The 71,470-nt window shown below is 44.4% G+C and overlaps 2 protein-coding genes across 2 annotated transcripts in view; both read left to right on the top strand.

Annotated features, from left to right (window-relative positions):
- The first annotated feature begins 25,892 nt into the window (after positions 1-25,892).
- On the top strand, positions 25,893-54,677 carry CD96 (CD96 molecule). Its single transcript, XM_050915056.1, has 14 exons — positions 25,893-25,950; positions 28,972-29,397; positions 32,967-33,076; positions 34,569-34,791; positions 39,025-39,080; positions 41,363-41,453; positions 41,823-41,999; positions 43,826-43,879; positions 45,717-45,761; positions 46,662-46,736; positions 51,421-51,501; positions 52,138-52,227; positions 53,392-53,515; positions 54,569-54,677. Exons 1-14 carry the CDS (start codon positions 25,893-25,895, stop codon positions 54,675-54,677), a joined length of 1,719 nt encoding a protein of 572 aa, XP_050771013.1.
- Positions 54,678-64,149: 9,472 nt separating this feature from the next.
- Positions 64,150-71,470, top strand: part of PLCXD2 (phosphatidylinositol specific phospholipase C X domain containing 2) — an 18,685-nt gene continuing 11,364 nt past the window's right edge. Inside the window, 1 exon segment of the mRNA XM_050915112.1 lies at positions 64,150-64,288. Coding sequence (XP_050771069.1) covers positions 64,150-64,288 — 139 coding nt within the window.

Here is a 71,470-nt window from a genome sequence, read left to right as displayed (position 1 = left end):
AATAGGAAAGGGTGACATTCCAGGAAAGCTTCTATTTGTGATTTTTGTCATTACCTTGTTGATGGTGGCTTGCTATTGAGTATGATTTATCACACGTAGATGTTGATGATACCGAGGATATGAAATAGAGTACCTTTCTGTGAAGTTCTGGTTCAACAAACCTGTCACTTCACATTTCTCAGTTCTGTTTTGTTATAAAACTCTGATGCCGCTTTCATGATCAGTCCAACTTGTCTGACTAATAGAACACTCTATTTAGCACAAGACTTCTAGCATATGCACAATCTTTATCTGAACCAGTGGAGAAACCATCCAGGTAAGTGTAGTATGTACAATCCTATTGTACTCAGTTGTTACAGACATGGAAAGAGTGCTTAAAAAAAAAAATGAAAACAAAAACAAAATTTAAAACCTCCTATCGTATTGGAATCTTTGTGTAAGGGTAGTGATTGCATGGGGACTCAAATCTCTTGAACAGGATGGTTGGTTGCAGTCTGGATGGCAACAGAACTCTCCATTGCAAGGGCCTTTGTATCAACATTGTATCCATTGTTAAAGATTATCTTAAACTACATACAGAGCACCTAACTGCTCAAGAGATGGTGACCATTTCTGCATCTGCAGTAACTATTTCTACTATTTCCAAGTGTCCCACCTACACAGGACTTAGTCAATTCTGCAGCAGGAACTGCCTGGGGAGTCCCTGGGACAGCCAGACCCCACCTAGGATGCTCATCAGCACGCTGAAGCATAGAGTTTGCTCTACCCATAGCAGGGATCTACCTGGGGGAATCTGGCATTTTCCAAAATTCCCTCCTGAATAGCTCCTGGGAAAGTTAGTCACATGTTTTGCTGTGATGGTGACTAGGAGTTCGGTCAACACCATGCCTCACATCCATCTTTTGTCTTATCAGTTCACTGAGATTCTTCTGTGCAGAGACTAACCAGGGATCTGCTAAAATCCTGGAACCCAAGGAATTAAGGACATAAATGCACTGGATGTACAAGCAGGCACAGACTTGATTACACCACAATTGTAATTATAGAACAAACTTGAGTTTCTTCCTCATATCTCACAAATAAATTAAATGCAGTATCTCTTGCCACACAATACACATAACAGTAATTTACAAGGTGTTTTTCCATTCTTGCTGGTGCCCCAGGAAATGGTAGATGCTTGCCTCCAAGCTCACACATCAGGAACTCCTTCATTTCTGTCATCACTAGCTAAAATAAGTCATTTACATCACCAAACTGAAGCTCAGTATATCTACGTGCAAAATATTGTTGCCTGCTCAAAGCACTGCTCTCATACCCTCAGTAAATTGAAAAGACAGCTCCTTCTTAAGCTGTGGGTTGAATTTCAATAAGAATTAAATAAAAGCAGCAACATTTTCCAGGATATTAGCTTATAAACCTAATGCTAGCTACTTCACCTTTCATTTCTTGTTACTTGTGACACTTATATTTCTGTAACATTAGCAGTTGTTTACAATGGTTAGGTTGGTGAATAAAAACAAAATTAATAGAGCTTTTTCTGATAAGAAAATATTGGAAGAAATTATTGGAAATGTCTTGACAGTTAAAGCATCCAACTTAAGATGCTTCATAAAATCTTAGTAATCGTTCAGTATTTTTGATGTGCAACTTCATGTGGCAGAGGAGTAAAAAGCCAAGCTAATGTTAAGCAGCCTTTGGCAAACATAAATGAATGTGTAGAAGCCACACAATTCAAATTGACATTTTCTACAAACAAAGGCAACTCTACACTGTTCAATAATTGAAAAATCCCTGTGGCATGAACATACATAATGATGGGCAGCAAAAATACATCATCTTCCTTGCAGTGCTTGTTGTGGGTTTCACGACTGGAGCTTGCTGAATTATTCATTGGAAGCAGTTCTTATTGTGGACGTGTCTCCTTTTTGCATTCAGAAGTCAAGAGATGCTGTGGTTCAGGTAGAAGAGGCTGTGATGTGATACTTGCTGGGTCATCTCCAGTGCCCAGACACATAGCGTTGGGATGAGAGAACCAAAATGTCCATTTGTAGAATCACAACTACACCTTTTAAAAATTCAATTTTCTCCCTAATTGCATTTAGTCAGTAGTGTGTCATGCAATTAGGTGCCATACAACTTTCTTTTCATCCTATGTGCTGCTCAGCTTGCTACATGAACTTGTTGCTCCCTAGTCTCACACCTTATCTGGACACGCATTTCTGTTCATGGATCTTCACACACATTTAGTGATGCAAGTGCATAAAAAGGACTGAATACAAGCTGTGAAGCTTCACCGTCATAGTGTTTTCCAAGCTAGCCTCCTAACCAGTCCAAGGCTTTCTTCAATAACCTGAAAGACAGACAAATATTTCTGGCAAGTGTACATGAAACTTGGTTTGAAGTAACCAGTCACTGCCTTGCCTGTTCAAACTAGTCATTGAGAGTTTTGTTTTAGCAGGCCACAAACACTTTTGCTCAGGTCACCAGCTTTGGAGCACAAGTTCCTTGTGGCAGGGAAAAAGTTGTGGAAACTTCTTTAAAAAGTATTGGAAGTGTTTTGCTGGGCATCAAGCAAGCTATCCCAGTCAACTACTGCATAGTTAGTTTCCAAAGCGATAAATCATCCAGAAACCTAGTTCCTTGTGACTGTCATCATCTTTGATGAAGTACAACTAGATTGTGATAATCTCATATATGGATAGCACATTCAGCCAGTCAGCATTGTTGCAGGGAAGGGGAGGAAGTCTCATACTTTTGGTTATGATGCCAGTAAAGAGCTTAAGTATGTTCATCTCTTCCATTTTAATTTGTAAATAAATGGGCTACAAAAGCAAGATTCTTGCTTTGGATAGAGTCTTGTAAATCATAAGCAAACCACTGACTTGAGAGAGAGAAGCCTACCCACTGGGTTTTAATAATTCTTGTGTGTAACTATTTTTTTTTCCTAGAAAAACATTTCTAAAAGGGTGTAAAAACTTCTACCGTTAAACTTCACCGATCTCTCTCTGCAGCATGTCTTTTCTAAATTAAAAATGCTTGTTTACTTTGGCACATTATTGAAAGCAGGTGGTTTTTTTTAGTACATGCTAGAGTGTCTTGAGAACTCCATGCTAAATTACATCAATCTGCAATGTACCTGAATTTCCAGAAGAGTTTTTATGTTATTCTCATGCAGAGTCAATGAATGTTGTGGGGGTTTTGTAATTCTTTGGAGGTAGGGAGGGAAAGTTCTCCATTTCTCCCAATACTTTTTTAGAATTTAGTAAGCCTTTTGAGGATTGTTTTGTATTCTAAGCAACAAAGTTTGGTAGTTAAGAAGGGGAAGGAAAGGTAAGCACTAATAAATCTACATGCTATAAATTTGAATGACAACTATAAAAAATTATTTGTATTCTCTAGGGTTGGAGAAGAGCAAGTGCTAGGAAAAAAATCCCCAATCTAAAGTATCTCTTTTTAAGCTCTAAACATTCAAATATGTTCCTTCCAGGTTATGTATTCCCCACTGGTTGTCCTATAATTTTCTGGGCTCAGTTTTACAGTGCACTAAGTGTGTTGTGTTGTATAATTTTCCTTGAGCCAAAAATCACAGATAGCTGCTCATGTACACATTTGTCAATGAAACTAGCATGTACAAGATGTAAGGATTCAAAAGAGAAAATCAAATAAAGGATAGGAAAGGGAAAGAGACTTCAGCACTTGGGAAGTATAAGAAGAAAAACTTTTTTTTTTATGTCATTAAATGACATAAAGATTCATGAGAAGTTTCAAATGAATGTTTAAATAGTCCAAGTAATTTAAAGATGACCAAAGTAATTGAGAAACTCAGCTTTTAGTTTAATCTGACAAAGGAAAATATTTGTACAACAGAATGTTACTTTTCAATATGTGAAAAAGGAAATTACCATATACCCCTTCAAGCTCCAGCTTCTTCTAATTTTTAAAACCATCCTAAATGTAGAGCTTTCTTTACATGAAGCAAAATTAGTTCCTTTTTTTCCCCCATTTGTGGGTGAGATGGGTGAACAGGGGAATCGTTGTTTTCCATACTTCATTAGCTAGGCCCAGCCTCACAAGCTGGCCCAGCCTCAGTTCCGACAGCTCATAGACCAAATCCAACTGGAGCACGACTGCAGTCGCGGCGGACCAAACCTATAGTTCCTCACTTGTGCTGGTGACACATTGCCACTGTGAGATGAACCACCAGGGCACAGCTATGCCCCTGAAAAACCTCTCCCTGACGTATTTTTGGTTTCCTCATCTCGCCATCCCTGCAGCTCCCTCTGTCATAAACACCATGACCAAGGGGTGTGGGGTGGCTCCTTACCAGGGCTGCTTTCAGAGCGGCTTATTCTTGAAGTTTTCTTGTCTCAGGACTTTCTGCTCTTGGCATCCAGCTCTCAGATGCCCAGGGGCTTTCCCTGTCCTCAGAGCATTGCTGTTGGCATGGAGGGGAGGCCCTGGGGCCAGCTTCCTGAAGTCAAACACCACAAAAAAACCCAACAGGGAACCCCACAAGAGGGACCTGGTACCTGAAAACAGTGGTGTGGTACCCTGCTGTATCAATCAGTCCCCCGTGTACCTCCTAAATCTTCTGTTCAATGGCAAGAAATCAAAGGTAAATAAGCAAGTCCGTGTACACTTGTAAGCGTAGCAGCTGAAGCTGCCTCATAGGGGACCATAAATCCAATAGCCAGCTACATTTAAAAGAGTAAAAATAGTAAGGTCTGTTTGAAATAGCACTGTGTGCCAATACCAATGACTCTATATATGTCAGGAATGGCTTTTGAAGACCATAAATCAATCCTCTAGATTGCTAGAAGGAGACGAGGTTTGGTCAGAAGATGTCAAGAGATACCAGGCTGCAATAACTCATAAAGACACCTGCCTTGCATTCACAGGTGGAACATTTCCAGAGATAAATATTAGGATAACGGAGTCATTATCTAGGATTTCTTGTTGAAGAGGAAATCTTAAAGAATGATTTTTTTTTTTTTTTGTCCCCAAGCAGTAAAAGAGAGATCCTGCCTCTAGCGCTGCAAACACTCTGCTGTAAAGGCGCGCATTTGTGTTCAATGCTTCAGCCAATGCTTTTGAAAAGTGAGTTTAGTTGCTATGGAGAGGGAAGTCTCCTCTCCCCTCACCACTGCCTCTCCTCTCCCCAAGAAACGTGGATAAGCAGTGAACAACATGACTTTTCATCATCCTACCCTTGCAGCATGTTTCGGCACTGCTTCTAGGCATCAAAGGTATTAATTCCCATTTTTGTCATTTACTGAGAAGCAGAATACATTGGAAGCTGTAGTTGCAGATCCCGAGGTGAGGACATAGCACAGGAGATTGCCAAGCCTAAATGCTAGCCTGAGATATCTCCAACAGAGCTCCAGTTGAAGCCATGGAACAAAATGCAATAAATTGGTTGGCTTTTCCACCATTGAGTAAAACCTACTGAAACCTTCATGTGGTAAATCCAAGTTCTGGTGCAGTAAAATGCCACATTTTTGAAACCAGGACTTGAAACATACTCAGTACATCCAGAGGTAAATTAAAGCGATAACCTTTCAGTGACTTAGATTTGGCCAGTGTGAAATAAGTTTTTTGGAGACAAGTGCATCCCTTATAGAAAGGAACACCTTATTGAATTCTCATTGTACAGGAAATTCTACTGATCCTTGCAAGCACTCCCAGAGAGGTGTCATGAACTGGAGCAGGCCCTCAAGACTGTATTTGCTCTGACCAGTCTTCAGAAGTGGTTCATTCAGGGTTAGGTTAAAGGTATGTTACTGCTTTTCTCCTGCTTTCTTGCAGGGTAAATGAAAATTCCTTTACTTCAAAGCTGTCAGTCTAATGACCCGCACCAGAATTAATACAGCTTTTATGGAAAATATGGTTTTGTTTAATTGCACCACAAGGAAAAGGGGAAAATAAAGGGGAAAACAGGATTGTAAAATGATGCCTTCAGAGACATAAGTATAGCACGTAGCATTTCTAAAAAAGAGGGGAAATAAAAAAAAAAAGGTGCATGCAATTTTTCCTGACAGTAGGATTAAGACACCTGATTAAATTTGTGCAAGAAACAGTTACGAGTTTTTTGAGTGAGGCTTCAGTGTTTTCTTTAAACAAATGTTATTAAAAAAATTCCTTACAGGAGATGTCTCAGAAAATGACATTTTGATTGTTTTTCCCCTGATTAGGGGAAAATTGAACTTCAGGAAAGTGGTTGGAGCTGCAGCTTCCCTACTGTGGGAGAATGCAGGGTATCTGAGACACGTTCGGGTCAGCTGTTGAATTTACTCATTACTCAGATTTTTTACATATAGATGAGCGCTACTTTAAGTCTTAAAATTCTGACTTTTTGCCACAGCCTGTTTTTTTAACCAGTTGTGCTTTATAAGGAGATATCAGTCTACTTTAAGGCTTTGAAGCAGAAGGTGATAAGAATAAACAGGTTTTACATAGCTCTACAAGTTTCATACCTATAAAGCATACATGAAACAAGAAAATGAAGGCAACACATCTCTTTTTCCAGCACTATTGCAAATAAAATGATTGTTTATCAATAAATACATAATGCACTTTACAACCACATTATAAACAGTGGGAGCTGAATGAATTTCAATTATGCAGACCAATGATATTGTGCCATCCCTTATATAAATCAAACCTAGGCATAGGCCTGTAAGCTTTCGCTGCTTCACTGATTTTTATTGCCGTACAAAATGATAACTGGAAACCATATAGAACAAGGCAAATTAAGAATCTATTGGGGGAAAATGCAATTGGAAATGAACATCCTCCTGGAAGCTACATTCATGAGCCAAATGCCTTGTGAGATTTTATCTTCCATGCACAATGTGATGATATTCCTGTGCATATATGGTTAAATTAATTTTCCCTTATCAGCATAAAAATGTAGCTGGCCAAAATAGATTAGAACTGCATAATATGTTGGATCACATTTTATTTAGGTGGAGAAGAGGAAAATATTTAATTTCAGCCTGGAATGGTATTGAGCAGAATAAATGATTGAGTTCAAACAAAGAGATCGTACTTCCTGGGGTTTTTTTCTTTTGTTGCTTGAATGAAATGATCTGTAAATTCATGACAAGATGATGATTTTCTCAGCTGCAGAACAGTGAAAAGAAAAGAAAATTATTTCTCTGTGGTCAAACAGAAACTTCTGATCCCACTGGAGTCCGGTCTCACTCTTTGAAGGATTATTCAGTTTCTTGGGGTTCAGTCAGTCAGTTTGTGCAGTTTGAGGCTAAGGTGGGATGAGGCGGTCTGTGTCCTGCAGGATTGTCCTGTAAATGAACTCATCTTCTAAACAACTGCAAAACGCCCATGCCTGTTAATAAAACCCAGCTTGGTCCACAGAGGATAAGCAGTTGACTTTAAACCAGCCCAGTCAAGTTGTACTATTAACATGCCATTTGCTAGTAAGATTACATTTGCCTTTTTTAACAGTAGTTTCAGTTCACTTGTAACTACTCTGAGCAAGTGGCATCAGGGCCACCGGCCCAGGGGTGCCAGCCTTGTCCCTCTGCTAAACACGTACAGCAGCCCCTGGGGCCCCGAGGACGCTGTCCCCTGTACACAGCCCCACTGAAACTCATGAAATGGAAGACCATTTCGCTGTGAGTTAGAAAAAACAGTAGGAGAAGGGTGGTATTTTTTTTTGTTCTTTTTCTAATTCCTTTTTACTTATCCTTGTCATGTAAGTGTTTCTTGAGGTTGGTTGGTTTTTACTTTATTTTTTTTTCTTCAGCCACAATGCTATGGAGAATTATTCAGCCTTCAGCTATTTTTTATGAAAACTTTTGAAGAAGACATCTAGCACGTGCCTTAGCTTAATGTTTCAATGACAAAAAACCCTTCAAACAAGACAGGCAAATACCTGCAGTAGAAGGAGATTTATTTTGATGGCTACTTCTAGTTTCAGCCATGTAGATATATTTTAATCCAAAATTCAAACATTATTGAATTGAATTGGTGATCGTTTAACCTTAAGATGAGATTTAATTGCTTTTTTAAAAAAATTAATTTCTTATTTTTGGTGTTAGGTATTTCACTGTACGTCTTCAATATACCAGACTTAATTCATACCTGTTTCTACTCGGTCTTTAAGTAGACAATATTTTGTGTGCTGTGCTAAATATTTTGGCCAGTGTACCCTTCTAATGGCCAGGACTCACTTCTCTCTATACCCTGTGTGGCGGAAACCTCCCGACAGCAGGCTGCATCGCGTAAGTCCCTCAGAGGCTGATGGCATTGCTCTCATGTGCCTGAGCTTCCCATGGACCTGAATGGAAATCTCAGCTGTTCGGGAGCTTGGGAGCTAATCTCTGTTCACAGCACCTCATTAGGACGGAAAATAGCTCCTTCAAACTGCATTTAATAAGACAGGTTTATCCTTAAAATGCCTTGAGTAACTCCTATGTTACCGTTCATTATGCAGTAGTTCATGGACTACTATGGGTGAATGGAGCCTCCTGAAGAAATACACATCCCGCTATATACGTAATGGAAAATAGATGCATTTTCTCTAAATGTTGCAATGCCATCTCCATGCAAGACCATCAAAACAGTGGTAAGATGTCTTCGCTGTCATGAAAGGGCTAACCTTGTTGATATTTGGGGAGATGGACGTTAAATGGCTTAATGAAGGGAAATAATTCCTTCAGAATGTGAGATTTTGTTGAAACCATAGAGGGAGTAGATACCACTTCTCTAGAAATTGTTAGACTAGACTGTGTTTATTAAACAATAGAAGAATTTGGCTTAATAAAATGTATAAGCTAAGAATAACGAAACTGAGGCTTGTCCACTGTAATTTTGTTTTTAGAAGTTTCATGTATCATAATTAAAACTGTTCATAGCTTCTTATACTCCATACCAGAAGTCTCATGTGTCCAACAGTGTGCCTGGCTCTTGGGTTTTTTTACGGTTGTATCAACTGGTTTTGTGAAAGACATTCCCTTTCCTTGCAGATCTCACTTATATCTATAGACCACCACATTTCTAAGAAAGAGTTGTACCTTCTTAATTGAGGCACATCTTGTTTGGGCAACCAGATGAAATGGGAGACATTGAAATAAACAGTAAATAATGATAATTCACTAAGTATCTATCACCTGACTTTACCAGTAATAGCAATGTCTTTAGGTAAATTTAGTAAACTGAATCTGGTTGAAATAATTGTCAAAATAAATTATTCAGTTTGAGTTCTTTGTGATACAGATCAGATGTTTTAAACAGTCAACACTTATGTTAGCAGAATTTTAGATGTCAGTTTCAGTGCATAATCCCTATATTTTAAGGAGGAGAAATAAAAAAGACTCTTCAAGGCACCAAAGATCTAGTATATAAAAGTAGAGTTCATTTTAAAAATTAATTCATGGAAAAAATTGGAAAAAAATCCCCACTCTTCCCCCTCCACCCCCTGGCCTACCCCCAAGTGGAGAGTGGAAGTGGCAGCTATTGTGGTAAAACATTCCTTGGGCTGTCTATGTTGGAGGAAATGAAAAACCATTAAACGGATAATAGAATAAAAGTGCAATGAGATGTTCAGAGAACCCATCAATAAAAGGATGGCAAGCAATTGCTAAAGACAGCCCTTTCTAAATGTAGCTTTATTGTCAGAGGATGGAAAATTGAGAGAGAACTTGCAAACAATTGAATTTATGGTAATGGCATATAAGTGTATTGTACCACCAAAGCAAAGCACAGAGCAAATATAAAAGACAAAATACACCAATGTCCCATGGAAACCCTTGTGTTTCGGCTATTATCTCTTGGTACTGGAAACTGTAATATTCCGATATTAAAATCGAATACATTGCAAAATGCATTAGGAGGCAGTGACTGGGTGATATTCTGCTCTGTGTCTGCTTTAAGGTGAATTGTTGGACTAAAAGCGATTCAAGATGTGAGCAACGAGGAACTTGCTCCTGTGTACTCGAGGTAGCTTTGTTTCTTATCTTCAATGATACCTGGACAGTCTGATGCTCTTACCTTGGCAGTTTATGGGTAAATTACCTCAGGATAATTTGAGTCAATTTGAATTTTAAACCTGTTTGAAAATGCACTGTCACTAGGTCTATTGAACCAGCAGAGGTGACTGCTAAATGACAGGCAGGAAGAAAATAATTAACTGATGGGCTCAGAGATGGAGCCTCCCGATAACCAGATAAACTGGAAAGGCGAAAAACAACTTCTGCCACAGGTCACAGATATCTCTTCTGGACAAAGCCCCAGACAAAGCCTGCTAGAGCTAAAACCCTGTGGTTGAAAAACCACAGGCACCAGGAAATGTAAGCTTTGAGACAGCCTGTGCTCGGCGGGCAGGCCAGCATTGAGGGAGGGATGGGGAAGGCTTTCCTGTAAGGCATGTTTTGATTTTTGTGTGCAAAGAAATTGCTGGCACGTTTTCAAAGAGGTTATGTATATGTGGTTTGTTTTTTTTTTTTTACTCCATGTCCCCACCTTGCGGTGCCAGCAGCCTGCTTCAGCAGCCATGCCTCCCCTGGTGACCATGGGGGTTCCGGGTGTCCCTGCTCCTGCCCCATCCCCGCTGCTGCCCCCATATAAGCAGCCCCACTGCCGTACTGCTGGCCGGGCCAGGGAAATGCCCCAGCTTTAAAGGCAGCCTGGGATTTTTTATTGTTTTGTTTTTTAATGTGTACTCCCTGCTACTGCCAAGCAGAGTCAGCGAGAGGCTGCTGATGGGATTTAGTAGGATGGGAGCAGGCACTCGGTTCAACCCCGTTTTCCCCCCTTTGACACACATTACTGACTATACACGCAGCAATGCAGGTGGTGAGGAGCAGCGCTCTGCTGCTGCCTCTCCGTTTCAAGACAGGCGTGTGGCTCGCAGCGGCACGGGGCTGCGGGCGGGCTGCGGTGCTGCCGGCCTGCGTCCGCTCTCGCTCCTGCTGCCTTTGGCTTCCAGGGGGATGCTCTTTCCCGAGTGACCTGACGGCAGGCACGATGTGTTTGGGTGTCTCTGTGGACAGGGCAGCGAGCATCGATGGGGTTACCTGACTGTGTTGCTACCCCTTGCTGAGTTGAGAGTCTGGAGATAATTCTCTGCAAAGCAGTGAGGGGATGGAGGGTTTGCTAGATTTATCTTCTGTAGATTTTGGGTTGAGAATAGTGCTTGGAAGCAGAACAAATGGGAATAAAATAACCCAGGTTAGTACATGTCATTCAGGAGCATCTGCTCTCCCTGAGATGGGCATAGACAGAGCTGAGCCTAAGTTCAGCTAAGCTGATTTTTCTGTAAGTTCTCTGCAAAGACTGAACCTGCAAACAAGCTTCCCATTCTAAAAAGTCCTAGCTTGGAGTAACAGAAGAGCCAAACCATCTTTGTAAAGAACCAACAATAATAATTAAAAATCTAATTTCTAGGAATTACTCCCCGGACCTTAATAGCAAACACCAAGGAGGGAAGATGGAGAGTTTTGAAAATGGTAGAAGGTTGCTGTAAGGTAATCAGCAGTGAGATACTCGCTGGCTTTCAAAGCAGTATGGGACAAGGAGAGCCCAAAGAATTTAACTGGAGAAATGAAAGTATGTTGTGGCAGCCCATCTCAGCCTGGTCCTGTGGAGAGCAGAGCTCGGAGAATGCCACTAAGGGTGAACTAAAATGTCAGAGCAGCCAGCTGATAGCCCTGCTGAGGTGGTGGGACAAGCTACTGCCAGGCAAAATATCTCTAAGCCAAGCCTCTTTTAAAGACAAAGCGTTGAATGTTAATGGCTTGGGCTGTGGCACAGCCTTGCGTCTCTTTCCCTGAAAACATTTCCTAAAAATCTAATTAGCATGTATTACAATGTTGCTGTTATTAATGACTCTACCTTACCTGAAGTAAAATATTTCTGATTTATGGGAGGTTTTTTTTATTTTACACTGTTTCACCCGAAGCATGACAATTGCTATATCTCAGGAAAGCCCATAAATGACAGAGGCACAGCAATGTGAGTTCTGTTGAAAGATTTAAGCCTGTTGTTCCAAGAAGTATAGTTGTCTTGGCAGCAAACAAGGATTTAAGTACCTTTGAGACATTTGCCTTTAATTGTGGAGGAATGGCATCACCAGCTGCAAAAATGTTTAACCCTCAGAAATGCTTCTCTTACTCATTAGCATCTCGTTGAGGCACTGATTACAAAGATGAGGGCTGGAGGAGTATCTAGCATGGCTGCCTTGGCTGGGGGGCAAGCAGAGCTATGTGGATTCAGCTGAGCCTAGCCTCAGGCAGTCTCTGGGACTTCCAAATGGTTTATTTCTTTGAGTAGCTAAAGGTCTGCAGTGTGGTAACATAATGTTACAGGCAGCAGCTATCTGTACCTTAGCTGAGAGGGGGAAAAATTCAAGGGTAGTCACAAACCTGATAAAGCTGGGGAGCAACTGTGGGGAAGTTGAGGGCTGGGATGGAGGCTGGCCGTGTCCCTTCATAGGGCACAAGGATTGTGGTCATGTTGTTTCCCTCATCTTCATCTTAGGCATCCAGGAGTTTGATGCATCTGGTGCCTCAGGAGCAGCTCTGTAAGTACAACAGAGTGCATGAGGAGCAGGGAAGAGGTATTTTAGTTTCAGCCAGAGCAGCTCAAGATCTGTACTCTGTTTTTCTGTACCACCAGAACTCTTGTGATAAAAGGTGTATACCTGGAAAAAAAAATTTTTAAAAAATTCCATTTTCCCAGATTACTTTTTATATTAGGAAAAAATTGGATGGCCCTGCCTACAGTTTTTGAAAAGCCACAATAGAAATTAACATGGATAAAATCTTCATGGCTGTGCCGCCTCCCTAATTATGAATGCTTCAAACCTTGTTTGTCAGAAAGCTATGCTGGACTTTCCAAGCACTGATATGCAGCCATGGCTGCTGCTTTCTCCCCAGGAGACACCTCTCCCACCAGTCGCTACCAGCATGGTGGTGGTTTGATGAGCTCTGCCAAGGCTGGCTGCTTGAAATCACCAGCTAGTCATAACGAGTGCTCAGCAGGCTGTCCTTGCCCCTTCTGCCTCCTCCTATTCCCCAGCCAGGAATCCTGATTTACTCAGCTGCCTTTAAGCACAGGTCTGATTCAGTATTGTATTTGTCATCCCCAACTTTCTTGATTCAGGTAGAATGGCTGAAAAGTAGCAAACACAGCACTGCACCTGGTGGGGTCCAGCACTGTAGAAATGCCTGTCTAAAGGCTGGAGTTGGGCTCTCCTTTTATATAAATTAAATAAGTTCTTTACAGAGGGAACTGTGCGTTTCCTTGTCAATCACTGCCTTCTGCCAAGTGCTCAGCTTTCATTCCAGGTCTGTTCACCATCAGCCCTGTCTTCAATTTATTCCGTGTAAATGGAGATGCTGTAATTGGACTTCTCCAAGTCTGCACAGCCTTGTCTTAAAGTACCCCAAGTGTCTTATCCAGGCTTCGATTCTTCCTCTGACAGACTACAGGCATCCTGCTTGTTTGTTTATTAGGCAGCTTCTTATCTCGGTTGTAGTCTTAAGAAACTACATCATTTCAGTTGCACAGCTCCAGTAATTAGGCTTCCTGCTTTTCTGGTCTGGCTGGTGCTACCTTGGCCTGCATAAAGAAAGCAGAAGAAAGAGGTGTAAGAAAGAAAACTTTACCACTGGTAGCAGTCAACAGTATAAGGTAAGAATCCTGGTCATACACGTCAGATGCTGAATCCTGTAAAGCTGGGGTGTTGAGCAGACCAAAAAGGTGCTAACACAAAGACAGAGACCAAAAAGATGAATAAGATAAGATAGATTACCTTTTCACAAAAACTGTTTATTACCTTTTTCCATTGTCAACCCGTACCAATTACATATTCCCTGGGAAGATGAGCCTGACTTGGGGTTGCCGATATACATCTGAATCTTCATCAAATGGCAGCGTGCGCCTAACAGGCTGCTAAAGTACAAATATTCTGATTCTTTCACCTGCAATAATACTTGAAGTTAGAAAGAGATTGAGGATTTATAAATGCCATTTATCCCCTGGAGAAGGGAGCCTGACTTGAATGCATTTGAAGGCGCAGCAAATTAGAAATGTTTTAATCATGTATTCCCACTGGTGAGCACACATAACAGCAACAAATATTTATCCAGATGGATGAACGCAAGAATCAGTTTTGGCCCCAAGCTGTCACCACTCCTAGCCAGTCACATATTTCACTGGTGGGTCTTGCTGACATGCCGTCTTCCTTGCTGAGAGCATCTGGGTGTCTCCAGCTGCTTGCCGGCCCTTCCCTCTCTTCCATGGGTTGCTCCCAGTCACTTGTCAGGCTGTGCCAAGTACATCAGCCACCGGAGCTGGTCCATCTGCGAGCCTTTCACAGGGGAACAATTTGGGGCTCTTTTTCTGGAGGTCAGTAGTACTGCCAGGATCTTGTATGACGTGATGCGCTATGGGTGCTACAGGAGCCTGACAAAAGGTTAAATCAGACACTTGCCTGGCACCATTTTAATTACTAAATAGGACAGCGCAGGGTACTGCCTGCCAGTGCTGCTGCTCATTTAGCCACCCTTAAATGTTGTTCAGGCAGGAAGGAGTTTTAATAAATTATTGCCTAGCAAGGAGCATGGATATAGTGCTGTGTCATAGAATACAATGTTTTTAAACTAATTTCAGTCTTTCTGGGTCACAGTTCAGCTTCTTTCCTTTGAACTCCTGTACGGGAATTCAATCTATACTCAGTGTTAAGGGTTGGGGGGGGGCGGTTCCCCTTTGGCAGAGCCTTGAATGCCTTCATTTTTCAAATAGAGAGGCTGATCCCCTAACTCAGATGAGGAAGCTGCCTCATAGGCATGAAATGGATCAGCAGGGGAAACTGGCCCTTATATGCAGGGTCTGAGGCCCAAAAAGCATGACTTGCATACTTAGCTTCTGTCCTCTTGACAAGTAACTGGTTTCTGTCATAAGATGAACTCTAGCCGATATCATTTTAAGGCTAAATCCTGAAAAAGTCTGGAAGAAGGCAGACGAAGTTCAGTTGTTAAAAGTGCAATGGGGTATTATGGAAGGGCTTTCTGAGGATGATGATCATATTGGCAGCAAAACTACATCAGGGCTAAGTTGTCAGAGCAATTTCAGCGCATGTTTTTGGTGCCTGCTTTCCAGCTGCAAAAAAATGCACGTACGCTAGCAAGCTTTTTCAGGCCCAGAAAACTGGGCGCTTGAAATTGACTGACAGTTATGTAGTTATGGATTAAACGATACAGGCACAAAATGTTTCCTTCAACTGATTCTTCATGCAAAGAGTAGGGACTGTGGGTGCCTGTTGAGCTTTCTCGCTTGAGAGTCGCAGGAGACTTTGTCTGTGAAAGGCGATGCTAGAGGTGCCCTACCCAGCCTTTCTCCCTGCTCCAAAGCAAGAGCGCTAGCCTTGGCTTGCAAACTAGTAGCTTTAAAAAAACCCCACAACATCAGCTGCATAATTCAGAGCCCTCTCCATTACTGACGTCTCTATAGTGTATCTCAGGAAGGACTGGCAGGGTGCGGGGTCTCAACGTCTGAAAACCAAGGGGGCCGGGAAAAGCCCTGGCATTGCTGGCCAGACGGGATGGCTGTTTGCACATGGCAGCGGCCAAACATGCTCCATGCAGCTTGTTCCCAGGGGCCTGGCAGGCAGGGCAGCGGCCCTGCTTCTTAGCCTTTCTCCGGGTTTACTGCTTTGCACATGAAATTAATAAGATTTGTCATAAAAAATATACACATTGACCATCTGTGTTAATAATTGACTTAACGAGGATCTAACCGCCTCTAGCCCATCCCAGAGAAGTTAATTGAGGGGATTGTGTTTATAATCCGCCTTGAGAGTCCTAATCTTCTGTTCCGGCGCTGCCAAGCCACGGATTGATTGATTGATTGATTTTGGTCTCTTGGAGCAAAATAACAACCTCCTGAGAGAGACTTTGGCAGTTTCCCAAAGAGAAAGTACACGGCATGGGGAACCAGGAAAAAAATATAGGCTGTTTCGTGGTGTTTAAATGTGGGTCGCTAAATCCTGCTTCCTAGAAAATGCGAACCAGTAAATGTCGAACTCTTAGGTACGCTTCAGGTCCTATGAAAAAGCTGTTGTTGTTAGCAGGGAACTTGTGTCTTTTTGTATAGACGATGGATGGCGAAGTGTTTTTCTGAGAATTGGTGTGAGGGGTTTAAATAACAAAACAAAACAGGAGGTCATCCCTGCCTTTTGAGGGGTGGCGGGCGAGGTCTTACAGAGGTAACTCTCTCCTAGGTCTGGGGACCTCCTCTCCAGAGGAACTGCCCGACTGCTTGAGCTACTGCATGAGGAGGAGGTCAGGGGGTGGCAAAACACGATTCTGGTGAGAGAAGGAAAGGTCACCCATAGAGAAAGACTGCTGGAAACTGCCACTGCAACTGCAAAAATGGAAAATTGCAGGAAAACATGCTGGAGAGCCTGTCAGGAGATCTAATTCTCCATTTTGTGCCAAAGCCAGACTAACTGCACCTAAGCTATTTTTTTGTTAATATTTTTTATAGATAATAATTCTAAGCATAAGATAGCTAATAACTTGCTCTGTTCAATATTTTGTCCATTTTGAAACTGCAGATTACTTCTCTGAAAAAAATCCTAGTTCTTTCCTGTGGGCAACTAGTGTATGATGTAGGGGCCGATCCCATAAAGCTGGGCAAGTGCCTTTTCTGTTCAGGAAAAGTGGGCAATGCTCCCTAGGATTCAAAGGAATACATTTATTGCACCCGGTGTTTTCAGACACAGGCAGCATCCACATTGGTATAATAAAACATTTCTTCTGGGTGAACGGACCACATCCATAGACTGCTTCTTTCTCTTTTTGTTTCATATATTGGTTGTTAAGTGTTTCTACTCTTCAAGCCACTGAACTATATAAGAATTTTCTTTGAACTTACATTTCTTTCATTATCCACTTTGCCCTCTTCAGCTTCCTGGGAACCAGAGCCAGTGCAAAGCAGGAAGCCTGCCAGGGAAGTCCAATATCTGAGGGTGATATGAGATTACAGCTCAAATCTAATAAGGATAGATTAGTTTTATTTCCCATTTAGCCATGAGCGTTGCTGGTAGAACAAGATATTAAATCAGACTTCTGAAATTGTACCTGTACTCTGAGCAGCTGGTCAGCTGTACTGATCCCCAGCCCCGGTACTTTCTCTTGTATCCTGAAAGACCACAGCCAAGACTTTCCAGAAGCACTGCAAGCCAAATGCGTCTCTGGCGTATTCAGGTAAATCACTGAAATGAGCCTGAAATGATTTTGATCCAGCCTCCTGCAAACAGGTCTATGGCGCTTCTAAACTTTTTCGTGCAACTCCGTGGCGGGCTTTTTTTTCCTCCTTGACAAGCTCTTTGCTGCACAGTAGCATTTGTTAGAGAAATACACCATGTGAGTCAGTGCAATTTTAAAGGGAGAAAGGATGACTGGTAATGGCTGTGGCTGCCTTAGTTTGCATGATGTTTGTTGCTTCAGCTGCTGTGCAGCTGAGCAGGGGGTAGGGGAGGGAAGTGAAGTGTCCTCTGGAGAGTCTGATTCACAACAAGTCAACTTGGTTCAGTTCTGTAATGACAACTTTTTCCTTATTTGCAATTAAAATGTCAAATAACATTAGAAGTATTTGATTTGTGCTCAGTCACAGTGCAATTCTCCAGCTTACTGACTTTAAGGAAAGTCTTGCAAGATGCTTCTTTCTTTAATCCAATTACAGTAACAGACTGAAATTAATTTACTGAATCATTGATTTTCCAAGGGGCAGAAGGTGGCTTCAGCCTTTTGGGAAACAAGACTTGGGGAACACAAGCAGCTTCCCTTGTCTACACAGTGGTGCTCTTTTTGGGACACACAGTCTGGAAGCGCCCAGGCGCCACCCATCGACTTGGGCAGTGCTCCGGTTAGGCCCTTAAACCCACTGAGCTGCTGCATATTCATTTTGAAAATGGAGGCAATCATGCAAAATAGAAGTTAACTGCTCTGGTAGAGGTCTCAAATGATTTCATTGCCATTAGCAGCATTGCTAAGCTTAATCAGCTGTGGAGAAGTTAAAGCATAACCTCATTTCAGGCGGGAGGAAGAGCGGTGTTCAGTCAAGTGCTGCCTGTGTGTCGGTAGGTCACGAGCAGGCTCCCGGGAGCGGGTAGGTCACACATCAGTGACTGGGACGGAAATAGTATCTAGGGCAAGGGGTCAAAGTGGGAGGAGGACTGGATGGGGTGACTACCAACCTACTCTTGGTTCACAACCAAAACTCCGGTCCAGGTGACATTCAGGGATGATTTTCATTACATGATTGTGGTGGGTCGACCCTGGCTGGATGCCAGGCGCCCACCAAAGCTGCTCTGTCACTCCCCTCCTCAGCTGGACACAGAAGAGAAAATATAACCAAAGGCTGGTGGGTCAAGATAAGGACAGGGAGATCACTCACCAATTACTGTCACGGGCAAAACAGACTTGACTTTGGAAAAAAAATTAATTTAATTTATTACCAGTCAAATCAGAGCAGGATAATGAGAAATAAAACCAAATCTTAAAACACCTTCCCCCCACCCCTCCCTTCTTCCCAGGCTTAACTTCACTCCTGAATTCTCTACCTCCTCCCCCCGAGCAGTGCAGGGGGATGGGGAATGGGGGTTGTGGTCAGTTCATCACATGTTATTTCTGCCGCTCCTTCCTCCTCAGGGGGAGGACTCCTCACACTCTTCCCCTGCTCCAGCGTGGGGTCCCTCCCACGGGAGACAGTCCTCCACGAACTTCTCCAACGTGAGTCCTTCCCACGGGCTACAGTTCTTCACGAACTGCTCCAGCGTGGGTCCCATCCACGGGGTGCAGTCCTTCAGGAACAGACTGCTCCAGTGTGGGTCCCCCACGGGGTCACAAGTCCTGCCAGCAAACCTGCTCCAGCGTGGGCTCCTCTCTCCACGGGTCCACAGGTCCTGCCAGGAGCCTGCTCCCACAGGGTCACAGCTTCCTTTGGGCAACCACCTGCTCCAGTGTGGGGTCCTCCATGGGCTGCAGGTGGATATCTGCTCCACCATGGACCTCCATGGGCTGCAGGGGGACAGCCTGCCTCGCCATGGTCTTCACCACGGGCTGCAGGGGAATCTCTGCTCCGGCGCCTGGAGCACCTCCTCCCCCTTCTTCTTCCCTGACCTTGGTGTCTGCAGAGTTGATTCTCTCACGTATTCTCACTCCTCTCTACCGGCTGCTATTGCGCAGCAGGTTTTTCTTCCCCTTCTTAAATACGTTATCCCAGAGGCACTACCACTGTCGCTGACTGGCTCGGCCTTGGCCAGCTGTGGGTCCGACTTGGAGCCGGCTGGCATTGGCTCTATCAGACACAGGGGAAGCTTCTAGCAGCTTCTTACAGAAGCCGCCCCTGTAGCCACCCCGCTACCAAGACCTTGCCACACAAACCCAATACACTCCTCTACTTTGGACAACAAATTTGTGATCAGTGGCTCTTTTAAATTCCCACTAGCTGGGATATGATGTTTCACTGAAACAAGAAGAAGCAGTGCAGGCCCTTCCTAGTATTGCTTCAGGAGGTGACAGACTCAGCTAGAAGCTGAACATTTATTTTACATGGGCAGTGACCCTTACAAACCAACCAAAAGCTAGAAATCTTTATTAATTTTAGTGGTGGTTGAAACTTTAGAAACTCATATTGAATGCTGAAAGAGGCGTTATCTGTTGAAAACTATCTTAATTCCCCATCCTTTTCTTCAGCTACTTGGCCAAGAGTGCTGTGGAAGGACATCGGTGTTCAGCGCACGTTGCTGTGCTAACAAGTTCTCGCAGGCTCCTTAGGGCAGTTTCACAATATGCCTTCAAGCATGGAGTGAACCAAAAGGATCCACATCTGAAGTAGCTAAATGTTACTCTGCTTATGGTCTGGAAAATATCATTATGCAGAAATATCCCAGAAGTTTCCTATTCTCCATTTTACCTTCTAGCTACTCCTGTGCTGTATTCATCCCATCTAACTGCAGGCTGTTAACTCTATTGAGACACCCAGATTTAGGAATGCACTCGCCCTACGCTGCTCTTGTATAACGTGCACTCAGCTCTGCGTTGCCTTCTGGAGGTGGCCTCCCACCTCTTTCCAGGACCTGGGTGAGGTGTCCTGCTCTGCAAGGCTCCAGGCTAAAGCACCTCGCGAGTCCAAACACGGGCTCCACTGAGGTACAGTTCCTTCTCTGCAGAGTCAGGCTCGACATGAAAAACAACCTCTGCTTTGCTTTTCTCATTTGTACTTTACCACCTTTTCTAAAGAGACACAGAATTAGGGTGTAGTGGGCAATTTAATAGATGATGGATGTGATGAGAGAGACGTCTCACTTCCCTGTGGTTGCTTCTGACATGCTGATAGCATGAAAGGTATTTATAGGGCTACAGAGATACTGTGTGTGAACAAACTCATTAACGTCTGATGTTTTCAAAGTATTCTGTCAAATAAAAATAAAATCCAAGTTATGGTTCTCAATGTCACTGTAACTTGGCCTTTTCTTGCTGTAAATTATTTGATTTTTTTATAATGAAGAGGCAGCTGCTGCCCTCAAATTGTCACTGCTACTGTATCTGAAGTTAACTTTCACACCTTTAATCTTTTCTATTTGATGTATTTCTTCAGTGGTGAATTGTAACCAGTCTGCTGTGTTCAGCTCTGGCCAGGCGGCTGTGTGTCTGCGAGAAGGTATTTGCATACAATAGTACAGAGAATTTAAATTAATCGGGGAAAAAAATCCATTAGAGAGAGTCTGCACAGTAAAATGAGCTGTACAACCCATCGAGGTTTACAGCACTTTGGATGTGAACCTAAGCTTCTCGTTTCTGATTGAACAGTCTATTGCTTGTCTTGATAACTCCCTGTTTCATGCAGACCTCAAGATAAAGCCCCACAAGCTGTGTTTATGAAAAGCTCTTTCTCAAGCAGACTCCTGTTCTCTCTTGCTGGTGTGATTCATGAAAGCTGCTCCAAGCATTGCTTCTGAAGCGCCTGCCAAAGTGACCAGGGGATGACATGGCCCTTCTGGGAGGCTTGAGTGGAAACGTCAACCTGTAGTCTAACATGAGCAGATGTTTCCCAGTGCTGGCAGTGGGTTACCCTTTCCTAACAAATGCCTTTTTTAAAGCTATGGGTGCCATTACATTTTGTTACACAGTTATTAACCTACTTACTTAAAAACATTTTATTACAAAACATGGAAGATGAGATGTACAAGTGAAAAGCCTTTCGCTGATGCGGTGCAAAACGGGGGGAAAGGACAGTGTGTGCTATAGCTGGAAAAGAGAAAGCAACCAAAGAAAACAGGGCTGGTCTCACATGTGCCTTCCATTTCATTTTGAAAATAATGACTCTGTAGAGTCTTTAATTTTTTTGGAGATGGCTGGCTGGCTTTCACACTGTGGTTTTTCATTGGTGTGTAGTTGTTGGGTCAACATGCTTTATATTTATTTTGTTTTGTTCGTTGATTGCACTTTTTATATTCTGGTTTTGGGTTACTTGCACTTTGCACAATGTAATATTCAACAGCTTATGCTGATGGACAACCATTGATCAGAAATGGCATTAAACGGGAGCAGAGGACCACAGGGACCTGTGGCTGGAATGGCAGAGAAGGTGAGGGAGCTGATTGTCTTCCATTTATCCCCAAACGTATGCTTTCCACAGCAGCAGAGCTGGGGAAGGCGATGGAGCAGCCCCAGCACCAGGGCAGGCTGGGCTGGAGCAGGGAGGCGGCCAGGGCTGAGCTGTTCTTGGTTTTCTCCCATACTCAGAGCTGTCTGTGACGGAACAGGGATGAAAAGTCTGTTCAGATCTTTAAACATCTTTCAGCTGGAAAAATTTCTGTTGAGAGGGAAGTGTGTATGCGTTGCCATGCTGCTTAAACACCCCGGCTGAAACCAGGGCTGCATTACGTCAAAAACAGTGCGTGGACGTGCGTGTGTAGCTGTGAGGGAGGAGGAGGAGGAGGAGGAAGCAGAGTGAGAAACCCCTTTCTCTCCCCTCCCCAACGCAGAAGAGGCAGAGTTGCAAGCAGGAGAGAGCCACGAGAGCTAAGGGTGGGAAGGGGAGATGGAGGAAGCAGGGGGTCGCTGAAAAAGCCCAGTGGGAATCCCACTGCCACCTCAGTGCCCTGTCCCCTGCCACGCTGCCCTCCCAGCCCGTGTCACCTGCTCTTCCACCCCTCTGTGAGGTGCCGTGGCTAAAGTTGCCTGCCAGCTGCAGAGTCATTAGTATGGTCTTCAAAGAAGTTCAAAGCCAAAACACAATGACAAAGTGGGAGTTTCGGTGCCAAGAGCCAAGCGAACCTGAAAGGTTAGTTTACTCTTTAATGAAATTCCTGCTTCAAAGTCTCCATCTCTTTTTCACTGGGGAGCAGCACTTTCTTTAAGCAATGTTTAGAGGACACCAGTCTGCAAGGGTAATCATCCTCGCCTCTGGCAGGAAGAGCTCGCGCACTAGCATTTCTGAAAAGGCTCTCTTTGTGAATAATTGAGTTTGTCTCTGGAGTTCAAGATTTCTTTTTCTGTGGGACTGACTGCAGCTCTGCTTCTTCCTTAGGTGCAGCTTACTGTAATTGAAGCAGAAGAATTGTATTGCAGTCGAGGGTTTTGTGAGCATGACGCATAATAGGGGTGATTGGCACAGAAAGAGTCATTTGTAGTGTTCAAAATGCCTCCTCCAGTGGTGAACGTATCTGCAGAAAATAATTAGAGGATCCCCTACTGCCACCCCCACTCCCACCCAAGGGGAAAAAAATTCATGTCACATGAGGCAGCAGAGGCGTCCTTGAGCAGCAGGCAGAGCCCCGCGCTGCAGTGCACTGTCAGGGCCCCATCCTGGGCGACGCTCAGAGCCCATCGGTTCCTGCCAGCGCTGCTACCGCCTGGGACACAGGGGAGGAACAGCCAGGCTAACTGCTTGTCCAACCCAAAAGAAAATGCTGTGTTTCACATGTCCCCTGACAACACGTGTCGCTTGCCTGGGCATAGCTTCTTTTCCTTCAAAACCTCCCAGCCTTGCAGTGGTTTCTGGGTCTCTCTGGAAAGGCATGTGTAGCATGATGGAAAAACCTGTGCATCCCGACTCTGAGACAAACACCACTGCAGCTGCCCCACCAAGGAAAAGCCCATTACAGATATGTCCTCCCTCCAGCTACCAATGAGGTCCGCTGCTCCTGGGCATGTTTCAGCATGTCCTCTCATCCCCGCCATCCGTAACCTGGTGTGTAACATCCCACCGTGGCACCTACCAAGCTGCCTGTGAGTAACTTTTCAGGAAAGGGATGGCGGGGGAGGAACCTCTCATAATAATTTGCACTGCTGTGAGCGGGACCTCGTGTCTGGCCTGAGGGAAGAGACGTCTCCCTGCCAGTAGGCTAAGATAAGTGGCGTGTCTCAGAAGTGTTTTTTGATGTCGTATGCAGAGGCAGAACTTAGCTGTTCACGCACATCATTGTCAGCAGGGGGGTGAGTGACTATTTCAGACTTTGGGCTTAAGGTAGGAATTGGGGCAAAACACAGCTCTGAAGTGAACAAAAATCCATCGAGCTGGGAGGCTTCTTTCTTGTCTGTCTTTCATCAGTAAGCACAGCAACAATGCTGGATGGCTGCATTCAGCCAACACAGTGCAACATGGCAGCAGTATATTTTTAGGATGTTATTTTAGGGAGGGAAACAAATTCTAAGGGCAAGACATAGCGATCTAGTAACTCAAACAAGCTGTTCAGGGATTTCTGTGGCTATTGAATATACCACATGGCACTTGGGCTGTCTTGTCAGATTGTGATGTATGTTTCAGATCAATAAAAAGGCTCATGTGAGACTTTCCCCCCCCGCCATGTTACACAAAATACATTCTCTCATGGTACAAAGCTTACATGAACTGATGAGCAGGAGAAGCTAAGGTAACTGCACTCATGCATGAAAGCCCAAATTCTAGATTGAAGTCCAATTTTCTTGGACTCTAGTATCTGCAGATAACCTCTGGGTTCTTTGTGGTCTCTGCTCTGAACTGGAAACCAGAGCATGTATCTTTAATATTTTTACTGCCTTCCATGGCTGTCAATTACAATGGCTTGAATATTCTGTTCATCCTCAACTTCAGGACTTCTTGATCCTCTGAGACAGATCTTTCTCTGTCAGGCTTCTGAGTGACAAGCAGAGATTTCATCCCCAGAGACATCTCCCTTAGCAGTAACTCAGGCATCCAGTGCATTTACCACAACTGCTTTTAGCGCGTTTCCTCAGGTAGGGGAGCAATGCAAACAAAAAAGAAACCGTGCAGCAGCATTTATCCTCCAAGACATGTCTGGAGGCCTGACCATAGCCTGGCCAGCACTATTAACTGCTCCAGCTGGAGACCTTAGCCTGCTTAAACGTGCTACCAAAAGGTTGCATATGCACAAATTAGGGAAGTGGTATAGATGTTGTTTGCATCTGGTAGTGCATAAAATAGGGAAATGACCATCGAGGTCTTTCTTTTTTACCTTGAACTCTGTGCCTTGCATGCTGGAGCTATGGGGAGCTCCATGGTCAGCAAAAGTAGCCAGTCAGGAAGGAAATGGAAAACAGGTGAGAAGAAAATTGCAGGTGGTGGCTGGCAGTTTCTGTAGGCCTTGCCTGAGCAGCAGAGAGGGGTGCCATAAAAGAAAGGGGCCGACAAAGGCACCCAGGCCCTATAGAAATTGTTTTAGAAAAGACATGTCAGGTCCCAGATCACCCAAGGATGGACCAGCCCCCCCAGGGAGGGCACTGCTGGTGGAGAGGTTTGGTGGGTTTTCTCTCCCAAAAAGGTGGGTTGTCCTCAGGCCCCTGGGGAGGGAGCTATCAGGGGCAACCAGCCTCCTGCCCAGCTGTGCTTCCAAACACCCATCCCACATCGGGAAGAGCCAGCAGATGACGTACGTCCACGCCATGTACATGAGGTGTCCTGCCCTGCTCTTTTGGTTTTGGGGAGACAATTGTGATAAGCAAGAACTCAAATCTGTCTCTTTCTGAAAAGCCGCCAACAGCAGGTCCAATTCGCGTAACAGTTGCCTGCAATGAGATGCTTTGCTGACAGGTGTATGCCTAGTTTATGGAAAGGCAGTGTGCTTCGAGGACAGTTCAGAAGGATTTACAGGTGACTTGCAATAAGACAGGTCACGGGACTGGCAGGAACCATGCATTTCTGCCTGAGAGTGCTGCCGTTACCAAAGCTACCAGCTGAACAGAGTGAGGTATAGGGGTTAACCACACCAAGTGATGTTGTTACGTGTGATGCTGTAATTCTTCATCCTGCAGAAAATAATTAATGGTCTCCTTCTCAGGAGGGAGAGAAAAAAAAAAAGGTGAACCTGGAAAACTCTCAATTCACTCTGTTTTAATTTAGAGGGGTTGGTTTTGTTATTTTGCTGGTTTTTTAAAAGATAGTGAGTGTCGAGAGTCTGGAAATAGTATATTTGAGCTATTTTGGACTAACTGAAGGACTGAAGGAAATGAAGCAGGGAGGGAAAAAAGTCATCTTTTTGGCACACTATGTACCATATATTCAACCTTAGCCACCTGACAAGTTTTTGAGAGAGTGTAAACCAGTAAACTGCTTACTCTGAGTTTATCTGAAAAGACAAAGGAAAAAAAAAAAGATGGTCTTCAACATGGGTGTACAGAATAGGTAGTGTTTTCAACATAAAGGTTTCACAAGATGTACTAATATTATCGCTCCGGCAGGAAACTGAGGGTTTCACATTTAATGAAGCATTTCTTTGAAGTCACGCTAAAATGATGAGCATAACTGTGTTGCACATCTGCCTGTCTGCACGGGGCAGACCATTTCAACTTCCTTTTCCGAGACACTGCCGGGAGCAGGCCAAGAGAACTATGTATTTACCCAAACTTCATCAAGTGAAGATGGAAAAAAGGTGGCTCTTCTCCCTCTTTTGTTTGCTCTCGGCACCCAGCGTTGCAGGTAAGCGTGTCAGTGGGACGCCTTGACTCAGCTTATGACGGAGGGTGGCGAGGGGCAGGGTGGCATGTGCAGGCTGGGCTTAGTGTGTCTCACTAGGGCAAGCTGTAGCTACTGGTAACGATTTTCTGTTTCCTGACAACTTTCTAATAACCCTAGTTATAACGTGCAGCTGGGAAGGAGTAACTGGCTTGTGCTGACTAGCAGGTTAGTTTACTCAAAATGCCTAACCTGTTTTCACCAGAATAATCACTGAGATGAGCTCACTTGTATTTAGGGCAACATGTGCTCATCTCCAATGGGCAAAAAGGAAAACTGCTTTCAAAGAGTAAATAAAAACTCTCTCTCTCTCTCTCTCTCACACACACACACCTGTGTATGCAGAGAGAGGAAGAGTTGAAACACTTAAAGGTAAGGATAAATTGTACAGCTGCAAACCCTTAAATAGATTCTTCCCTTCCTCTTCCCCACCCAGCCCTACACGCCACGTTAAAGGCTTGAGAAACAAGTTTGCAATTTGGAGTAAAATTTCCAGAAAAGTCAAGTAAGGAGAACTGTATCCCCATCAGAGAAAGTTTAAAACAAAAACAATCTGAGGAAAACCAAGAAAAAGCCTGATGCTCACAACCCCCTCCACCCACCCCCCAACAGGCTGACCATGCTGAATGCAGGAGTGCTTATTACCAGCTAGGAAGAAGAATTTTGTAGGATACACCTTTTTCCAGTTAAGAAAGGAAAAAGTTCATGTATTTGACTGGCATGGTAAGATGCATCTCAAAATCTGGCATAGGCTGTTCCTGTTTTCTATATCACTGAGGCAAACTGGATTTTAAAAGAAAGGAAAATATTTCATATGTGTATTCATAGAAAATAAAAGTTCTCAAATGCAAAGAAGGAACTGGAAGCCTCAAGACATGCACATGCAAGAAAGCAATGCTATTTAGGGAAAAATAGGACTGTTGGGTTTTTTTTCCCCTGAGGATGAAATCCTCACTGAAGTCACTCAAAGGTGAAAGTGGACACCAGCATACCCTTTGGGGAGATCAGACATCTAAATGTCTGGGAGTTACTCTATTAAATTTCAAGTGGAGCACAAGTGTGGGCTAATGGACAGCATTTGATTTGGAGAAATAAAGTTGCCATAAAATGAGACTAATTATATTGAGATGTTAACAAAAAGTTAAGGACAATTTTGCATGGAAGGGTTTCAGTTAAAATAACCTAAAGTGCTAGGCTACTAACAAACAACACAAATTAAAATGTTGTTTCTACATATGTAACTTTTTCATCTTAATATAAAATATTCAAGTAATTCTTGGTAGGCATTCTTTACATTGTCCTTTGACCTTATACAGCATCAGTATGAACATGAGAGATAACTTGCTAGGTGTGCCGTGCCTGCTAGTCTGATTGCAAGATTGCTAATAGCTTTTTATTTAACTTTTATTGATGCAAAACTTGCAGTGAAATCAGTGAGCATTTGCTATAATAAGCTCCTTGGACTGACAAAAATAGTTTTCAGTAATTTTTGTCACAGCACTTTTCACTCAGGCTTATTTTTATTTACCGTCTTGTTATCCCATCTCTTGGAAGTCAATTAAAAGAAGAACAGAGCATGCACAGCAATAAAAACCAGAGATTAATCTTGGCCATGGCCATTCAGTAGCTTTGTTCTCCATGCATCTAGTCTCTACGTGTTCATGTCACACTTCAGTGGTTAGGTATCAAAGCTCAGCCAGCTCTGCAGGGATGTGGGACGCTGCCCTTGTTCTTCTTCCCTGTCAAACTGGAGCTGCGGGTGCGCAGGGTCCCTCTCTCACTCCCGGCTGAGCTGGCAGAGCGTGGGGCACACCAGACCCCCTGCAGGCACCATCGGGACTGCCTGGCCCCTGGCAGGGCATCCCCTGGCTCAGGCGCCCTAGAGCCCTGTACCACATGGCAGACCAGATGTCAAAGCAAAGAAACTGGTACCCACATTTTTCAAGTAAAGAAGGTGAGCAGTGCACACTTGCTGCCGTGGGGAGTTAGCGGTATGGCTGGTGGGACTGCGAGGCAAGTTCCCAAAGCAAATTTACAGTGATGTTTTTATACACAAGGAGGATAAAATCCAATGGAGATGGGGGGTGACAAGTCCGTACCTAAGAACATCTGCACAAACTCATTTTTTCTGGGGACCCACATGCCCTTTTGAAAAAGGGCCTTTTTGTGTATGGCTCTGTGGGTGTGATTGATTACTTGTCTTACTACAACTCCCCCATCCATAAATTCTTCATCTCCTTGAGTTTGTCAGTGCCCTGCATACAGGGGTTTGGGGACTGCAAGCCTCTTGTTCATAGGAGGGAGAAAGGGAGAGAAATCAATTTTACTACAGCAGCAGCAAAACAAAGCAGTACAGGCTCCCGTTGAAAGCCCCTTCATTTCACCAATCCATTACTCCTTTATATGGCACACTAAGGACTGCCAACATGCTTTATGAAATTAATTGAGGAAGAAACCATACACACTGGGGCAGCTCACTCTGACACTGAAACGGACACTCATTTAGGCCATGCACGAGCTGTTTAATAATGTGGAGGCACAAGAACAGCTTTCTTGTTGAAGCAGCGAAGGCAATGGCAATGGGCAGGGGGAATGGTGCAGGGCAGAATTAGCCAGCAGGGATAACTCATTTGTTCTTGCAAAAAGAGCTGGGGAATAACTGGGCCCAGCTTCTGCTTTATTTATATAACTTGAAAGATTTACATTTTCACAGAGGCCCTCAGCGCTCCCATTTCTCTCCTGCAAGTGCGATGGGAGCTCCCCACCCTCTTCCAGACAAGTGCGCATTTGCTGTTCCAGTTCTCTCTCTGCGCTCTGTACTGGTGGAGATCTGCTGTAAAGCTCCTCGCTAGAAAGCCTGTTGTTACAGTTGTAGGGTCTTCATCATTGTCTGTGGCTAAGGCAGCAAATCACATCAGAGATGGCTGAGGAGAAAGCTTTGTTTAAACATTACTTGCACTGAAAATGGTCCTGTTTGTTTTTAAGGCCAGCCTGAAGAAGTCATTACACAAACAGAAGCGGTCCGTGCTTTGCCAGGTGCTGACGTGACCCTGGTGTGCAGCTTTCCAAAACTACACACCACCTACATAATACAAACACAGTGGTCCAAGACCGATGACAACCAGCTTACCATAATAGCTGTTTATCACCCCGTTTATGGCACCTACTACTTCACCTTTCCTGAGGCTTCTTACAACTTTTCAGTGTCCTTCAGCACGAGGAAGTGCTGCGACTGGGATGCTACAGAGGCTTTGTGTTCCCCTGAACCAAACACCAAGTCTGAGTGCAATCAGTGGGCTCTGCATCTGAAAAACGTTACCGTCTCCCTTAGTGGGCAGTACAAGTGCAGTTTTGCTACTTACCCGTATGGGACAAAGGCTGCAAAAATTCAACTTATTGTCAAGGCAGAAGGTAAGTGATTATGAATGAGACGTTGCTTTTCATAACGGGGTGAGGGGGAAAATATCAGGATAGATGAACATTTCTTGGTTGATGATGGTGACTTGTTTGGGGTTTACAATGGTGCCACTGAATGCCATGGTCTACACAGTTTCTTATTTACCAGGCACTCTTTAGCTGTTGTTATCCAGCTCGTGATTAGGAAACCTTATTTGTTTGGAGGAAAACAAAGTTAGATAGGAAGGTAAAAAAGGTGGTGAGATGGGTAGTTTCCACATTTTTGTTTCGGAGAAACATGCTGTGGAGAAGACTGGACAAGCGGCTCAGGATATGGTCAGACCAAGGATGCTGGATCTCCCAACTGTGCTGTGCTGCTGCTACGGGCGTGCAGCACTGGGCACCAGAAAGGGAAAACACCCTTGTCTGGTTGAGGCTGAGGGCTGGCATCTGCAGGGTGTGCTGGGTGTTAGCTCAGTGGAGGGATGTGTGTCCCCACCATCAAAAACAAACTGGAGCAAAGCGGAGGATTGTTTAGGACAATCACAGGAACTGAGACTTGGCTGCTTCTGTCAGCCAAAAGGAAGTTGGAAAGCAGCATGACTGCTCTTGGTAAGTAAGCCTCAGGGGAGAGCATGAACTCCAGGGAGGATATTTAAATTATCCTGGCAAAGGAACAAATGGGTTTAAACAGGATGTGAATGGATTTGACTACAAATTAAACATTTTGCAACCATTAGTGCAGCAACTTTGGGAACAGCTGTTTAATGCCAGCAGTGAGGGCAGAAGTCCAAACTGCCGTGAAGACAGAGCTGGGCGAGGATGTTGGGCAAGCTTGTTGTCATGCACATGGGGGACTGGATTTGATGACCCTAGAAACCTCTTCCTGACCCAGGTTTCTGTTAACAAGCCAAGAAGGATTAAAGTAAATGCAACAAACCTGGTACGGTTTCAGTTCAGAGCTGCAAGGCCAACTCTGCTTGTGCCCAGGGCTGTAGATGCAGCACACGTTCAAGGGTTAGGAGCAGGGTGGGTGCGGGTGATGTTAGGGGTAGCAGAAGGCAGCAGCGCTCCCACTGCCTCTTTGGCCTGCATCGTGAGGCCAGACTGGTGGCAGGAGGGATGTTTGTCCCCACGCTGGATCACATTGGTCCTGCAGCAGGAAGAGGTCCTGTGCAAGCCTCATACACAGGGACATTTAACCCAAGCTGCCGCCTCACTCCCTGATGGCCCCTGCATGGCAGTGGCTCCAAGCGTTTTGGTGCTGTTATCCCGGAGGCACACCTCAGGGGCAACCCAGCAGCACCTTCCTGCCCTGATGAACTTACAAAGGCAAAATTAGAGTCAGCATCTCTGCGCAGCCCATAGAGGATGGGTGTATTTAAACAGTACAGAGTGTATTTAAACGGTATTTAAACTATGTCAAGGACAAAGCTGCCACTTTACCTGCTGTACAGGGGTGTGCTGTGTTAGGGTCCCCTTTGGGAATTTTCCGTGCTTCACAGGGCAGAGGGGCGGGTAAAGCGGAGAGCAGTGAGGTACAAACAGTGCTGGTAACTGCGTGAAACCCTCCCATGCTTCTGTTCTTCATGTGATTTTTCTCTGTCACTTCCTTAATACAGTAATAGTGCTAATCAGGCATTGCTTCTTTTCTCTTGCTGATGCCCTTGGTTGATACTGGCATGTTCAATGCCATTATTGCTGTCTACATGTTAAACGTGGGCAGCTCTTGTTCATATCAGCATCATTGTGGCTTTTTGCAGCAACTGCATCATGTAGCAAGCTGTGCTACTGATAACTGCTTGCTAGAGAGAATTAAAAAATTCAGTTTGCACCATACCTTTTGCAGATTTGTATTTTAAGGTAACCAGATCTTTTGCAGTGAACCACTTCCACTCAAAAGAAGGCAAAAGACCTTAATCCAGCCTACGAGTGGGATGGAGAAGGGTGCTAATTATTAATGAAGTACAGCTCCCAACTACATCAAAGTGAAGTGAATCCAGATGGATTCAACTTGTAGATACTGCAAAAAGCCTGCAGAGCAGCAGGCCTACATAGGACTGACAAACATGGAGGACCTTACCCAACAGGCTCTTAATGGAGATGGGAATCAAAGACGGGAGGAAAATAAGCAGCTGGGACATGTCACTGTGAGAACAGGCAGAGGCTGTTTGCAGACTGAGCTCATGGGGCAACTACTCATCTTTGTACTTCTTGTACGCTGCACAACACTTTTGCATGGTAGCTTGTCGCAGCAAAGTCTCCTGTGCAGTTTTCTTCCTGGGAAAGCTATGGATTTGCTTCCTTTGCCCTTTCTTTATCCTTTCTGCACTATCCAGCCCCTTTAGTGCTTGTACGCTCTGTGTCCTGTCGTGATAGCTGGCTTCTCAGCTGCTTCCCTCTGATGGAGAGTGGAGACAAGCTGCTTCTGCCGCTGGGTCTCCTGTGCACCACTCTGGGCGCTGCCTTTCTTGGCGTCCCTGTGGCACAGGCTGCGTGCTGGCACTGTCACTCCATGCTTGGGTGCCAGACATAAAGGAAGTTACAGTCACCAGAAAGTCCCCGCTGCCAAATAACGTAACAGTCTCGGACTGCTAGATATTCTCCCTCACCTCGAGATAAAAAATAAATAAAATATGTATCTAGTCTACCTCAACACGCAAGCCAGAGCTACCACAGGAGCAAAGTTCGAGAGTTTCCCTGCAGTGTGGGCTCATGCCTGCCTACGGGGAAGAGAGAAGGCAGGTCTGTGCAGCACAGCGGCGGCAGGCAGGCAGGCTGCGGCAGGGAGGCTGGCCGGCACGGCAGGCTGCACAGCACCACCTCCCACCACCGGGCTGAGGGTCAGAGAGATCAGCGCTCACCAAGGCACCCGTAGCATCTCCTGGCCATCACCGCTGCTCTTCCTGTTTAAATGCACACACGCACACAGACCCAGTGTTTGGACCACAGCTGTCCTCTGTTCAGTGCATCACTCTGCCGTTCCACAGGTGGACTGGGAATGGGTAGGGTAGGAGATGCTGTTTTAAATTGATAACAGAGGAAAGAGTGACAAGTTCTCTGCTTCTGGTAGCGGGCAGGTTGGAGAATAACAAAAGGACCATTTACACTGAAAAATAGGGTTAATCTTAACCTGCCTGACATGCTGAACACCGTGCTTAGTGAAAAGAAGGTCTGCGGATATCCTCAGAGAAAAGGAAATACAGGTGCACAAAATTGATGTGAAGGTTTATTGCCGCAGAAAAAAACTGTAAGAGAAAAATTGAAGCTTCAAATTATTCTCAGCTCCAAAAGAAGACATCTTAATCCTGCAGTTAAGCAAAGGTTTTTATGAATTGCCCAAAAATTCAGGTAAAGCTGTGAATTAGAGTCATGAAACTGCATCTAGAATCAGATGCGGGGCTTTCGCTTAACAAATGTGTCTATAGGTAATGGTTGAAAATTATAGTTCCCTTCTGATAAAAAAAGTGCCTGTTCCTTGAACAGAAAACTAGTCAGCATTGGTTTTTAAAGCACAATGAACATCATGTTTCTGATTTTCCTTCTTCGGCTTTTTTTTGTTGTTGTTGTTGCAATGATAAAAGAGGAGCAGCACTACGTGAAGGAAGTGCGGTTAAACCAGACTTTAGAAATTCCATGCCTTGAGGACACGGCCTCAGAAAATTTGTCCAATTATCCTTTGAAATGGCTAGTGGTAAGTATTTTTCATCTCAGGTATAGACTTCAGAAGGAACTACAGTGTATTTTTGCAGATTGAAATAGAAATGTTAGACTTTACTCTGTCCTGCAGAATCTGCTAAACAAAAGGTATCAGTTGTGTTGGACTGTGATAATAAAGGGAACAAGTACAAACGTCGTTTTGCAACACAGACACCACAAACAATAGCTGTTAAAGAAACAAAAAGGGAAAATTCCATCTTAATTGCTTTTAATTTTTCAGGAGTACATGTAGAGCAGATCTGTGTAAAGTGGCAAAGAATTTAGCAAATGTAACAGAACTAAAATATTCCTTGTGTTGGATTTCTCAAGGATTTTTGCTGTAGTGAAGCTTTAGTATCACTGAAAAATACACGTTACTGCATAGGGTAGTGAGAAATCAGGCCGCTTTGAAATAGAAAGAAAAAAAAGGGGGCTGACTGTAATGGTTTTGGTTTTGTTAACCTCTGTGTCACAGATGCGCGCCGAAGACACGCAAACCCAGTTATCTAGCTAACCACATAAAAACTGTTTTTAAGCAATTTGCTGTGAGATATAAAGCTTGTTATATTTTTGTACTGCCTCTCACTTTCTAAATAAATATTTGTATGCATGTTTTAATGTAACCTTTTAACGTTAATTTCAGTATGTAGAGATAAGTATCAGCCAGCAGTGTCCTTGAGCTTTGCCTGTTAATTTCTATCTAATGTCACTGAGGAGCTGTAACTGTTGAGGGTTTACTTCAAGGTGATTTTCAAATATTTTAGGTTTTTTAGTCTTTTGTCCCAGCTCGTTATCTATTTAGATCTCCCTTTTGCAATGCATTCTTAAAATTAAAATTCTTAAAATTTTTGTAGAAAACATCCTTGTTCTTATTACTTTTTAGTGTTCCTGGTTCACTCTACAAAGTAGCAGAGGAAGGGGAAAAAAAACCCCAAAGGTCAGCACAATGACATATGTGGGTCACCATGCATTATTCAGAGTATAGCTTGCAAATATGTACCGAGGCACAGATGTCCAGGATGTGCCGGCTGCACCTCTATCTAAGGGTGGCTGGCACACAGGCATTAAGAGGAGATGACTTTTAGCTATTATTATCAGGTTCTTGCTATTTAAAATCTAAAAGAGCAAGGATTTTCTTGGAATTTCAGTCATACTTAATATGCATGGGATGTTCAGCATAACTTAAAGATTGCTGCAGTGAGAAAGCAGCTCTGTTGCCCTCTCTGCAGGCTACAGAGATCAGGACTCACAAGACACAGCTATTTACTCCATAGTTTATTGGTAAGATGATGACCACTATTGGTTTTGAAGTGTTGGGAGAGAATGTATTTGGAAAAAAATGGATGTTGCAGATGTCCACTTACTACTACGCAATGCTAAGGGTGCAAGGGAAGATTTTCATAGTGGGAATAGAGCTGGTCTGCAAAAATATTTGGGGGGGGCATGTGTCTGGTCTTCACACATTGTGTGGGTTGCTCTTTTCACAGGGGGAAAACGGCAGAAAAGAGGAACTTGTGACCAAGGAGCCCTCCAGTCCTGCAGTGTACAGGAACAGCAGCGCGCTGTATGGGCAAAGAGTCCGCCTGGGTTCGAATAACGCTCTAAAGATTTTCCCCATCAAAATCACGGATGATGGCAGGGTGTTTTCCTGCCACGTGGTGTACCACCCAGAGAGAGTCCAGAAGAGCAGCACCACCGTGAGAGTATTCGGTAAGGGGCTTATGCCAACTGCCTGCTTACTTGCACTTGGAAAGGTAACACTCCTGTCTGGTTCTGAAGGCAATAATAGCTTTTGAAATACACTGGGGGTTTTTTTGTATATACATATTTACATTGTATTTTTTTCAGCCGCAATAAGTTAAAATGTTAATAAATAACCCCATAGTTCTTAGGAAGAATTTGAGGCCATTCCTTCAATTTCTGGCATCAAAAATAGTAGATCCATTGTGCCTGTATCAACACCACTGGCATGCACATTGCCACTATCTCACCCTGATGTGTAAGCTTATGATGGCACTTTGCAGGTTACAGGAAAGCACCTTGGTCATCAAGACCTCCATGCCCCAGTTAGTTACAAAATGACCTCCGTGCTGCCTGTGGTTAGGAAATCATGGCCAAAATTTAGTAAGCAGCTAAAGTGGTTTGGAACCACCATTGTTGCAAAGTCACATCCTCGAAGGCATGTGATGTTCAACTGCTGCCAAAGGCTCTGGTTCTGAAAATGAGGTCCTGCCTGGAGGGTCTCAAACTGGTCAGGAGTGGCAGGGCCCGTGTACCGCAAATGTGTGGGCTGGCATTTCATGCTGGAAACCTTCCCCATTTTTAGTTACTTGCTCTGTTCCCTTTCTAGTGGCTTAGGAACTACTCTACAATCGCTGAGGTACAACCAAATCAGAAAAATGCTGCCCACTGAAAATCAGGCTGTATTTTCTGCTTATAGAGCAGTGGGTCTGGGAAACATATTTCCAACGATCCTACAATGAATGGGTGTTAAACAGTGGGTCTGTCAACAGTCCCTTGACTGTAGCTGTTTGCCTGAGGAAGCCCGCGGCTTGAGGATGGCACGGCCATCTGAGGCTGATGCTCTGAATGCAAAAAAAGATTCAACAGGGAGCAGCAAAAAAAAAAAAAAAAAGAAAGGCAAAACCTGTGTCTGGGGGTTGTTGGTCACTGACGCAAGAGAAATAAAAATAGAAGTTAATGATCTGAAATTTCCTCTTGCGTTGGATGATTCAGACACAGGTCTTACTTTTAAAAATCAACATTTGTCAAATAGCTACAGTGTTACCTGGGTAATTGTTCAAATATACTAACATACTTGAACTCTCCCTCCCCTCTGTCCCTGCTGATGCTCTCACCTTGGTTTGTGTATCTGTTAGCCTAAGAGGTTGCTTTATTTGGCTTATTCTCTGAATTACTGTGTCACATGTGGTTGTCTGTGCATGCACCCACATCAGCGTATTAGTACAACAGGGGAGAGAGGCAAACGACAGAAAGCAACAGTGGCCCTTGGTGGTGAACAGCCTGTGATGTTCCCAGTAAGTGCTGGCTGGCTTTGGACTGGCGTGCTGTGTGCCAGCCTCTCTCGCAGGTGTCCTGAGGGCAGGGTTAGGTGGAGGGGCTCCCTAGGAGCTGGTTTGTGGTGGGTGCTGAGGAAGGTCTCTCAGGCCTCAGGCCAATAGAGTCCAGATCTTGGAGGAAGTGCTTTTTTGTGCTTAGCCCTTTCACGTTTGGTATTTTGCAGGCAAAATAAGTGTTTTGCATGCTGTCTCACTCTTTTCTGTTACCATTCACTGAAGTCACCCTGCTTATGATTGCATCATACCAGCTTTTCTCCATTTACTTCTCTTGTGCTGCAGTGGGAAGGGAGATGGTCCAGAGCTGCCCCGGCGCCTGCCCACATGCCCATGCACTGGCAGGGCAGGAGCTGGCAGAGAATAGGCAGAGACAGTGGCCAGAATAATCCAGCAATCTCCAGTTGACATTTGGGGACAGACAAACAGCCACTTCAGATGACAGCACCTCTCTTGTTCCTTGTGCCAAAGCTGACCAGGGAATGAAGAAATGAACATTTATGTTCTAGCAGGTAGACCCAGCCTCAAATGGCCAGGGCAAGATCTAAAGCATGATAGTAAGCGTATACAATGTCAACAGCACATTATATTGGTTATATCTGTTGTCCTGGCCATTAGAAAGGACATAGCTAGAGAACCAAGGCCAACTGAAACTTGGGGAGATTTTCCTGTCTCAGCAACCCAGAATCCCCCCTGGCACCCAAACACTCATGCAATTGAACCCCACGGGCTGGGTGGTATGAAAGAAAGGCAGGGAGGGCAGGCAGCTAGTGCACCACAGTGCTGTAATGGGCAGGAAGAGGAGGAGGAGAGGAAGGTGCTGTCGCCTGGGGAAAGCTCCTTGTGCAGGATCCCTCTGACAAACGCTTCAAGGCTAAACATAGTGGAGACAGCCCAAGTCTGAGGGGCGGCAGTGGCGCTTCCCCACAGATGCTTGAGGTGGCCTGAGTATGACTGAGAGCTGGGCAGGAGAGGATAGGAAGGCATGAACAAGTCTCTCAATGAAGTTGAGAGTCTTGATAGGTTGAGTAAAAACAGACATTCAACCAAGAGAGCTTTTTTTAAGAGGGTACTTTTGGACTGAAATGCTTTAAAATATTTCTTTCCTGGAACAGAGTTCTTTTCGATACAAGTTTCTGAGAAAATGTATGGCCTTTTCACATCTAACTTTGCCAAATATTGATTTCTCCTTTTTGTGAGAGTAAAAGCTCAGCAGCAGAAACTGCTATACTAAATATTGAATTTCTGCTAGACCCAAAACATTGGTAAATATCCTAGCAAGACAAATGAATGTCAAACTGTTAACAGGGGCTGAGATGTTAAATGGAAAAGATCTATTAGATCATTTAGAGCTGTGCTTGAGAGCTGCCTGCCAGAACAGTTACTCAGCAAACACGTCTTCTGAGAAAGCAGAGGACAGCATCCAATACAGATGTGGCAATACATACCTGTTCTCATCAAAAAACAAAAGGAAGAGCAGGCACTAGGCTAGATGGTATTTAGTCTCCCAGGCAACTTTCAGCTGAGATTAGAAGATCCAGTTTACCAGACTTTTTCTTACATCTGAAGAAGTATGGTTGTCTTCTGCCAGCCCCACTACCATCTGTACAGTTTTGGCAAGGTAGAAACAAGGATGAAATCTTAAGACATTCATTTTCTGATAGGAAGAATCTACCAAAAAAAAAAAAAAAAAAGGAAGTTCTATCCAAAAAATACCCTAAATCCAGAAAATCATAAGGCCATGATAATTAAATATAGGCCACTCCCAGGCATAATCCATCTGTAACACTAGGCAGAAAAAATGGAAATTAAAAAAAAGAAGGTGGGAGAGTCCTTTGTGGATTCTCTATATAAAACAACAGGGAAACTTGAGCAGTTCACCTCAGAGGGAAATGTAATGAACTGAGGTGACCCTTTATCAATTAACAAGGTTAGAAAAAAAAGAAAAAAAAAAAGAAAAGAAAATAATCTTAATGGTAGAGATTAAAGTGAGGTTTAGGTTGGAAAGAGAAAGAATTACAGATCTCCTAAGTAATCCAGGGGCTGCACTTGTTTCCAGTCCAGTTTTACAGCTCAGAAAGGGCCAGAAGCACAATTTATGCAAGGCTTTTGAGATTTGCTATATATTAGCACAGTTTCAACAGTCCTTACTCAACAAGTCAATTAATATTACTGCAAACCAGTGATCCCAATGGCTAATTTAGAAATGCCAACTTAGGGAGGCTTACAGTACCTGATAGCTGTTACTTATACAGTCAGCCGCGCTTAGAACTAAAATGCTGCGAAAACAAAAGAACATTTTTTCCATTTCTTGTGGATGTGGTCATCAGAGACCCGCTGCTCTGATGTGAAGGTGAGCTCTGGGTTTCCTGGTGAGGCAGGAAGCGTCTGTGGTGTGACACTGTCACACATCTGCCTGGGCGACAGCAAGTGGATAGCTGGTACCCAAAATCAATGTTTTTGGGGATGGCTAAAGCCTTTGCAGATAACTTTGATTGGCAAACACCCAGAGGAACCAACAACTGGGGAGTGTTTTATTTCAGCAGGACCGGGAAGGGTCGCTTTGCTGCCGGAGCTGTGACTGCAGGATGGTTTCAGCTCGTTTCTCCAGCAAAGCCGCCCAAGAGTAGTTTAGGTAGGCAGTGAAATACATCATGGATCTTGTGGTAGCAGCTGCTGATATATGGTTCTAAACCACTTCCTTGACCTCAAAGCGGAGCTGTGCAAGCTTTTATCTTGCTAGGTGTGTGGGTGGATGTAGGATTTAATTTCCACTCTTTTCACGAAACAAGGCTGTTACATCTTATTAGAAGCTGTTACTGTAACCTTTGGTATCCATGTCACTAATACATTTCTGTTTGCTTTCCAGCCTACCCTGAGATCTCTGTTAGCCTGCAGGAGGGCTCCGCTGGCACCTCGCAGAAGGTGAGCAATTTTGGAGCGAAGAGTAATGCCTCTGACCGCCACCGTGCCACCCCAGCAGGGCCAGGCAAGCTAAGCGGAATCAGACGTGGATGGGATCTCCAAACTGACCGAGCTCACACGGCGACGAGCAAGTCAATGAGTTGATGTCAGCCGTTCATGCCCTTTCTTCTGAGCAGTGAGGCAGTGAGCTGCCTCAGTGAGCACAAACTGGAGCTAGCTAAGGGCTTCGCCACGGTGTAGGCAAAATCTGGTTTTGTGTTAGGCCTAGGGAAGGCTGCAGGAGAGGATCCAGAGGCTGTGAGGAGCTGATGATGTTGCAGGGGGCTGCGATGCTCCCTTTCCCTCCCCATCTGCCAGCTACCACCCGGCAGCCTTGAGCTGCCCTCTCCACACTGCTTAAAATCCCTCTCTGAAGAAGGTCACCCACTACCCGGGATGCTGCTCCAAGGGGCCAGGCAGCAGCAGCCCCTGCCTGCCACACAGCCCCCCTGGGGACAGGGAGGAGCAGGTGCTGTGGGAGCAGTGCTCGGGGCACCGACGTGGCCTGGTGTGTCAATGGAAAGGTGATGATCGTGTCAGGCGTAATGTGTCATGCTGCAAGCAGAACTCAGCTGGAGCAATCAGATGCTGATGGAGCGGCTGGATCTGAAGGCCTCTATTTAGAGCTGAGCAGTTACACATGTGTTTTGGGGCCTCTTTTTTATCACATGCTTGGTAATGGCCAAAACCTAAAGGTCTGCAGTACTGCACTGGCCATACTTGGCATAAAACATATTTGTGGCCTATATGATCGACTAGCAAGCCACTCTGGCTACTAGCTATGGTGCTTTGCTTCCTGTTGCGTCCATCCAGGTTGAAACTTTTGATCTGTGAGCATCCCAAATTAAAAAAGTTTTCCTTGGAAACAGCACTTGTGGGCAGGCAGAACCTTGTATTAACCACATCCACCTGCTGCAGACAAGCCATGAGTCAGCTGGTTCTGCGAAACGGGTATAATTTTCCTGGTGACCTATTTCCAGGTGTGGTGTTGGACATTGCAGGCTTTTGCCTGCACTGTCCTGTTGAGCAGAGCAAGGGGTGCAGCTATCATGGGGCCAGCAACAGAAACTCTTCTAAGAGCCTCTGTTCGTTCTTCACCTCCAAACAAACACCGGCTCCTTTCCTTCTCTTTTCTGCCCTTTTCTTGCAGGGCTTAAATCTACTTTGGATGTCAGATTTTGTATTTCTTCATAGGAAGCATTTATAAAAATACTATGAACTAAAAGTGCCTGAAAAATAAGGGAATACTGAAGAGAAAAGAGGGGAGAGCAATTACACTACAAGTTCAGAGGTTATTTACCATGGCAAGGAAAGAGTTTCAGCTGGGTAGTTTCAGTCTTCATACTGAATAATTGACTTCTGCTGTCTGCAATGCATAAAGCTTGCTTTCAACTAAATGTGTGAACCACTTTCTTCGAAAGTGGGAGCAAGAGGGCTTTGTGCTGCATGAGTAGCACATGCTTTTTTCTTTTTTTTTTCTTTGTTTAAATGGACAAGGCAATTTCTCTTAGTGCCATAAGCTGCTAAGTAAATGTAATTGGGAACATCCAGGCAGCATGAGGATGACACCTCCCACGCTGCTAGTGCCCAACTCTTCATCCAGGCTTGATTTTGAAGTCCTTCGCATCTATTGCTTGATGAGAAATTAAATTGAGCACAAACACAGATTTTTGGAGCAATTGGCGTACAGCCAGGACTACTGCATCTAAATCATGCAATTCCTTGTGACTTCTGGAAATATCTTACACATTGTGCCCTCTACAAAGGTATCTAATTTTGTATATTCAGCATATCATTGTGCTAGGCAGTTTTTTTCATGGGATTTGTCTCTTTATCTGCCTAAGGAATGAAGGTTTTACATGGCAATCAGGAGGTGTCTCATTCTCCCCACACGCACTGTGTCCATTACTGACTCTAGTGTTTCTCCATGTGGATGTTTGTCACTGAGGGGCAGGAGGGTGGGGGGTCACCCTACATCTCTCCAGCCACAGCACAGGACTGGAGGGTGTTGGAGCCCCGTCACCCCCGACCTGGCCCAGAGCGATGGGGGTGTCCCTGGGCTCTCATTCAATGGTGTCTGCAACCAGAAAAATGCGGGGGAGAGAAACACAATAAAGAGGAAGCGAGCGCTTCCTTCCGGAGCGGGGTGGTGAGTAAATAAGCTCTGTCCATAAGGGATTTTGGAAGCCGGCAGCCGGGTGAGAAATGACAGAGGCTAACAACTGGCTTTTACTACCCCATAGCCTAACGTGAGCTGTGTCGTGAGGAAGGCGTTTCCCAAGCCAAGCCTCGTGTGGTACATGGACAGAGAGAGCCTGATGGAGCAGCCTGGAGGTAATGCAACCTGTCAATAGGACAACGGCGCAGCTGTAGAAGCAGTTCCCAAGAAAAGCGATGGTTGCTCATCCGCTCCTGCCATGGGGAGCCTGTAGGTGTCCGTCTGGGTGAAAGGGAAAGTATCAGGCCTCCTCAGAGGCAACGGCTGGTGAACAGCCGTGACCATAGCCCCCTGCAATTGCCAGTGATGGGATAGATGGCTTGGTATAACCATGCTGTTCTTGCCAAATCTTTGATAGTGTCTCAGCAAAGAAACCTGCAGCCATATGAGCTTGCTTTTCAGTACCAATGTTTTGCACAGCTCTGATTTATAGTTTGGAGTGTAATGAGAGGGTCTTGCAGCTTTTCTTTTTTTCTTCCCCCAAGACATTTCTGTTGAACAAGAAGACTTGCAAGACAGTGAAGGTTTCTATCAGCTGAGATCAACGCTGATGTTGCAAGGGACCCACCAGACACATAAGATGTTCTCGTGTGCATGTCTGTTTTCCTTCCTCCGGAATGAAACTTGGAATATTTCATCAGAAGAAATATTTGTTTCCTTCGGTAGGTTTTTCATAGATAGGTGTCCTGGTTTCGGCTGGGACAGAGTTAATTTTCTTCCTAGTAGCTGGTAGAGTGCTGTGTTTTGGATTTAGTAGGAAAATAATGTTGATAACACACTGATGTTTTAGTTGTTGCTAAGTAGTGTTTATACTAAGTCAAGGATTTTTCAGCTTCTCATGCCCAGCCAGCAAGAAGGCTGGAGGGGCACAAGAAGTTGGGAGGGGACACAGCCAGGACAGCTGACCCAAACTGGCCAAAGAGATATTCCATACCATATGATGTCATGCCCAGTATATAAACTGGGGGGAGTTGGCCGGGAGGGGCTGATCGTTGCTCGGGAACTAACTGGGCATCGGTCAGCGGGTGGTGAGCAATTGCATTGTGCATCGCTTGTTTTGTATATTATAATTCTTTTAGTAGTATTATTGTCATTTTATTATTATTATTGTTATCATTATTTTCCTTCCTTTCTGTCCTATTAGACTGCCTTTATCTCAACCCACAAGGTTTGGTTTTTTTGATTCTCTCCCCCATCCCACTGGGTGGGGGCAGTGATTGAGCAGCTGTGTGGTGCTTAGGTGCCAGCTGGGGTTAAACCACGACAATAGGACATGTCTGAAACATAAAATGTTAAGAACACCGAACACGTGTATTCTCTGTTATTTAAAATACTGAAGAAATGCCAAGAGTATGGAAGCTTTTTTGTACAAGTTCATCACACAGCTTGAACTTTCTGGCAGCTTTTTTAGCTCAAGTCTTTGCTCAAGCCTCTAAATGAGCTAAGAAACTCCTGTACAAATACAAGATGCTTGCTGTTGGTTTAGGCAGTGTCTTGCTGCGCTTGCCATGCCCAAAAATACACTAGCTTAGCCACATGGCACCAGTGAGCTATTATAATCGTGTCTTTCTCACTGAGCACTCCTGGTAGAAAGTCTGCATGTGTGCAATGCAGCTCTCTGGAAAATCAAACCCTCAGAGTCAGGGCTATGTTGTACATCTTCAGTGAAACCTGCAAAAGGCCCCTGAAACAGTTGAACCATTTTGGCCAATGGAGAAACTCCCCTATAACCTGTAGTATAAGAATTAGCTACACGATCAGGGAAGTGTGGAGGAATACTGTCTCAAGTAGTTGGTGAAAGCAAGAGATGTGGCGGTGCAGAGGCTTATGGCATTTCTGAGGATGCAGGGTGGCCAGGGAGAAGGGCAGACTGATTTCCTTTAGCACCCTCTTATGCATGCCTCCTCTTCAGGTCCAAATGCATAGTTACACCTTTTTTTTTACTCTGTATGCTTCTTGCTGCACAGATAATACAACTGAACTGCTGGCCTCTTAGCAGCCCACACGGGTATGTCACGTACCATGGTGACTGCTTGCAGCTCAGCTGTATTCACTTGTGGCTGTGGATACGCTTATTGGTATGTTTTTCCACAAAGAAAGACTGCATCAAAAGCCAGAGCTTACTCCTCTGGAAATATAGGTTCGGAGGGAAGGGAGATAAATGATCATTTTTCTCCAAAATGACTCATTTCACCCAATTTGCAGTTTTGTAGAAATATATTCAAATCAGAGAGCCGTCAATTAAAGCAGTCTATGTTCTTGCCTGCAGGCTATGCTAACGCTAAGATAGATCCACTCTGTATAAAAATGTTAATGTATTTAGATGTGACAGAAAGGAAAGAATTAAATTAATTCTCAGCTATGTTCTGTGAAGGTGCCATACTAATGCACAGTATGACACAAACCCCAAACTACATTTTCAGCCTTTATAACAAAAGCTTAACTACTTTTAAGAACTGCTTTTATCTTTCTTTTTTTTTCTTCGCAGACAATAAGTCTAATGAAGCCTCATCTGAAGCTTTTACCACCATGGCTTCAGAAGGTAGGATAAATTAGAGAATGAAATAACTTGGGTTATGTTAGAGGTGCGTCTATAAATTCCTAAATCTATTGGAAAAATGGTTTTGCAAACCTGTTTCTGGATGGGTAGTAAGGTACCCCTTTCTGCATCTATGACTTCAGAGAAAATACAATAAATATATATTTTGGTGATGTAATCTATCATAATTAAGCCCAAGCATAATTAAACTCCAGCCTTGAGGGGCACTTAATGTTATTTCTGATGCTTCAGCTGGCATTTGAATATAGCTCTTTCAGCACTGAACTGATAAAAATAACAGCCCTACTAATGGTTCTACCTTCTGCTTAAGTACGCAGCCAAGATCCTCAACACTTTTGCCTAATTAAAGAACTGATGTTTCTTAATTTGTGTAAATTTGATAAATCCGCGCTCTGCCCCTGCAAGTTTGTCTTATTATCAGCTTATTGCAGACAGATAAACCGTTCCCTCCACACCTCAGCTGAAGCCCTTTGGAGATGCCTCTCCTGGAGCAGCTTGCTCTGCTCCGCACAGGAGGCAGCTGCATTTCAGCAGTGGGTTACGTGAGTGTGTCAGAGAAATGCTGTAGACAAACGGCATGGAAAGAAGTGTGGTTTTCTATGTAAGCTTGCTTCTGTGAGTGCAGGTTGTGGCAGGTCCTGGGGGTTCAGCCAATACCCTGCTAGGCACCAGAAAGCCATCCCAGGTACCGGGGGTCCCTGAGAGAGAGACACTGTCCTCCGCTGGCCTTTACAAGGTGATCTCTCAAAGCAGCCCTTGCAGCTTGCTTCAGGTCACCACCCTGCTTCACCTTGCACACTCTGCAGAAACGTACTGGGAGCTGGGCACACCTCGAGGTGCCCCACTACCCTGGTTTTTAGACCTGCTGCATCTTTGGTAAGGAGTCCTTTTATGTCAGCCAGCTACTACGAAATCCCTGTTAGCACAGGCGAGGCTAAGATGAAATGCAAATGGAAGAGCAACACTCAAAACAGTCAAAGAAGGCACAAATGCTTGCAAAGGAAAGCAGCTGGAGAGTTGATGGTTACCTATGTATGCTAAGATCCTATCTGTATAGGGTCACTCTCTGCCCAACACCCTCCCAACATGCCTGACCAGACAGAGGTACCTTCTGGCTGCCTTTACAGATGTGTTTTTCTAAGGGGATGTGTGAGCTTTCATAGATCACCTCCTTCATGGAGCCCTTTGGGGAGATTTAATCCTTCCTCCTGACCTACTCAGGGGGTACTTTGCCTCACCTCCTGGGCAAAATAAAAAAGTGAGACATCTCACTCAAGATGTAAATGCTGCTTGGGCAGGATGGTGTCTCTGCTGTGCTTGGCTGGCTGGTTAACAGTCCTTTAATTACAAAGAATAACTCCCTCTCCTCTTCTTTGAGGACTCGGTGAGCACTTTTCAGTGCAAAGTGTCCCTGAAATTTCCTGTCAGAGTTGCAGTCTCTGAAGTTTCTCATGGATGAAGCTATGCAGGTGCCACCACTGGGTCATGTATGTTATTTCAACATGTGTGCTAGTAAGGTGCATCTGTTTGTATGGGATAAAACTATGTAACTTAGTTGTGCTTTTTAAGTTGAGGTGCCAGGGGCTCCAAAACCTTTTTCCCTCAAACCTTTATTTCCCTAGGGATTTCACAGTGCCTTTACCTCAGTTGCTTCATGTTTCTCGCTGGACCCCTTGGCTGAGTTGTGCATTGAAAGTTTATTTGGAAATTAAGTGTGACGCACTCTCTCACTCTTGAACCATTGAATCACCCACTTTTCTAAAGCAGAATAAACACCTTTCTCACCCTGAGTAAAAGTGTTTGCTTTGATTTGTTATAGACCTTGGAAATTCAGCACTTCCATCAGCTGTCATGACTACCTCAGGTAAGGGGGGAAAAAAAGCGCCTTCTTTATTACTCAGTCAATATATGTAGGATCTCTGCTTGACCATTGCTTAAATGTCATGTACACAGAGCCAGAGGCATGCCAGGGAAAGGTCAGTGTGCTCTGGTACTGACGGTACCTGTGTGCTGCTGGATGGGAATTTGTGAGCTGCGAAGTTACCCAAGAAGAGATCTGACACAAATCCTGCTAAAACTGTCATGTTAGGACAGCACGTAAAATGGCATGCTGAATATCACATATTATTCTTATGTCTTTTTATAAAATGGAGTAAAAACCCCTATACAACTATGAATAAACTTGTCCTATTATGACGGAGAGGTGCATGTGATAGAAAGGTTAAAACCACCCCTTTTCCTTGACCCAATAGTAGCGCATCATTCACATTCGTTAATGATATAAGTAACACTGCTTTACCAGAGCATGCATATGGATAACTATATAAAACTACCTTCAGCAATTGAGAGGAAAACCAGCAAAAGTAGGCGAACTCCTGGGCTTATACAGGGGACGCATGTTTTCAGGACCATTTCTGGCAAGGGCCTGGCTAGGCGGGGGAGCACCGCCATCAAGTGCATAATCCACCCCACAGCAGTTAAACTGAACCCTGTGTATAAAAGCATAAATAAATAATGCACACAGCTAGCCTGCATGAAAGGGTCAGCATTAATAACATCAACAATCTCTGAGGGCCCCTTGAATTTTTGGGATGTGTTTTGAGCATTTAACCTTAACTCCAACAGCGGGATTCCTGCTGCAGAGTCTGCATTTACCCAACAGCTACTGCAAGCTCTTTGATCCAGGTTGTTTTACGATTTATTAATATTATTTTAAAAAAACCCTATGACTAAATGTGATACCATGTAATCTGTTTGTCTTTAGAGCACCAGTCAACATCTTTGGCTTCTCTGGATTTCACAAGTCAAGCAAGCTTGGCTCCTGCTTCCACGACACAAGGTAATCAATTCAGTCAAAATGTTTTCTCTATTGCTTCAAGAACATAGGAGAAAGATACATAAACAGAATAACCATCTTGCATTTTTTGTAGCAAACAATTTAGTGTCCACTGAAGCCCTTTTCCTAGTGCATTATACACTAGGAAGTCCACAGTTCAAAAATAAACTCAAGACGGCATTTTCTTATATATTTATCTTTTTTAATGCTCCGTTCCGGATATATGCATTAATTTCAGCAAGTGAACAGACATCGAGTATATATTTTTACAACACTTATTCTTTGTATCTCTTTAATTAAATAGCATACAAAAATAGAATGACATTAGAGCTAGAAAAAGTGCAACCCAAATGCTGGAGCACAGGAGTACAAATACAAAGCACTCATAAACAAAATATTTACAGCAGATGACTCAACTCAGTGATTTCTTCTCCCGGCTGGTGACACCGAGGCCAGTGTAACTCACTTGGAAGGGTTTAACCTCGCTTCCCCAGGGAGGTGCATGCACCAGTAGCTGGCACACACTCAACAGCACAGCAGCATCTTGAATCGAGAGCAGGTGAAGCTGTGAACCTCCTGCCTTCTGATCCCAAAACAAAGGGTTAATGCCCGCCAGTCGCAGCAGAGTGCATTTTCTCGCAGCACAGTCTGTCTGCAAACACTTTTTTCTTTAAAGTCTCTTTCCATTTTGAAGCCCAGCTGTTGATCCCTGTAGGACTGGCTGGTGTTAAGCAGCAGTTAGAAGGGCATTGGGGCTGCCCTCACCGGCAGCAAGGTGTGTGCTCGCTGCCACGCAGCCTGAATAAACACGGGCACGGCACACGTTCCCATTTTGGAGACAAAACAGCACGTGCAAAACGGCAGCACAGGCAGCACGAGGAAGAGGCAACGTGGCAAGTCATTGTCAAACACCATCTTCCCCTCCATAGCAGCAGCAAAGCTTTGGCTCAGAAATGATCCACTGCTGAGGCACCAGCTGGCAAGAGTGGATCTGGCCCTTGGCCCTTTGCGGCAGCCTTGTTCTCCCAAACAAAAAAAATTGATTGCAACAGACTAACTTTCTTGAGCCTGTGGGGCATTGAACATCCTCCTTAAGCTGTGTAATTTAATCCTGCAACCTTCGCTTAAAGTAACCTACGTTACGCTATAGCAGTCTTTACCCAGAGATGAGCAAGTAATGCGATAGGCAGTGTGTGGGGTAATACTGGAGGAAGACACTGAACACAAGGCTTCGTCCTGCCCCAGCAGAGTGCTGTTTGGGAGCTGAATCACTTAATGTAAAGCCCTGGGGCATGAAGAGGCTAGATCGAGATGTGCCAGGGCAGGAACACAGATTGCAGTGGCACTGAAATTAAAGTTTGCTGCTTCTCATGCTGCCTTCCCCATCCTCAAAGTAGAGACACTTGCCCAGCCTGGCTGACAGTGGGGCAGCAAAGAGCTTGTCCAAGTGGAATGAAAGCCCTTCTGTCTCAACAAACAATTTCACGACAAAGGCTATAAATATACAATGTGAACAGAGAGGATTCTCCTCACTGGATTACACATCTTCACTGGTTGAGGAGGTATGAGGTCAAAGTCATAGTGTAAGCCGGAGCTTGGCCATTTCTCTTCTGTAAATAGCCCAGGAAACAACTGCCTTTTAACCAATGCCCCTGACGTGTGGCAGTCGTGGTGTGCCGACCATGGGTTAGTGCTTCTCCTCTCTGGCTCTCTGCTGGTTCCCACACTGGTGGCACCATCAGCTTCTTGAGCAGACCCTTTGGGCTGCAGCCGAGTCAGGATGCCATGTCCAAGTCTGCCATTGTAAAAAGGGGTTTGGTTCAGTTCCTGTTATTTTGCGAGTTTTTAATGAAAATCCAAGAGACAGCTGAGAATTCATACGAGGGAAGAGTGCACAAACATAGGCAGGAGAAGGAGGATGGGAGACAAAACCAAGGCTGTTAAAACTGCTTCCTGGTCTTTGCTTAGCTTCCACGATAGCTCCATCTCTGAGCCCAGAGATGCTCAGGCTTTGAGTGCTGGATTACAGCTGCATTTCACCTTCTCAGGTTTGTTCAGACAGCTTAATGATACCTTTCCAAAAATGAGACAGGTGTTAGGAAAGATGGACTCTTTTTAGTAAATGTGAAATAGTCCTCTTGGGAAAAGAGAGGTCTACTTGCTAACCACCATCTGTCTCTGTTTGAATATCAGATAAATAGATAGTTGAGCTCTAGAATACTTAGCACTTCAAAAAAAGATTAGAGGAAAATGTTAAATAAGTTGGCATTTGGCACCAGGCATCTCAGGTGTGACTCCTATACACTAACTTCTTCAAAACTTCTCTTTGCTAGTTGGGAAAATAATTTTGTCTCATTGGAGCTGGTGAAACCCTGTCTAAATTCTGATTTATGTACATTTGTTCATCGCTCTACTGGCTTCAGGTCAAAACAAGCCAGTGCAGTCAGAACTACTGAGTGTCAGCTGAAAGTCAGCTGAAATCCAAAAATGCATACTTAAGTGTCCCATATGTTTTCTCAAAGTTCATTCATCTATCTCACCAAACTCCTCTTGAGTTTCTAGCTTGTGATAGACTTTCAAACCAGACACAGAGTTGTGTGGTGCTTGTCTGAGGGAAGCCAGCATCTCAAGTAGTAGGTTATAACTGTTTGACTTCGTTAGTCAGGAAACAGGGAAGAAAGAAGGAAAATTAAAAAACAAGAGATATGTTCCTCTACAGCAATTTTTACAAGCTTGTGTGTTTTTCAGCAGGAGCGTTGATTTCCACTACAGAGACAAAAAGCTATACCAGTGCCACAACATTCAATGAGAGTTTGACAACAGCACGTGAGTAGACGGTGCATCTCCTTTGCTTTGTAGGACTGTAACAAGGGAGTTACGAAGCCAGTTATGGGTGCTGCAAAGTGCAAATGTGGCACCAACTTAGCGAGTGTTGGGTTGCAAATCTACAGCGATCGGGAGTATCTTGCAAAAAGTACAGCAGCAGGTACTCAGCTCTATGTGGTCTTCAGTTTGTGATGCCTTTGCCAAGAACATTAGCTCTGTGGTGCTTATTTTCAGCTGCGAGCTGATAGTCATCACATCCCCATGCAAAAATTATTACTAAACATGGAAAAGTTGAGTCCGAGCAGAGGCCAAAAGTCAGGTGGTGTAAGCTGTACCAGCTTTTCAATACTTCACAGAAGCAATTCCCCTGTTGAGTTGCACTGAGTTAGAAGATAAAGGCTTGAGTCTTCCAAGCCATCAAGGACTTGCAGCAGCAAAAAAGGAACGAAAAAATGTTTGAGTATCCTGGGTTTATTAGACGTATTTAATTTAATAATATTAAAATTGAGAGAGTTGCTAGGCAAATGTAGTGAGTACTGAGGGTAGTTTATAGATGAAATAAATTACTGGAGAAGCTATATAAAATCACAGAGCAGCAATGAAATAATAAGATAATGTGGGGCAATAAAGGCTGGCTAATAGAACATTGAAAGGTGGCCTCATTAAAGATCAATAAATCAATAAAAAAACCTAGGGGTGGACATTTTTTCACAAATCTTTCCCTTTAGAAAATCTCTGCTTAGCAGCAGAAAGCCAGAAGTAACTTTCTTTTTAAACATCTTGGTTTGCCTTTGTGCTTTCGGAACAGGCAGGACTTGTCAATGCGCTTTTGCGTTTGTATGGCAGTCGTCTTTTGGCTGAAGCACAAATGTAGCAGCCGCTTTCCATTTTCTGAATATATTTTTGGCAGCACTCTGGTGCTTATTTACCCATGTATAACCCACAGCCATGCATTTAGACTGAAACCTTGTGACAACTTCTAATGCTTCATGATCCTGCTCTTGTACAGCTTGCTGGTTGCAATTTTTCTAAAAGTGTGCTGAATTACACTACTATTTGCAGGAGGTACCGTGCGTTGCACCACTCATCGGCTTCCCTGCAGCTGTGCCCGCCTGACTACCAGCTGAGGCAAGGCCTTGAAGGGTCCTCAGTCCGGCAGCTGTAATTGAGGGCAATTTCAGAGCGCACGGGCACTGGTGCGCCCGCCGAGGCATACCGACGTGTGTCCCTCTGCAACCCCAGGGGCACCGGGCTTGTGCAACAGGGATTACCATTATCAGTTCAATCCTCGGAGGCTCTAACACAAGCCATTATGTAAATAATAATAAGTACTGCTTGTCAGCATGCTGTATAGAGCACAGCGTTATGGGATCTCTAAGTGTATATGCTTTTTTATATACATAACTTTTTAAAATGCCAGATCTAGCGTGCTTATCCCCATAAAATTAAACACCTAATAAACAAGGAGAAAAGAAGAACTGAATTGAATTAATGTCCAAAACTCTCAGTGAATTTTTAGAGTGCCCTAAAATTGGACTGATTTTGGTAGGGCTTTTTAATACATACATACATACATATATATATACTTGAGTGCTCAATTTCAATCAGAACCAGCATCTCATAAGAAAGAGGTTTTCCTAGCTCTGTCTGGTTACTCATTTATATCGTTTACACAGTGGATTTTTTTCCTTGGATTTATAAATCAGCAATTATACTAGAGACTTTCAGGTATCTCTGTTATTTCATTTGTCATTTGCATCAGAGAAAAGCGAAGGGTATAAAATAGCCACCGTTGAGCCTAATGAAGCAGTCACGTACAAGCTTGTAAGATAATTGAAGGATATTATTTCTTTTTGTACAGATTTGAATGATTCCACCACCGAATCCCCACAAAGCCTCAGGAATGCCACACGCTCCTCCGAGAATACAACCCTGGAGCATCGTAAGTGCCGTGGCAGCTCTGGAAACGCTGTGCCATTGTCTAGTCGCATATTTTAGCTATTATTTCAGAAGATGCAAACGCGGAAACGGCTAGAAAAAAGAGGAATGTATCCTTAGGCAGCACTGATCTTAAACATAGGTAGCTTAGCTGTATTAGGAAAGGCAAAATATCTGTCTACAAACAGATGAAAGATGATTTTTGTGGTTCAGACACAGTACTTGACAGAGGAGACTGGGGTTTCACTCAGTCACGGCAGTGGCAGACTCTTTGTGTTGCTGCTAAGCCACTTAATATCTTTAGCTTTTTCATTACCCTCAGAGAGGTAAAAAGCTTATCATTCTCCCAGTCTGCTGTGCAACTCAATGCTGGCTTGCTGGAACATCTTAACAGGAGTTTTCTAATAGTCTATTTTTCTTTCTTCTAATATTCTTTAATTTGATAAAAGCACATTTTTTGCCTAAATCCGGGTTGTAGGCCAAAAATGTAGGCGTCTTGCCAAGTGAATTTTGACACCCTGATTCTAGAATTTGATTTCCAGTCTTCAGCAGGGTGAGTAACGGTGGCTTCAAAACACAACCTTCATTTAAAAAAACCTAAATAAGTTACTAAAAATGTTCTGTGCCCGTATCTTTTTAGGTAACCTGTCCTTCAGCATCACAGACCAGCCATTTTCAGTTACCAGAGAGAAAGATTTCTTTACTACCAGCAGTCTGCTCAATAGTACTGGTGAGACATTACCCTACAAATCCTCTTCTTTCAGTGTGCCGTTGCAGTAAGCAAGAAAAGCAGAGAGGCACAAAACCTGGAACAATGTGAACATTTGACCAGGGGAGTTCAAAAAAGGGAAAAGAGATGAAAAGAGAGTCATGGCTGCTGTGTCGCCACACCGCGGGTTGTCGCAGGCTTTTGGCTTTCCTGCCCTCTCCCTGCATCCGCAAGCAACGCCCCAGTGCATGTTTTCTTCCAGCAGCAAAATTTGGCCGGTCACACTCCTGTGCCCAGGGGCCACGCAGGGCTCATGCAGCGTGGTGGACTTGGCGCCCAGCCGCGGTGCTGGCTGCTACTGTGGCTAAGACCCAGGCTGGGTGACGTACCGGTATGACCAGCCTTGCAAAGGGTCACGATGCCAGCACACCAGGAGGTGACACTGAGGCGGTATCGCCCAGCGACTCTTGTGCTCCAGCCCTCTTTGACACCCAGCCCACTGCCGCACCCTCCACGGCGGCTGGAGGAGGGCTGTGCTCCTCCTCTCCTTCCTCCCCATAGCCAGGACCCCAAAGGCACCTTTTTCAGCCTCCAGCACCCCCAAGGGTGGCTGTGCAGAAGGGGGCAGTGGGGGAATCCCAGCACCGCGGTGGGGAGAGGCAGCTGGGGCGAGGCGGGGATGCTGCGCCGCCAACGAGACACCCCCTCCCGCCCCCCTAAAAGGCGGCTGTGCCCTTGGCCACTCGTTTCGGTAGGGTTTGGTGTCAGTGGCATGAAAAATAAGCCCGTGGGAAGGAGGGCTGGGGCGGGCAGCTGTGCCTGGCTGCACCGCAACATGCTTCCTCTTCTCAGAGAAGCTCACTGGGGAACAGAGAAAACCAATGGTTTTCGGATGAAACGCTTGCTGGGTTGTGCCTGAATAATCTCGTCATGTGAACCGATGGGTGGCTGAAATGAGCCTGCAAACCCGGTCAGAACAAAAGTGGGTTAAGTCCATAAATTAGAGCTGCAATGCTCAGAGTTTGGGATCCTCAGCCTGGGAACCTGGCAGTCTGGTGTTGATTTGGGGCTGCGTTGTCACCCGTACTGTGCCTGGGTGGGAGCAGCGAGCCACAGGCAGCAAGCCCAGATTTCCCTCCTCTCTGAGGACGTTCGGTTGAGCTCTGTCTTGTGTGTCCCTTCCAGGCGGCGTGAGGAACATGAAAGCCAGTCGCTTCCCCTGGCCAACAGTGGTAGCCGTCCTGCTCCTCTTCTGCAGTTTTCTAGTAGCTTTAGGCATCCGGAAATGGTGTCAGTACCAGAAAGAGATGTAAGTACTAGGGAGGGGAACCGCAGGGGCAGGAGGGGTCGCACAAACTCTAACCCAGCTGTATGGATTTACACATTTTCATTTGAAACTACCCATAGTGCACGAGTCCTTTCAGTACATGGATCGCTAATGCCATTTTCTTTCATACAGCAGTATGCAACGTGGAGTGTTCTCAGTCCTTTCATCTGTTCTGTGGGTTATCTATAAAATAAACTTTAAAAAAAGAGCTGCAGTGCAGCTTCAGGATGTGAGGGAAGAATACAAGTCAATTTTTTTCCCCAGAGCCCCCCACTTCTAATAGCCTCCCTGCCAGTTGCTTTTGCTCTCTCATTTTGCATGGTTACTTGAGGACATGTTTTAATGAAATTGTACTTCCAGGGCAACTCTATTTGAGATGTGAATAATATATGTTAAAGTAGGCTACCTGAAACTTAATCCCAGTTAAAGAAGCATTGAGTTTGTAATTATTACCAAAGTTTCACTCCCTACTAAAGCACTCAGAGATCTACTGAATAAAGCAGTATCTAAGAGCCAATTATTTTTAATCTTACTAACATTACTAAAACGTTTGAAAAATCATGGTTATAATGAATCATTTGCAGTTCTAGAAAACCTTTTTGAAACATGACTGCAAATCCTGTGTGTTGAAGGTAAAAATGGGATTGATTTTTTTCACTGATTTGGGACAGGACCTTTCTTTATCTTGGCATATAAATTAACAAAAAAAAAGTTATGAGTCTTTAAATACACTTTCAGAGAGCAGTGTGAGCAAAAGATCTCTGCAAGTGTTTTGGCTGGTTCACCAGGACCATGATCTGTTCTTTTAAAGCATGAATAAAGTAAAATTGTGAGGTGGCAGCTGAGAAAGGCAAGTGAATACCAGGAGGTGCGCTGGGGCTATAGAAGAGAAACACGGAAGTGGCAGTATGTAAGAGCAAATGTCAGGTACTCTTATAATGACTTAGTGTCCATCTACCTCCTCCTGTGAACATTTTACAACAGTCTTTTATACAGCTTTTGTGTGATAGTGCGTTCTTTTGTCTTCTATTTCAGCATGAACAGACCTCCATCTTTCAAGCCACCACCACCTCCGATAAAGTACACCTCCATGGTGGAGTCTGATGGGACTCCCCCATCCTGCCACGAACTGGAACACCTGTAACATCGCCTGCACCCCTTGCGTAGTGCGCAGAAAGACTGACACAGTTAAAAGGCTCTGCCTTTAAAACAGTGATTACAGGAGTTTGGTGTTAATGACCCATATTAAAATTCAGAGTGCCTAAATGACATTAATGTTGGAAGCTGAGCACTCCTGAGGACACTTGCTTCATCCCGTCTATCTCTATGTATGCATTACGTTAACACCATTGTGAGTGTCACCATGAGATTACACGCGCTTAATTTGAATTGGGTGATCAACTGGGAATTTGCTGTCGTGTTAATGGGAGCAGATTAACACATCACTCCGCCAGCCTGTCTGAAGAGTGTTGAAGCTTTTTGTTTTACTAAGTGTATAGAGATGACAGCTCTGCCGTATGGACACCATGATTACACGGGAAACGTTGGCTTAACACAAGATTTTGATACCTACATGAGCCGTTCTTATTATTTTTTACTATACAAATACTGACTAATATGACCCAATATATAATTTCTTATCACTGTGAAACCAAACAAAAAATAATCAGCACCTTACACGGAAAGAAAATAGTCTGCATCTGTCGTCACGGGGTTGCAGCACAGGATCGCGGGGAGGGGTTGGTGAAATGAAAGGGCACAGTGCAGCCCTGGTGGAAGTGTTCGCAAAGAAGACTCAGTTGCCATTGGTGAAGTCAGAAGAAAGAGTCAACTTTGGGCTCATGTACAAGCCACCTGTGGACCAGAGCACTGAAGTGAATGAGGACCCTAAAGATAACGGAAAATGCCAGTCCTTTTGGAAGTGCTGTGCTTTTGAAACAATAATTATTCTTGAGTCTGCTTTTCTGAAATTATATTTATGGTACACGTGAAGAAAAAAAGGAATATGATCATTTTATTCTCCTTTGGTCTTAATGAGCTTCTGTTACTTGCTACCTTCACATTATTCAAGACCTCAGGGGTAGTTTCCCAGGTGGCTTAAGCCTGTGGAACAGACAGTCCAGTCTTACCCCATCCTGCCCGGGCTGCGTATTTCCTTGCATTGACAGTAACGATTAAATGACCATGCTGAGGGTGGGATCAGCTCAGCCCGCTGCACAGTCCTCAGCCAGGTCAGCAGCTGTGTGATCGCTAATGCAAGGCACAAGAGCTGCAGCAGGAGCACTGCTTTTGGCAGTAGTGTGGTCTTACATTACCTTCAGCCAGCCAAGAAACTGTCTCTCCAAGCTTGTTTGAAAATGTATTGTTACCACAATGGTACTTCTGTAATGAATGCAAATCAACTAAAATTCAATCATGCCAAGCTTAAAATTGATATTCTGATTTAGGAATGGGATTTGCTCTATTTACTGCTAAACACTGGTCGATGAGTATCAGGGTCCAGAGCACTGTATTTCCCGGGACTTTGGGTGAATGGACTGGAAAGAATGATCTGACAGAACTTTTTAAAGTATTTTGTTGTATTATTTACCTTATAGCACAAGCAGTTCTAAATCCATCACTAAGGGAATATCTGTGCTGAACAGAAAACACTTTCCTTCCTACAAAACTATACAGACTTTGCATGCATGGAAGGGTCGATATTAATTCGAGCATTTCTTGACTGTATGGGTTTGTAGAAGCAAAGTGGTTTAACTTCTGTCATTCTATCAGTCACTGCAAAAGAAGGAAGCTTTTTGTTCTTAAAGAAAGAAATCAGAAAAAAAAAAGCTGGATAGCCATATTCCAAGGGATGTGGAGAGCCAGGACTCTCTTCCTTATCATTAGATGAGGATGACTGTCCGTAGCATACCTGTCGAAGAGGCGTTATTTTATCTTCTCGGATATTTTAATCCCCACGGTTGCTTCGGGTCAGAGATCTTCCCTCTGACACTCAGGTTTTGCGGGGCGCCTTGAGAAGCGCTCAGCCTCGGCGTGATTTCCACCGCTACCTGCTAAGGGAGCCAGACTGCAAGGGGAGCTACCCGGAGCTTTGTCCCGGCCCCCGACCCATCCATCCCCGAAGGACGCTGCTGCCGCTGCTGCTGCCGCTGCTGCTGCCTCCGCAGACCCGGATCAGCCATGCAAAGAGCTCCGGGCGGCTCCCGCCTGGCCGAGGAGCGCGTCCAGCCTCGTCAGGGGGTCTTCCTCACACCCCCCCCAACCCCCCCCAGCTGGGGAAATACCGGCGGGCACGGCAGCCGCGCTCCCGCCGTCGACCAGCAGGTGGCGCCGCAGCACCGCAGCCGGCGGCCAGCGGGGCCTGTTCCCTCCCCCGCCCCGCCCCGCCCCGCCCCGCCCCGCCCCGCCCCGCCCCGCCCCGCCGGGGTCCCGGCCGGAGGCAGCGCGGGGGGGGGGGGAGGGTGGCGGCGTCTCCTGCCTGCCTGCGGCAGAGCGGGGGGTGACGGACGGGGACGAGGAGGATGCCCGCCCTCCCCTGCCGGCTCGAGAGAGGGAACAGGGGAGGGGGAAGCCATCGATGTGGGACCTGGGTGGAGAAAGAGGGAGAGAAAATCCCCACCTGCCAGCCCCCGTCTTTCCATTTTTTCTGCAGCTAAATTGAGTGTAGGATAGTTTACATTTCTGTTTGACTTCATCTGTGCCTCACCGGGATAAGCATGTAACACATAGTTACTCAAGAATTGTGATTCGGTTCAAAGTTGACCCCTGCTTTAATTTAAAGAGGAAAAAAAACCCTCTCGAGCCTTTCTTTTTGGCATCAGCTGCCCCAATATATAGGCTTAAATCATTGAGCTTGGACTTGGGTTCTGTCAACCCTGGAATAGTTTGGCGCAGATCAAGTCACCAGATGCTTGAGGATGGCTACAGGAGTGTCAGATAAAAGCTTTTCTATAAGAGTAAAGTGTTCAAAGCTTGTTGCATGGGTACAAAAAAATATTTTTTAAAAGACTCTTTAGTGTTATGTTGCTAAATGCAAATCCATGACACAAAGAAACCTGTAAAGCAGACCCGAGTCAGAATCTGAGGTCACGTATAACATGAAGGTAATACTGTGAAATTAGCTGGGTCTGCTGTATATGGTCTTTAATATGTGCATTATGCAGCTGTAAAAGCAACACACTGGAAAGCCAACCAGCAAGGTGATTTTATGTACAAGTGGTTTTCATCTGCTTCTGGGGAGACAGCAAATGTTGCGGGGGGGGGAGGATAAAAGCAAGAAATTTGTTTTCAGTATTTGTTTTCAGTTACTAATGTGCCTCGTGAAGTCAGTGGCAGGGCCCAGGGACTGCAGGGGAGTGCGTGACTTCTCCCCGCGCTCCGCAGTTTGTATTCCTGCCGGTTGCATCCAGGCGGTGCTGGGACCCCGCTAACCGGGGGCCGGGGAAAGGCTGCCGGCCCCGAGCCCGTGGGGTGCGTGGGGCAGGCGGGCGTCCTCAGCCTCTGCCTGGTTTCCACCTCTCTGACAGCCGAGGGGACAGCTGTGAGCTGAGAGGGTGCCCTGGTCGCGGCACGCCTGACAGCCGTCCCACCAAGCCTTAACCCTCCTGAATACCCTGTCGCCTCACTCTGAATCACGCGTCTTTTTTAAACAGCACTGCGGTGGCTTTTCTTACAAGGCACCTTTCGGTCCGGTAAATTAATTAAGCTCGGCTTGTTTATTTAAGAAGCACCCCTGTAGTTTGCACGGTGTGCTCCCGTCACGGCAATGCAGGCGGCAGCGTGGCGGTGCCCGGGAGGCGGCTGTGGGAGAGCACAGGCTGCCTGGCGATCCCAGAGCCCGACTCATTCGTTAACACCGGCTGGTGACAGGCTTTGCCGCCTGGGATTTCCTGGGGAAACAGCCCGTCTTAATGCGGACCCACAGAGTTTTCTCTTTTAGGGAGATGTTTTCCTCGTTGCAGCTGTGTTGAAAGCCTTGTGAAGTGCTCCGGCTTCGTTGTGATGTATATGTTTGTTTTAAAAAGCTGTGTACAGAAATTATACCTGCTAACCAGAACAGGGTATTAGTTACCTTACGTAGTCTTTGCTGGATTTAAAGCCATCACTCATCAGAACAGGCAAACATTAGAAAGGTCTGTGTACACTTAAACTCTAGAAGAAGCAGTATATGAAGGAGAAATTTTGTTTCATTTATTGTTTATGTTAGTAGGTAACTCTTCCTGACTCTGCAATTAACTTTGAGCAGTAAACCAATGGAAAGCTTCTAAAAAGCTCTGCAGGGGGATAATGATTACTTAATCCTATCTAAGCAGATTTTAATGGAAATAATATGAAATCATATTATATTTAAAATGATTCCTTAAGGACAAGACAAAGCTCAGGGAAGTCCCCAGCGAAGATTACTTGACTTCAGGGAACAACGGATTATGTCTTTAAAACTCCTTTTCCATCTGTTTTCTAGCGTATGATGTTTCATCTCTTTCCTTTCAGTCTCCTGTACCAGGTTGCCCCGGTAAGATTTTTAATCGGGGAAAAAAAAAAAAAGAAAATGTATCTGTTTGCTCCTTGGTTCCTTTCCAAACAGGAGTACTTCCAAATGAACTCTGGCATCCTACGCAGCTTGAAACACCCTCATGTGGTGTAAATGAAGTATTGAACAGCTCGCTATTGTCAAACAGACGACTCGCAGATGCCAGGGCTTGGCTTAAAGAAATGAGCAAACAAAGGCGAGAGAGAGAAGCAGGTAATATATTGGTATGAACTGACACCGAGGCTTTGAGTGGTGGATGCAAAAAAGAGGGGGGAAGTCAATATTACAAAGGGTATATTATATGATAGACATCTAAGCATTTGCAATGGACTTAGGAAATGCAAAAAGTGCTGTGATAGTCACGGTGTTTTTCTGACTTGATGTCAAATGGGAAATGAACACTGCTCTTTGGTCTACTGCACTTGAAGAACCGGTGTTTTAAATGCAGTGATGTCTGTGGAGGTTTGTGATTGAGCGTGTCTGATGGTTTTAAATGTTAAATAATTCCATTACAGTCAGGGTAAAAATGGTAATGAACAGCTTGGAAGAGTCTGAGTATACTTACATGAAATGTTGAGCAATTAGCTTCTCTCTGTGAGAGTGAATCCTGCAGTTTTCTTCTCATCAGTAGCAAAGTGACCTTTAAAATATGCGGATGACATAGAAGCAGTTTCAATAACTTTTTCTGATCTATTGTCTGCTGATAAATTGCATGTAAGGATTTGGAATTTACATGGCACAGTAGATTTTGGACTGAAATGGAAGATTTTGAAAAAATTAACTGAAAGCTTTTTAACAGTAGCAATGCACCCTGTTGAATAATGGGATATATGTTATCAGGGTATTCAACGTGGTAAGGAGGAAGCAGCTAAGCTCCCTGTAGCACTTTATGTTATCAATTTGTTTTCAGTTGCTTTAAACCACTTTTAAAAGTTCATTGTTCTGGCTTTATATTCTGTATATGGCAGCCCAAGAGCCACGTGTTAAAACTGAAATAAAAAAAACATTTGTGTGTTTGGATTTGGCTAACAGTGAAAACCGTATGCCTCATAGTGCTTAAATAGCATCAGCCTGATCCGCACAGCTAATCTTTTTACTATGTATTTGAAAATAGGAGGGTTAGGGGTGCGGGAATGGGATTTGAGCTGCTAGATTGTCTGGGCTGCCCATGACATTGGCTTGTACTCTGCACCGAGGCACAAGGGAATAGCTGAGCTCTTTCAGTAAATCCACATAAGGCATAAATACGGCTATATAATCCGTGGGGAAAAATGGATAGTAAAGTTTTAGTCTGGCCGGCCTCACTGCTGGATGTGATTCATATGTGAATGCTCCATCAACTTGGAAAAATACAACAACCTACTGACCTTGATAGAGAATTAAAAAAAATGTCGATAGTATGATGTTTTTCCTGCCTGCTTAGGCATTAATTTTTGCAGCCACTTAAACACATGCTTGAAGTGGAGCATTTGAATGGTCTCAAGTGACAAGACCCTAGATAATTTGTGGATTTAGTCTGCGGAAAATAAAACTGTGTTATTAATGCACATTTGTTCCCTCCGGCCATCACAATTAATGTTCATCATTGCAGGGTTTGGTACTGACTACAGAACAAAATTACAGAGTTTTATGGAGATGGAAAGAGGTTGAGGTTTTGGGGAAGGGAACAGGCAATTTAATGCTCTTCTTTTCTAGAAAAGCACAGGAAGGATTTTTAGAGTATAAGAAAGTTCTGCTAGCTGTTACTGCTGGCAAGTATCTGTGCATCGCGTCTGATGCTCACAGCTGAAGTCTCACCCTGCAGTGCTGAATAGATGCATCTCCTCTTTCCCTCATCATTCTGGTTTTGAGCTGTTGGCGTCCCACTCAGTCTAAATGTGCTTCGCAGCTTGGAGGTCTCTTAACCACAAGAGCCAGGATGTACTCATGCTGCATGTCATAGCCTGGGGATGCTGAAACGAGCTGTGAACAAGTGAGGAGGTCGCTGCGCTGTGGTAGCACTGAAGTACCCCGATGCTGTCACATGCTCCAGTACTATTAAAAAGTGGTGGCAAAAGGTCAGAGACTTTTGGGAGGCAGTGAAGGGAGCAGGTTTGAGACTCTCCCCCCTCCAGCTTTAGTCCTCCTCTTTTCTAGCTGATCTGATGGCAGAGGACTGCTAAGACCTCCTTTCATGGTAGAGGCGATTAGACTCCTTTTCCCATACCAGAGCACACCCTGCCTGTTCCCCTTCAGACTCTGCTGTCTGTCATACACACTCCATCTTCTTTATGTCGTTTGAAAGATGGGGAATGCAGGATGGGGCCTGGCAAGGACACCAAGAGTACCGTGTCAGCGGTCAGCCTTAATAGTTTTGGCTCTAGACTACAGCTTCTGTGTTTACAGTTTCACTGACCACAGTGAAGTACTGCCCCAAAGACACAAAGATGTCCTTGAGAACATATCAACCTCGGTGAAATGGCTCCCCCAATACTGCAAAGCTTCCCCATCCTGGAAAGCTACACTGTGAAACAGCCATGGTTGCCAACTGTATTTAAGGAGTTCACACACGCTGGTCTGCTGCGCGGTCCCAAGCTGCCGTGGTGCAGACGTGAGAAAGAGAGTGAAGTAATCTAAAGTAGTTGTTTAAAGGAGATAAACTTGCAGGGTCATGGACTGGAGCTCCCACATAACAATCCGTCTTTCAGTTGAAGATATAAATTTAATTACAAGAGAAAATGTTTATGAACCCATACGTATGGCTTTGAACAGCATGGCCTGCTCTCCCCTACATCAGAGGCAAGTGCACTAGGCAGTCTTAACGGGAAGGAGGAGCAGGGCTGCAGGACAGTTGAATGCATGCCAAACCTACCCTCCATGTTCCTCCTTGAGCGTGAGGAGTCCTAGGTCAGGAGTGCTTTGTGAAAACCTATTGGGGAGATTGCACTACTTTTAAGATTGTTCAATAGCAAAGCTGTCGTGGTTTAACCCCAGCTGGCAACTCAGCACCATGCAGCCGCTCGCTCCCGGTGGGATGGGGGAGAGAATCAAAAAAAAAAGTAAAATTTGTGGGTTGAGATAGAGACAGTTTAATAGGACAGAAAGGAAGAAAACTGTAATAATGATAATAATAATAATATGACAATAATAATAATAAAAGAATTAGAATATACAAAACAAGAGATGCACAATGCAATTGCTCACCACTCACTGACTCATGCCCAGTCAGTTCCCAAGCAGCAATCCACCCCTCCCGGCCAACTTCCCCCAGTTTATATACTGGGCATGACGTCATATGGTACGGAATATCCCTTTGGCTAGTTTGGGTCAGCTGTCCTGGCTGTGTCCCCTCCCAGCTTCTTGCACACCTGCTTGCTGGCAGAGCATGGGAAACTGAAAAGTCCTTAACAGGATAAGCACTACTTAGCAACAACTAAAACATCAGAGTGTTATCAACATTATTCTCACACTAAATCCAAAACACTGCACTACATCAGCTACTAAGAAGAAAATTAGCTCTATCCCAACTGAAACCAGGACAAAGCTCTAAAAGCAAAATGTCTTTGTTTGCTTCCTTGAAAAGGAAAACACAGATTTATGGAAGGAGGTAGATTCTGGTTGTATTAGGTGAAAATACATAGTTAACATATATGTATTTACAGATACATTAAGTATACTTTAAATATAAAGTTCAATTAGCATTTTTACTGTGTATTAATGAAAGCATTCTGTGAATAATGTGCAAACTTTAATACACCAAATGAAAAATACCTGTTTATTTTAAAAATACTTCCTTACAGACAGAACAGAGGACTTCTGAAATATATATCCTTGGTATTTAGTATTCAGCCTTTAGTAATTTGACAGTGAAAAATTATCTTTCAGAGCAATGTCTGGGTTTTTTTTTCACTAGCATATGATGGAGTAGACCTCAGTGTTGTATACTTGGTCATCTCTATGTCCTGTGTGAAGAGTATGGAAATAATATGTTTGTACATATTTGTAAGAAGCAGGTAAGAGAACTTGCTCACAAAGCATTATCCTTCAAAGATACGTAACAACGCAAGGGAGAAAAAAATATATCTTAGAGTATCCATTTTGTGTATCATCACAGCAAATCCAGAAATTGTTTTGGACAAAATGCTTTACCCAACAGCTAAATGTAGTGTAAGGCAGAGTGTGAGACTGTCGAGGAAAGGGAATTGCTGAAAGAGCAGGTGGAAGGGATTGAGGCTGCCCTATCTTGCTCCTTAAATCTTCTGCTGCGGTGTTCACTCTTGTCAGGTGCAGCCCGTAAATTGCTCCAGCTAATACACTTACTAACCAGTCGACATCGTAAAACCATGGCGCTGGCGCTCTATATTGAGGGTAGCTTCTCTGGTGCTACAGGAGAGCGAGCACCAGAATCCAAGCTCCCAGCCGTTTCCCGGTATAGGCGGGGTAGCCGTGCGTGTGTGAGTGCCCGCACACAGGCACGCACACCGAACAGGTGAGCACGTCCCCCACAGCGTATCGCCGCACAGTGCGGCAGTAGCAAGTCACGGGTACACGCAGAGCTTCACAGCGGGTGCCATCAACAGTGAAGGCAGAGCCAGCTGGCTCAGAGGATTTTGAATTTCAAGCGGCTAGGACTGCCGAAGCCCTGTGCGGTGCCACCTGCGGCGAGAGGACGTTTAGGCCCTCGGCTGACGTTTCTCCAGCCCCAGACCGCGCCGTTACTCTCCCCCTCCTCTGACCCGGACAGACACGATGCCGGTTTCATCGGTCCGGTGGCGCAGGAAGAGAAGACCAGCGATGGTGACGGCTATTTCAGTCGCCGCAGGCTCACACACACAGCCCGCTCTCGCCTTCCCCTCACAGGCACACCGAAGCAACGAGCCCAGGACGCGCGCCCGGCTACCGCCGGGGCGGGGCCGGGGGCGGGGTGAACGGCGGGCAGCCAATGGCTGGCCGCCGGGCGGCTGTGCCGGCACCGCGCCCGGCAGGGCCGCACCTGTTACATAAGAGGGGGCGGGCGGCCGCTGCTGGCCCTGGCCCTGACCCTGCCGGCCTCGGCGCCGACCCCCGGCCCCGCCGCTCCGGCCCGGCCCGGCTCCCCAGGCCGGGGATGAGGCCGCCGGCCGGGAGGGAGGGCGGCCGGCGGCGGCGGTGGGCCGCGGGGGCCGTGGCGGAGAGCAACGCGGACTGGATGGGCTCGCTGCCGGCGGCGCTGCGCTCCTACCCGCTCTCCAACCTGGCCATCCCCGGTAGGGCGGCGGGGAGAGGAGGGGTCGTTTGGGTGCCGGAGCCGCCGGGGCCCGTCGCCGCCGGCAGGGCCTGCGCCCGCCGGGGCGGGGCCTGGCGCTGAGGGGAGTCGCCTCGGCGGCGGCGTCGTGTCCCCCCCGTAGAGAAGTGCTTACAGGTGCTCGGGCAGGTCCTGTTGTGTCCGGAGCTCTGGCTGTGGGCTCGGCCGTGAGGTGTTGGCCCGTGCTTGGGAGCCGGGGGTTGGGTGTTTGCGTGAACTGTGGCAAACGTGTGTCAGGTCAGGCGCCGGAGCCTGGTTTGGAGTCTGAGCACTTACGAATAAGGGCTAACGTGAATCCCGTCCGTTGCAGGAGAGGATGGAGGGCTTAATGTTCTGTAAATACAGCTGTGAATCTCTAACCCGTTGACCTGCTTGTCTTCATTGGCTTTAAAAAAGGTAGCTGTGACCTCTGGAGGGCCGCTTTAAGGTTTCTTGGGTTGTTTAAGCAAGGCTCAAAGCAGGTAGGGAGAAAGGTTTGTTAGTGTTAACCCTAACAACCAGAGGTTCATCAAATGGAAATGGCTTTTATAGCAGAACCTATGAATGGCTTGTCAGAGGGAAAAAGAGTATGGCATGGTTATGAAATATCCCAGTGTATGATGTTACACTGAAGACACTAAAATACTGTAATTACTTATAAAAATCTTCCCCTTTTCCAGCTAAACTTAAAATAACTAACTCCTAGCTCCTGCACAGAGCTTCTAGTTTAAGAAGTTGGCAAGGGTAAGCGTCATCGCTTCTGGTTTATGGATAGATAAAGTGACAAACGAAGACAACAGATGACCCAAAACTTACTTAGGAATAGGCTGGCTTTCCATCTGTAAATGGCAAAAAATAATCTAGTATTCCCTATTGACATCTACAAGGAAGGTTTTAGGGGCAGCTACTGTAGCAGCTCATTCTGATACTGGATTTTAGACTGGTCATTAGTGGTACAGGCTTGACTTTCATGGTAGTGCCTTAGCTTGTCAAAACCCTTTGGGTATGTGGTATATAGAGGACATGTGGAGACACTCCCCTAGAAACAGAGTAACGTCCTTCTTTGTGCCAGCAGAGATAACCAAAGGACGTTTGAAGCATGTAGAGACAGGGCTACACACCTCCAGTGGGCTACCACAGCACTCACTGCTGTATTACCTGAAGTAAACAGTTGAAATGCCAAGTTTTAATCACAAGTAGCACCCTTTCCTACCCTGACAGTAGCAAAAACATTTTATGTAACCCTTTCTGTCCCCCTTTGCTGTTCAGATGAACAGAAAGTTCAATATTCATATAAAATTCAAGCGGCTGCAGATTTTGAAACTTCTGGCAAAGAAATCCTTCTCTGTTTTAGCAAACAGTAATAAATCAACTTTTTGTTGCTGTAGCAACTTAAGGGCAATGAAACTTTGCAGAATGTTATGATATAGATTGCATTAGGTGTATTGCCACTGTCCATCACTTACAAACATCATGCAACCAGTATTGTAGGAGAGAAGCCAAGCAAATGAGTTGATCTTTCGGTAATGCCATGCTGCTCTTAAAATGAGTAGTGTTTTTTTGAAAATGCTTGCAGTGTATGTTTATTTGTGGTCAAAGCTGGTGTATTTTCCGACCTCTTTCCTTCATGTACCTCAAGCAACCTGCTCACAGGTTGCAAAGACATTTTGGGTAGATGTTTTGGGAAATTTTTTTTTATACTTTAGTCCAATGATTATTTTGCTGAAGTGGATTTTTGGTGTGGTGCTTGACAAAGCAACCTTTTTGGGAGCCAAGGTGGTGTTACTAGCAGTGTGCAAGGAAGGGATTGTATAAAACAGGTTGTAGTTGTGGCATCTGTTTACAGATGCTGAATGGCAATGAAGGTCAATGCTATCTTCAAAAGAGAGATGAAAGGTAGGCTTCAGCTCAAATGAGAAGTATTTTTGTCTGTGCTTAATACGTGTGTGTGCATATAACAGGTGTGGCCTGCTTTTGTCCATCTCCGGATGCATTTGTTTTCTCCACTGGAGTGATGGACTTAACAGTTTTTGGGTTTTGGATTTTTTTTTTGTTATCCCCTCCCTCCTCCCAGTCACTCTTTGTATGTAGGAGCAGAGATGTAACTCTAGGAGTTGAAACCTTAAAACTTGTTTTAATTTTAAATAAAGTCATCATTCAAAACCATGAAACTGTTGTTTAGTTTTGTTTTTTTACCTTGTTGCACTTTGGAGAAATGCAGCATTTGAAGAATAAAAGATTCTGCTTTTTTTTTAAAAATGACAAAATTTTGGTATAATGGGGCTATCTAAAGTGAAAGAATTGATAGTATACACAGAAAAGAAATTGCTTAGATTTAATTTATTGTATGATACTGTAAGTGGGAAAGTCTTAATAACTCTCTTGTGTGAAGCTAAGGTTGTCTGCACAGAGTTCTGCTTCTTTATTTGTTGCAAACAGTTCTGCTTGTGAAGCTGCTTGTTTTCACTGGCTTTAAAAAAGGTAGCTGTGACCTCTGGGGGTCCTTTTTAACCTACGTTATTCTATGATTCCCTGAGCTATTAAATGTGGTGTGAAACATGCTACCTGAGAGCGGAGAAGGCCGTTCTTTGCTCTGTACTTAGAACCAGCTGGTAGCAAATGATGTTTAAGGTAGGTATTTCATGAAGTATACCAGTTTGGTATTTACATGCTGATTTAACTCTGTGCTCAAAATGTAGAGAGTCTTTGAAAAATTCAGGGTCATCCTCCAAAGCTTGGGTGTGACCAGTTCCAGAGTTTGGCCTTTCTGTTGTTTCTATTGAAACAACTCTAGACAAAATGCGAAACCAGTATAGTCTCATCCAAGGAAAGAGGTTTCCTGTGCAATGTCCTGAGAGGAGGAATCTTTTACAATGAGAAATTGCCAAGTATCAAGTAACTAAAATGTCATCGACTTACATGCATACAATATAGTCAACAAAATTAACCACCTTCAAGTGGTGACCTTGTGTGAAACTCTAGAGGGTGTTCTCTTAATTATACTCCAGACTAATCCTCTTTGAATGTGGGTTTAAAAATGAACTCTTAAATATTTTAATTGTGAATGTGACCCTTGGCAGAGTATTGTATAGTATTTGTTTAATCTCAAGCTGGTTTACTTTAAACAATTTTATGAAATCATGTACAGCTGTGACACTTATTACTTTCCTTGGTCATCTCTTAATCTGCATCTGTTAGTTTTCTTATTTCCCCCCTGAGAAATGGAACACAAGAAAAAGCTGCAGTGCTCTCACTGATCTGCTTTTGAAGTAAATCAGCTATTTGAAGAATTTCCTGGGGAAGCCTAACCTGTTTCTTGCTTGTACTTGCATGCTGATAATTCATACACCATGGCTTGTCCAATTTGTGCTGTTTCATTTTAACTATTTGCCTTTCTAAGTAATTTTTGCAGTATCATATTTAACTAGGTGCTAGAGTCTGAGCAATCTCTCAGCTTCTGAAGATACAGCACCACTTTCCAGTTTGGTCAAGTTTCTACATGAATACTTGTATTAGGACAGGTGAAACACTTGTTCTGTCTCAAGATCCGCTTTCTGACATCATGATAAGCTTGTGGCTGTTGTTGAGACAGCAAAGCAATCTAGCAGATGTTCACTGCCAACTATCCGTGTTTGCTTACTGAGTGTTTTATTAGTTCAGCTCCAAGGTGCTGGATGAATGTGATGAGCAGAAGAGTAGGCAGTTCTGTTTTCCTTTGTCCCTTGGTAATAATGCATTTACATAATCCTGTCTGGGTTATTCCATCTTTGAATAATTAAGAGCCATGATGTAACAGGTAGGTATAGTTGCAATTTTTGATCAAACTGTCTCCCTAGATTGGTTCCCCGTTCTGGTCAGGTTGGTTAGCTGTGAGTTTTTCCCCAGTGCTGATTTTCTTCCCTTGTCTTCTAGAGGAAATTTATGAACGCTTAGGTAGGGATCCACTGCTTCTTGCAAGAGCGCCCGGGATAGTAATGGGTGCCCTTTCATAATATAAGCTAATCAAATGCCTCTTCTGTCCCCTGCCTTCCCTCCTCTACTCCTACAAGCCCTACAAGTATGAATGAGTGCATTCAGCAAGCTAACCTGATGGAAAGCTTTTCTGTGTTGATGATGATGGTTTAGAGGGATTTTTTTGGATAAGTGATTCCTGCCAGAAAAGCTTCTTGAAACAACTGTTCATGGGATTGGGCAAACCCCAGGGTGGGTGCTGGAGCATGTGGATGTCCTGAGGGAACATGAAGGTTAACCTGATGCGTCATAGTGCTGCAGAAGTAGGCAGGAAGGAACAACAGGTTGAATGGCTGTATTTAGAAAACATGGACAATTATATTTTCTTTCACATAGCTTTGGTGAAACACCTGCTATTAGTAAAAATTAAGCTTAGTTGGGGAACAGTTAATTTGAATCTGAGCTAAGTCCAGTTTGATTGGAGTCACTGGAGAAGAGAGCTGAAAAAAATAGAAAATTTGGAAAAAGTAAAATGTTTTACTTTAGCACTTTGAAATGTGAAAAAAACTTACACTGAAGTTTTTGTCCTAGAGTAAGATTTCTTTTTTTAATCTTGAAATATAAATAATCTGGAAATATAAATGTTTCTGTGTGGTAGGTCAAATTTTGTACATCTAAGACTGATTTGAAACCCTAAAGAAGTTTTTGCCACCAAAAGTCAGTTTTTCAGATACTGGTATGCCTAGAGCTGAATGTCATGCTAGGCAGGGTGCTCTGCTGGCGTGGAGCGTGCGGGCAGGGCAGCCTGCCTCTCTGGGGAGAGGTAGGGCAGCTCTTCAGTTATGGCTTCTGATGGTGCACAGGGCCTTTTCCGTCATCTTCTAGTGATCCCAGCTGGTGTGTTAGCTCTTCCTCTGAAAGCATGTGGAAAGATGGCCAGAATTTCATTTCTAAGTAATGCAGAGCAATTGGAATGTGGAGCCATTCCTGCCTGCATCAGGTTGGATGATTGGTGGAGAGTTGCCTGTGGGATGCTGGGTTATAGGTAGCTAGAGCTGATGGAAAAGATGAGTTTTACAGTTCCAGAAGCATTTTTTTAACAGAGAAAATTATATTGGCTTGAATATGGCTAAAATAAGACCATATTGGAGAGTTGAAATAGTTGTTAAAATGTCTTTAATGTGACTGTTCACTGATCTCTGAGGAGAGATGTGTCACAATTTAATTGGCATCTACCAGTCAATGAGGTGGTAACCATTAGAAGAAAACATCTGCATAAGTATGGTGATGTTGGGTATGGTTTGTAAATGCAGAATTTTCAGGATGAACTTTTCCTGAAAGGACAAGTTATTACCTTGGTTGTCCACTTCATTGTAGCAGCAAATCTCAGCTCTTGTTTGAAAGGAGCTATTAAACTATCTGCTCTGCTATACTGATGAGAATATCTAATGGAAGTTGTTCCTCTATTCCCAAGTAACAAAGTGTTCCCTTTATACATCCCTACGTGAGGAACTGGTGTAGCAGATAGTGAAATAACTGTACTGGGTCTATGCAGGAGTTCCACTGAAAAGCCAGCCTCAGATCTTAGGGTGTCTCCTTTTTAAAGGACCACTGTCATCTGCTTAGCCAAAACTGACTTGTTCTGGAAATGCCACAAAGTTTTCTTAAGACAGCATATGAAGATGTTCATTTTTTCATCAGGAAAAACTTTCTTCCTTTTTTTTTATTAAAATCTGTGTGCCCTAGAGCGTGACTTCACTGCCTGGTAAATGAGTGCAGAACATGCTGAAGTTTTACTTCAGAGAAAACCAATCATAATGTTGCTATAAATGGTTGTTGCTCTCCTTCTGTGTTGTGTGAAAGTTCCAGTTTGCCTGCTCTTCCGGAAAAGATGTAAAAAGAGTACTGTGTAATGAAAACAAGAAAAAATTTCCCTAGAGCCTTCTCAGAAGAGAATGTGAGGTCCACACATTTCTCAGTGGTCACAAAAGAGGAATATAGAACTCTAAACTGAAGTTGTTTCTTTTCAGAGCAGGTGGATCCATTCAGGCTTTGAAATGGTAGAGAAGTACTGCCACTTTCAGCTTTCCCAGTGCAGACAGCTGAGGTTGCTGATAAATGGGAAGTCATTGCTAAATCACAAAAAAACCCTTAATGGCAATAACTCCAGCCAGTGCCAAATGGATTTCTCCTGGCTGGAAAGAAAGTAAACTACCATGTGATATTGTGTCTGAGACAGTTTTAAGCAGTCCCTTTCTCTCTGTATGCCTTTTATTTCCTGCCCCACTCCACCTCCCACCCTGAAAGGGGCAGTGGGGGGAAATCAGGGTAATTCTTTGATAGGGAGAGGAAGTTTTCCTAAGAGGATTTGGCCTGTACTAGGCTTTGTCTTCCCTAATGAGGCTGCATTAAGAATACCTAAAGGATTCTTTTAGGATTCTATTAAAATATAAATACTCATCTCAATAGTTTTAGATAATTATCAATAGGGTGTTTGTTATTCCTGCCTCTCTTCCTTTTGCTGGGCAAGTTAATATGAACTATTAGATTCGATTTTCATTAGTGAAGAGCTTTTAAGATGCTAATCTTTTGATTAGAAAATCTGGATTGTTAATGACCTGAATCCTGAGGACTTCTGGGCTTTGAGAGGCACTTACGTTTATCCCATTTTTCCCCTCAGTTCTGGCACACACAGGACATTTGATTTAGAAGAACATTTGTGGGACAGCCTTAACTTGCTAGCACTTGCATCCTGTGTTTTTGGAAGTTGCTTACTGTGCTTCTAGATGTTTTGGCTATGTGATGCTTGCTATGCTATGTCATGTGTAGTGTTTTGTAATATATGGGGAATGTACTTTGTGTAGTGGGCAAAGCTTGCTCTAAGAAGTTTGGCGTCACTACAGCTAGGGTAATTCTTTGTCCATAAATGACCCTTTAATGCTTTTAGTGGGTTGGTACAGTATGTTGACCTTGCTTCTTACAAATGTTTAGCATAACAGAGGTGTTTTCTTGCATTTTTCATCCTGTTAATATTCCGTTAATGTGAAGATCAAAACAAATTAGTCTGATCTAGTTAAACTTACTGACAGTGCACTCTCCTGCCTTTCTGCTTTCATTCTTGTTTCTTGGTTAGACAGACTTTTGCAGACAGTGTCTTTAACGGCTGCTTCTGACTAGTCTATAGCCTTGCAACCAGGGAGACTAGTGATATAAC

Source organism: Gymnogyps californianus, chromosome 1 (genome assembly GCF_018139145.2).
Source record: "Gymnogyps californianus isolate 813 chromosome 1, ASM1813914v2, whole genome shotgun sequence".
NCBI lineage: Eukaryota > Metazoa > Chordata > Aves > Accipitriformes > Cathartidae > Gymnogyps > Gymnogyps californianus.
The sequence above is the reverse complement of the archived record's forward strand: the minus strand, read 5'-3'. Positions and strand labels throughout refer to the sequence as shown.

Bases quoted from the DNA above. Each gene is read 5' to 3' on its own strand.
- CD96 (XM_050915056.1), top strand. From the start codon at position 25,893: ATGGAAAAAAGGTGGCTCTTCTCCCTCTTTTGTTTGCTCTCGGCACCC. The intron at 34,792-39,024 runs GTAAGGGGCTTA...TTTGCTTTCCAG, and splicing joins CACCACCGTGAGAGTATTCG to CCTACCCTGAGATCTCTGTT. The intron at 53,516-54,568 runs GTAAGTACTAGG...CTTCTATTTCAG, and splicing joins TGTCAGTACCAGAAAGAGAT to CATGAACAGACCTCCATCTT.